At 36.6% G+C, this 72,089-nt stretch overlaps 2 protein-coding genes and 1 pseudogene across 2 annotated transcripts; 2 read left to right on the top strand and 1 right to left on the bottom strand.

Annotated features, from left to right (window-relative positions):
• Window positions 1-15,587: 15,587 nt before the first annotated feature.
• LOC143543777 (uncharacterized) lies at window positions 15,588-16,826 on the top strand (annotated as a pseudogene).
• Window positions 16,827-27,748: 10,922 nt separating this feature from the next.
• Window positions 27,749-31,713, top strand: LOC143543797 (protein NRT1/ PTR FAMILY 8.3-like). The gene is made up of 4 exons (XM_077036038.1): window positions 27,749-28,035; window positions 28,217-28,434; window positions 29,380-29,933; window positions 30,771-31,713. The coding sequence occupies exons 1-4, from the start codon at window positions 27,882-27,884 to the stop codon at window positions 31,558-31,560; spliced, it is 1,716 nt and encodes a 571-aa protein (XP_076892153.1). The 5' UTR covers window positions 27,749-27,881; the 3' UTR covers window positions 31,561-31,713.
• A 447-nt stretch (window positions 31,714-32,160) lies between these two features.
• LOC143543796 (V-type proton ATPase subunit a3-like) lies at window positions 32,161-40,848 on the bottom strand. The gene is made up of 18 exons (XM_077036037.1): window positions 40,497-40,848; window positions 39,723-39,767; window positions 38,309-38,431; window positions 38,124-38,231; window positions 37,931-38,041; window positions 37,670-37,843; window positions 37,424-37,561; window positions 36,776-36,883; window positions 36,582-36,689; window positions 36,349-36,497; window positions 35,301-35,454; window positions 35,043-35,203; window positions 34,563-34,769; window positions 34,249-34,432; window positions 34,085-34,168; window positions 33,782-33,978; window positions 33,171-33,230; window positions 32,161-32,466 (listed from the first exon to the last, which is right to left on the bottom strand). The coding sequence occupies exons 1-18, from the start codon at window positions 40,638-40,640 to the stop codon at window positions 32,259-32,261; spliced, it is 2,463 nt and encodes an 820-aa protein (XP_076892152.1). The 5' UTR covers window positions 40,641-40,848; the 3' UTR covers window positions 32,161-32,258.
• Between the last annotated feature and the right edge of the window lie 31,241 nt (window positions 40,849-72,089).

Here is a 72,089-nt window from a genome sequence, read left to right as displayed (position 1 = left end):
GTCATGTCAAAACACTAGTCCACGAAATCACCGTAGTTCTATTGTCTTAACACCGAAAATTAGGATGGCGGGCGGAACGCTCGCATTCGACTACTTAAAGTGGTCACCTCATATGAGACGACCTTTAAGGAGATTTGAAACAACGGGATCCATATTAAGCTTTTGATCCATAAAAACACAATAAAAACTAACGTTTTTGCGTTTTAAGGTAATGATACCTTGGAATACTATGAAAATGTGTGTATATGTATATTTATGATTTGATAAAATAAATAAGTATATAAATAAACAAGGGCATTGAACAATCAAGTAGGGTAAACATGTATAGGCAACACGTATAAGGACCCTAAAGTAAAGACTATACTCGGTCGTTACGTCTAACCACCTATCCTATAGTCTTGTGGCTTTGATACCAATCTGTCACACCCCGACCAAAGGCGGAACATGCCGGGGTGCAACGTGATTGGACAAATACACAAGACACTATTTAAAGTGACAATATTTAATCAACTCATTTATTTCATAAATCAATAATCAACACATCTCGTTCACACAAACAATTTGAATACAAGTAACAATTCTATTGTTCGTTTTACTAATACCCTAATGGCCTTGGTAACGTTTTCATCAAGTCCCCAAGTCAACAAAAGTCAAACCTGTAACATTTCATAAAATAAAGTTTGTCAACACAAAGGTTGGTGAGCAATTCATAAGTTTGAGCATATAAGTATATAGTAATAAAAAGCCACAAAACTTATATGCAAAACAATAAATAAAAGCAACAACTTGGATAAATTGACAATCGCTAATAGAATTACGTTAGCGCCACCTAGCTACAAAGGGTTGCCAAGTAGTCTAGGATTTAATAGAATATCGTTAATTGCATTACGTTAACGACACCTTGCTACAAGTGGATGCCAAGTAGTCTAGGATTTATAGATTCCACCAACCGAAAGCGATAAACACATAGACATATAGCATAGAACACCAAATCGAGCAATTATTCAAGTAAAGTATACAACAATGTTTGTGGGTTTAAAGATTCAAGTAATTGACGCATTTAGTTTGATAAGTATGAAATGTCACCCCAAAACGAAAGATGAAAAAAGGGGTATGAAAGTACTCACCTCGATTAATGAACCGAGAAATAAATAGATAAATAAATGAAGCTCGAACGGTAAACGAACAGATCCGACTTGAAACGATAAACACCTTAGCTAAAATAAATAATGTAATATATATTAATGAACTTGAAACCATAATGAAACTATATTGGGAACATTGAACGAGGATGTTCGGTTGTTAAATCGGGTTACCGGTTAGTTTGTTAATGATTAGAGACTCGTACTTAATTAATAATTAGAATAAAAATCATTTTATTGGGACTTTTAAATAACTAAACCAATATTAAATAGAAACATGGCGAGCTTAATTTAAGAGTTCGGTTTATAAAAATGAATAGATAATAAAGTTTATAATAATATTATTTATGATGATGATAATAATGATAATGATAATTTTAAAAAGGAATGTTTCATATATATATATATATGTAAGATAATGACGGTAAAAATAATAACCATAATTATTATTAATAATACTAATAATAATGTTAAAGAATAAAGATCTTATTGTTAATTAAATATTGTTGATAATAATAATAATAATAATAATAAATAATAATATTGATAGTAAATAATTATACCATACTCGATGTCGGTTTGATTTCTAAACGAATTCATAAAATAAATATAATAATATTATTGTTAATAATAAATGATAAAAATATGATTTTACTAAATAATAATAATATGATCTTTAATAATATTAATAACAACTTTAATATATATAATATTAATAATAATATCAATTAATAAATATAATAGTATGTTATATGTAATAATACTAAAAATAATCTTGATGTAATAATATTAGCACTAAATGAAACCGAAATTTGTTAAGTGTAAAAATAACACCAAAACCGGTCTAGGACAAGGCGCGAAATCCGTGACCTCTAGTTCAACAACTAACGTACCAACCAACCGAAACAAGATAACAATTTGTTAATTAAACTCATAATTAAACCCAATTAATTTACCTATTGGATGTGCATACGCTCGTGACTCTACACCGCGAAGAACCCGAGCCGAAAAACCGCCGGAGACGAAGAAAACATAATCTGCCGGAAAATGAAAACAGAGAGAGAGAGTTAGAGAGATAGAGAGAGTGTCCGCGCGAGAGAGATAGGGAGATAGAGAGAGAAAGGGATAGAGTGAGAGTGAGAGTGAGAGTAAGAGAGAGAGAGAGATACGAGAAAGAGGGAGAGAGAGCCGCCGGAGAGCGCCGGGTGCCGGTTTTCCGGTCGCCGGAATCTGTCCGCGCGGAAAAACGCAACAAAGGGGGAAAGGGGGCTGCCGGAACGCGAGGGGGAAAGGAGGTGGCTGGAGGTGCGTCAGAGGTGTTACGGGCTGCGTTGGAGGTGATGGTTTAGTGGTGGTGGTGCGTCGGAAACTGGTTGCCGGAATCGGTTGGGGTCGCCGGAGACTCGCCGGAAAACGGCGGCCGGGAGGGTGGCGGCTGGTAGGTCTTTGGTGTAAGGGTTTGTTTGTTTAAGATGTCTTAGGTTTTGGTTTTTTTTTTATATATATGTATAAATGAATTTACATAAAGGACCCTATACTTTTATTAATAGTTTAAAACTTGAAAGAAATATATGAACTCTTAAAAAAAGATCATTCCAACCCCTATGGTTTATTAACGATCCATTAGAAGACATCTAACGAACTTCACACTTATCGATCAATGCGATATAATTATTTATTAACCAAAAGAAATGTTAGAATCACTAAGTCGGGTTTACAAATACGGATATGGATTCGAATGCAAATGTAATTTATTAAAATAAAATGCGAAAAATCGAATTGTTACATAATACATGAGTTTTTATAGTATATTTTTATGTTTAATTCATAACTTATATGTTTAAGTTTTTGTAAAATGCATATTATTAAGTAAATAATTTGTAATTAAGTGGATTTATGGTTTTTGTAATATAGTTTAATTATTTTTATACATTAATAAGCAAATTTAAATTTTAAACAAATTAAGAATGTATAAAAAAAATTACAAATTCAAAGCAGGGTATTAATACCCGGTCGTACCCGGTTCTAATACCCGAACCCGATCATACCCTACCCGGGTACATAGGGTTGAGTTTTTCTCCTCAATATCCTACCCAAACCCTACCCGATTTCTCTCAATACCCGATTTTCCAATACCCGATCATACCCGAAACCGGTCCATACCCGAACCCGGGTATTAGAAAAAAACCCCATTTGTGCATCTCTATGCGCAATAGTGTGTATTGTATATGTGCAATAATTTTATGTTATATGCCAAAATAAATAAATAAAAGTCGATATAGTGCACATGTGCAACAATGTGTATTATATATAGACAAAATTACAGAAATTTTCCTTTACGTTTGTAACAAATTTCAGTGGTTATCATTTATCTTTAAAAGTAACATAAATTGTACTTTACGTTTCGAAATGTTACATCGTTTGTCTTTATGGCCAAACTCAGTTTTTCTCGTTAAGTTAGGTCATGTGCGTTGCACATGAGGAGGGCAAATTCGTCAATTTACCTATTTAATTAAAAACATTTAAATAACAAAAAAAACAAATTAAATATATATTTGAATTAACCCACACAACCCCCCCCCCCCCCCGGCCCCCTCTTCTTCTTCCTCATCCCTTCATGCCACCAAGCTCCCTCTCCGGCGAGCCGTCGCCGCCGTCTTCTCCGACAACGAAAAACAATCTACCACCCACACCCACAAACATCCCCTTCCACCACCATTACCATTGTCCTCAACACAACACAACAACCTGCCATGGTATTCCAACTTAAACATTGTCGAGGTCATACATAGCATCTTACAGGACTCAAACGAATGAAGCTAGCAGGTTACATGTATTCCGACTCAACCACAATTACCTGCAACAGTGTTCCGGCGACAGTATTCCGATTCTAACGAAACTGGCTAGTAGATGACAGGGGTCAGACATAGCAGATCTCCCGGCGGCGACTGATGTCTAGGGTTCTGATTTGTGGCTATTTTTGTAAGATATTATTCAAATCTAGAGAGTTGCGAATAGCTAGGGTTTAAATCTGGGGCTTTTTTAGTGAGAGATGATCCAAATCTACAGGCGACGACGGGTTTTTGGGGTTCCGATGTAGCGAAGGTGGTTGGGTGTGGTCGGGGAACAGGAATGGTGGCAGGAAGGGAGGAGGAAGAAGAGGGGGGGGGGTTAAATTAAATATATATTTAATTTGTTTTTTTGGCATTTAATGTTTTTAATTAAATAGGTAAATTGACGAATTTGCCCTCATGTGCAACGCACATGACCTAACTTAACGAGAAAAACTAACTGGGTTTGGCCAAAAGGGCAAACGGTGTAACATTTCGGAACGTAAAGTACAATTTGTGTTACTTTTAAAGATAAAGGACAACCACTGAAATTTGTTACAAACATAAAGGAAAATTTCTGTAATTCGTTCTTATATATATGCAACAGTGTGTATTAAATGCACATAATATTGTTATATTGCATATATTAAATAGTGTGTGCCTATGTAAAATAGTTTTGTATTATATACAATACAACACTAGTATATATATGTGATATACATTATTGCATATATGCATTTTTTTTTTGTTTTTTTTTTTTTGAAAACAATATCAACATATAAGAAGAATAAAAGAAAAAATATACATATATATATGTTATTATTTAAAAAAATAGTTAAACATAGTTCTTTATTAATTCTCGAGTTGTTTTTTAAGCAGAGTTTTCATTTGAACCATTCCTCATGTATATATATTGGTCGGTTAACACGTTCACGATTTTGTTTAAGAAGCCATAGAGAGAGATTGAAATCATTTTACTTGCATTCGTAGACAACAACTTGTTAAACTATAGATGTTAAATTCGGATATTCAAGTTAGAATTTGAGACAGTGAAATTCAGTATCCTTCTCAAATTCAAAATCTGAACATACAAAATTTTGGACTCGTATATATAAACGGATATTCGAATTCTGAAGAAATAATTATTGTTAATAGTTTTCCTAAAATATTAATATATTTTATAAAAAATACTTTCTGATATCTTATAAAACTGGAATATTTGAAATATCCGAAATTTCTATCTAATACTTATTATTTTAATAGAAAATATTCATGACAACTCAAATATCCGAATTTTTTTTAAAATGTCTGTGCGAACCAAATCCAAAAATTTCGGATACCGAATTTTTGAATAATCTGGGTTTAGAATTTCGCATAATTCGGCTACTTTGTTAAGCATCAATAAATAATTATCTTTTGAACTAACTTTAATTCGTATCTTCAATATATTAAAAAATCAACGTATGTCTAAACAAAACAATATGATGATGTTGCATGAAAGAATAGTCAGCATTATGTTGTTAGAATAATATATTTTATATATAAAGATTTAAGAATTTTATATTTGATGTGTACCCCAAATGCAAAGTAAGAGCCGACGAAACTCATTAAACAATGTCGAAACAAAATGGCCTATCAATGATTGATATGAATCATCAAAGAAAACAAAATAGATGCATGAAAACAACGGACAAATTTTATTGCGTAGGGTAACATAATTTGTTTGATGTTCTATGACAACATAATATAGACGGGTTATTTTCTAATTTGGAATTTAAGAATTTATAATTATATATAAAGAATTAAATATAATTTGCAGATTTATTGTATTCTTATTGCTATTTTTATAGAAAAGATAACTATTTTTTTAAAAATTTTTTGTAACATTACCGGAGATCGGCAAACAACTTTGACAAGATAAATGTCCAATGGTAATTAGTTGGTAAAGTGTATGTCTAGTGAATCCGTTAAAAATACATGTAGGTGTTCCATCAAACTAAGAATCATCTACGGTTGATACTGATAAAATTCACCAATGGATACTCGTCATGTGATGACTCTTAACTATTGGTGTTCCGTTAAATTTTCCATAGATGAAGCTCATGTTGTAGTAATAGTTTTAATTAAATCACAAAGAAAATATATACATTAAGTTAATTATTAAAAAAATAACAAAGTCGAAAAGTTTGACACTAAATTATCAAAAATGATACATAAACGTGAATACAATTACAAATCAAAATATTAGTTATATTTTATTTAATACATATTTAATACATGAAAATATTTGTCGGTGTTCCATAATAAAGAATCACCCATGGCTAATGCGAATAAAAAATTCACAGATGAATCAACGCCATGTGGTAACTCTTCACTAATGGTCTTCCAATAGATCTTCCATAGATGAAGATCATGTTGTAGCAATTAATAATTTTAATTAAATCTTAAAAAATGTATACATTAAGTTTATTTATTTAAAATAAACTACGTTTAAAACTTTATCATTGAATTATTAAAACTAATACATAAACATGAATACAAGTAGTATTCAGACCCGTCGCAACAAACGATGAAAAAAGAGTCCAATTCGAACTCGTAATAGTCAGCATCCTATGACTCTCAGCAAATCAAGCAAGTTACTAATACAGTTTATAAAACGAATTTGCATATATGTCTTAGCAGTAGTAGTTTCAAAATATACAAAAGCTTTTGCTTTTAACATTTGCATTAAAAATGATGTAATTGTAGCTATTACTTGGATACTTTAGCATAAGGTTGTTACTTCATGTCCCCATTTTTCTTTACCCTTTGTTTCATTTATGTCCTTGACTTGTGTCTGCATAAACGTGGTTCAAGCTAGAACTTTTAATTGATATGTTTTACCTGGTGAATCAGCAAAATCAGAATCACACTATACTAGGGAAGCTTTTTAAATTGTTTTTTTGTTTATTTGCTTTTTGAAAAGCAAAAGCAACTTTTGAAAAGCTTCATTTTGAAGCTTTTGGAGTTGTTTTACAAAACAACTTTTGCTTTTCAACAAATAAATAGCAAATAAGCAAGTTTTAGAAGCTCACCCAAACACCCCCTAAGTCCTAAGTAAAAGACGATAGTAACACATACTTTCAACCTAATTAAATACTAATCTTATGTGTACCTATTATATACACACATAGGCAGGAAGGTACACACCTCAAACAAAGATTGAATTTATGAAAACCATAAAAACCCGTAATGAATCTAACCCGTTTCAAATTGAACCCAATTATCCAAACCAACCCAACCATCTTCCTTCATTAAAAAGACTATTTTTGATCCATTTGTTACCCAAGCCCACAGTGAATCTGACCCGTTTCAAATCAAACCCAATTTTTACCCGTTATCCAACCCGACCATCTATATTCATAAAGTTATTTTTTTTATTTATTGCCGTGTGAATTTATCTTATCTCAAACAGGTCGGTAAACTCAATTTATAATGCTTTTAAAGTCAAGTTGTATACATAGATAGACACACTTGCGTCTATGTGACACTCATAAATCAAAATCATAATAACCATACCTAAATATTTCAATACATAAAAGTAGCAATTGTGTCATGTGTATACAATTTTCTTACCTCAAAACTTCTAACATGAAAGGCTGCAAACTGCTAGTGGAGGAGATGAACTAACACTGGCAGCGTATTTTCCATAGTTAGCCTAAACAAATTATTGTTCACCTTATCCCTAAAGACACCCACGATGATTAGAAAAAAATGCATGAAGCCAAAAACCAAGTAACGTCACTAATTGCAAAATACATGAACTGATGATAAAAGTCAATTGAGCAAACCTCTAATTGGCTTAAGCTGAGATAAATATTAAATCCATCATTGACATTTCTGCAAAAACATACCACTTTTAAGAGTCCATTCACCAAAAGTACAAAATCTCCTAACAACATCAAATAAATAACACTAAAAATGGGTTAAACAAAATTCAAATTACCTATAATAGAAGAAAAGCAAAGAGAAAGACAATACAAAAATTAACCAATTTTAAGTATAGCTTAAACCCTAAACGAAAACAAAAACTATGAAATTAACAAAATATATATACAAGCCGATAACAACGCCTGATGACACATGCAAGGGTGAAGAAGAAGGTTTCCGATGATCTATATCATCAACCACCACAGCCGTAGAGACGCAAAGAAAGATAATCATCAAAGGTGAGAGGTGGTAGTGTAATTGGAAACGGAAGTGGGAGGAGTGTGGTGGGTTTGGAAGTCGATGGAAGCGTCGATTAAAGCATAATGTACAACCATATGAAGTATTTGCATAAATCCTTCTGAAATTATAATTATATAAATTACAAATTAAAATATTAGTTGTTATATATCTATACTATATATAAAGCATGAGTGAAGAACCTCTTAAATTTTAAGAGGTACAATCACTCTTGCTTAAAATACAATTACTAATGCATAAAATTTTGAAAATTTGAGGGCAATATGGTATTTTTAACATCATGTACGGTTAAAAATATTTACTTTGGAAAATAGTTATGTAACATCACGGGAATTTTGGGCCAAAAATGTCAGGTTTCCAAAGTTAAGGGATCAATTCTGCTAATTTCCAAACTCCAAGGGCTAAAATGAAAAATCTGTTTTCTTGTCTGATCGCGATACGCGACCGGTCAATGAATGAGCCTATCGCGTACCGCGATGGGTCTTAGTCAAATATTCTAGAAGAAGTCAACGGCGATATGCGATCGCCGTTGAGCCTACGTCATCGCGTACCACGATGACGTGGCCTGACACGCCTGACACCTTTTCACCACGTGTCCACACGTGGCACACCGGTCGGCACGTGTCCCGAAACGTGGCCACACGTGGCATGTTGTCCGCCACGTATTAACACGTGGCACAACGTCTGCCACGTGGCGACACGTGGCAAACCTATTATCTGCGTCATCAGAGCTACGTCGCGGTACGCGACGGGTTCCCTGATGGTGGGCGCGTACCGCGATGGGTCACAAAATTTGGCTATAAATAGCAAGGTCCGGGTTTGATATTTTCACACCTCACAACCTGCTTTCAATTATCTCTCTACTCTCTCACTACACCTCGAAGTTCGATACACCTCGAAAACCGTGCTCGATTCCTCGATAAACGTGCCATACCTTGATATTCGTACCAATCCCCGACGACGTTCCGAACAAGAAGGTGGTGCTGCTTTTACATCCCGACGATCATCTCGAAGTGCGTGCCGAGAAGGTTGGGTGTCTCGATTTGCGTGCCGAAGTGAAGTAGTGATCAAGGCGAGTGTTGAAAGGACTAAGCGTCGTAGAAGTGCTGCTCGAGTATCTAGGGAATCATAAGCCGAGGAAAGGTAAGGCTTACTACCCGACTAAAATAATAATAAAATATTATAAAGGCTTAATGCCCTAAGTCGGAATTATACTCGATGCTTATGGAAAGAAATTATATAACAAAGAAAAGAAAATAAAGAAATATGAAAGTATATATATATATGTGTGAATTATATATAATTCTTTGTAATGAATATTATATAAGTAATAAGGATATTCTTATATGATAAAAGAAAAAGAATACGTTTCTTAGAAAAGAAGAAACGTTGGGTTTTTTTTTATAATAAACTAAAGGTTTATAAATATTGCTTTTAAAACTGAAGGTTTTAAAGTAAAAGATTATTGAACTAAAGGTTCATCGAGATAAATAAGACTAAAGGTCTTAAGCCGGATTGTATATCCGACTGACGAATAGTTATACTCGTACTATAGGTGCGAGATAACAAGAAAGAGACGCAAGGATGGTGTTGGAAATCGATCCCGATCAAAGATGAATACGCCCCACTTTTACAAACTTGTTTTCAAATAAATAAATGTGTTATGTGTAAAACTTTACATGGGATTAAGTGTCTCTAAAAACATTATGAATAAGAGTAAAAGCCTAGCCCTCAGGCTGTAGTATACGTTTGTCTGGATCCTTTCATATGTGGTAAAATGCAGTGGGCACATCGCACCACGCCTGGTCACGACCTCCAGCCACGATGGGCCGAACCAAAGTATGTTCGAGTGAGAATGACCTTGTGTATATTTATGGTACCTAAGTACGTCGAGACGTTGCGGTGTCTTGCTGGGGTGACCTAGGTAGAGGCTCGAGTTTATAATGATATTGTTTTAACTTTGTTATTACTAAGCCAAAATGGACCGAGGCATGCGTAACCCTCGAGGGGTAACAAAGTAAAAGAAAATGATTTTGCGTCACCATATTCACCAGCATTCGTTGCTGACGTATTTTTATAACATTTTGCAGGTAATCAAGATTAGAGCTTAAAGGACGAAGGCTCAAGAATCCGATGGCTCGGATAATTTTTGTTAAACTTAATTATGAATTAAAAGGTGGTTTTGTAAAACATATAAACAAGTAAAACTAAACGAGACTTTCGTCTCGTCTTTTGTAATGTAAATATTTTAACTTTAAATCCACATGTTTATTAAAGTCTTCCGCATTAACCCGCAACTCTGATTATTTACAAATATGGTATCAACTATCGAGTCACACTCCTAGGCCCAAGATGGGGGTGTGACAAGTTACAAAAATTATCCTTCAACTTTTATACAACTTTGTTAATTTGTAAGGTAGTTACACATAAACTCTCTATCTTTACCCATTTAATTGACAAATTCATTTAAATTTTTTATTTTTTCAATATCTTTTAATAAATTGTGTTTTAAACAAAAACAAACTTACCATTGCAATATGCTTATTTTTGTTGACATTTTAGTGTAAATTTTGTTTTATTTTGAGGTGTTATTATAATGTACAAGTCAATTAAGCATAAGAGTAAAACTCAAATATGCAATTATGAACCTACAATATAATTACAAATTTAACCCTTCAACTATAATTAACTTTTGTAAATTTAATTAATAATTATTCTTCCATCCCCTTAAGTTTACCCATATAATCATCTATATTCTTTTTCTTTGTTTTTAATATATATCTTTGAATATAATTTGTTTTAATAAATTTCAAACATACAATCACAACGTGTTTATTTTTTTTTACGTTCCAATGTTTATTGGTGAGCATGTTATAAACTTATAACCAAAATGATTTCGTGTCATTAAAAAAATATCAATTTTGGTTCAATTCAAAATGCTATCAAAATGAGTTTTGATCATTTTCTTTAAAATTAATTTATTGTTTCGGGTCAACGATTGAGGACTTTGATAGGTCAAAACGCCTTCGAGTTATAACTGGATGTAAGCAAATGAGTTTAAGTCATTATAAAAAAAGAAGTTTGAAATCTTGTTTAGGCCAAAACATGCAATAAGTAAAAATGAGTTCGAAACATTAATAAAAAAAAAGTTGTCAATTTTGGTTCTGGCTAAAACATGTTATAAGCATAATGAGTTCGAGCCATCTTTAAATAAATGGTTTTGGTTTGTGTCATATGTTTAAAAGGTTGTAACTACTAAAAATCTGTTTAAACATATTGTTGTTACCGCGGCATCGCGCGAGTATACTACTAGCTTAATACTAATTTGAGACATATATATTACTCGATATTTTCCAATTAAAACATACATATAATAATCAAGCAATTAAAAGATAGAATAGAAAAATCATAAACATAATACTATAGATGATTAAATTATAATTGATTATCGATGAAATAACGTTTTACATTGCATTTAAAATAGTTATAAGAGCAATGTAAAATTCTAAGTCACAAATAAGTAATTAATCCTTCGTATAAAATCCAAAAGAAAAATGAACATCATAGACAAATTTATATCAAAAGAGTAATAAAGAAAAGCGTAATGGTAAAATTCTAATAAATGGCCATATATATAAAAATGAACGTAACCAGAAAGGTGTAAACGAATATAACTGGATGATGGTAAACAAACGAACCTAAATGAACACATAATGTTTATGTACACAACTGAGCGAATACACCCTCCATTCGTCTTCACTTGTTAAGCTTACTGAACAAAATTGTTTGTTCATGTTCTTTAATTTATTAAACAGATGAATATAAACGAACTTCCCATCAAACTATTCATGAACAGTTAGTCGGACATTCATGTCGTTTACGACCCTATGTGTGTGTGTATTATATATAAAATCAATATATTTAAGTGTTTATTTAATGTATAATCTAATTTTAAATGTTAAACAAAATAAGAAAGTATTATTAAGTGTTCCGCGCTGCTCATACTGATAAAGATAGGATATTTGACAGCAATCTAGCTTAGTAGAAATATGTAATTATTTGTTTAAAGTAAAATTTTCAGATACACACACGTATATATCAAATCATCTTTGTAATATATAGAACGATTAAAGGCAAAGTTCGAGTCTTAAACTGAACCCCAAAGTGAATGCAGATTTTATGAATGTAATGCGTCACACCCGAATGAAGTCGCAGTATTTGAAAAGGTGTTAGGTGCTTAACGCGGACACATTACAGGTTTTGGGCGTAAACCTTCATCATCTATAGCGCTGAGTTACGTGGTCATCATGAGCAAACAATATACATGCACCTCCAATGTTTACACGGGTTAAACTAGCTTATTTATGCCGTTTACAACCCTATATATATGTGTATTATATATATATAATTTAATTTAATGTATAATCTAATTTTAATGTAAAAAAATAAGAAAAAACAATTAAGTGTTTCGTGCTGGTAAACCTTCTTTATTTATAGCGTCAAGTTTCGTTGGTCATCTTGAGCAAGGAGTAGACACCTCCAACATTTACACTTATAAAACTAGCTTATTTATGTTGGTAAATTTGGTTTGTGTTGGTAGTTTGCTAATTGGGTTAATGTTGATACGTTGGTATATAGTAATAAATATTTAGACAAGTTTAAATGTATTAAATGATCTAGCTAATAGTTTAAATAAATGGGTTAAAATGACCCGAACGTAATTGATAGACTTAAATTATCCAACTTCTTGTTTGAACGAGTCAAAATGCGTCGAATAAAGTTTAATAAACTAAAAGTGTATATGGCTTCGAATAAGGCATCAAATAAAGACGACGAAGATGATATGGGCGAGGAGTGATTAATGATATGGACTAGCTAGTTTGATGTTTTAACTGGTTGTTTGTGTTCGACTTAACCAAGTTAATTGAAGTAGTAAACGTTTATGTACTTTTATATGTTTATAAATATATGTGTGGGTGTGTGTCTGCATGTATGTATTTGAAAAAATCTGCATGTATTTTTCGTAAACGCATGTATCAAGGAAAAACTGAAAACACCATGATTTGTGAGAAAAATACGCAAAACAGTTTAGAGAGCATTAGCAACAACATTCGTTGCACTAAAAGTTTTGTGAGAGTTCCGTGTCGCCAGTTAATCGGTTCCTAGACGTATATGTAGCGGCGACACTGTTAGTAGCAACACATGAACGGTGGTTTGTGGGAATTAGTGAAGATTCATTAACGACACATTGGCGGCGATTTGTTACTGTAATTCATATTAATGACGACATTTGGAAGTTTTAGAGACGACATTTGTCATTGCTATTGTTGTTAATCTTTGTAATGTATTATTATTTTTATGGGATATAATCTGTATCAATTTATTAAGGATAAACGATATCGGATGTCAAATCACCAATTATCATTCCATTCCTCTAAATGTAATTAGACACATATCTAGATTGCTATAATTAGCAATTTTTGGTGGTCCAACCATTTATACAGCATGCATTTAAGTAAAACTCAAGTCAATATTCAAACTTGCTGACGTTCAATTCAAATTCATAGACAAGGGTCTTCGTGTTCTAGCTGCCACCTCACCTCTTCCAATTTGACACTTGTACAAAATTTTCTGTTATTTCATATTTAATTTAAACAATTAAAGGTGTTTTCGGGAGTGTTTTCTTATATCAGTTGCATTTGGCCTGGGCTGGCTTCAACAAAGGAAAAAAAAAGTTTATAAACGAAATAAAAATTATTTTGGGTCTTAAATATAATAAGTATTTTGTTGAATTTAAACAATTTAATGTTTATATGGGTTTACCAAGATATAATTTAGGTTGTGTAAAATTTTTTTGTATAAAAATAAGATTAAATGCCTTAAATGAGACTAAAACTAATAACCTTTTAGTTGAAAGCAAATACCCTTTTGCCACTAGATCAAGTTAGTGACTATGTAACTAAGTTTAAAAATTAAATATACATATTATATTTAATATAAATATATATAATTGTTTTTTAAAAAAAAGCGGGCCTAGTTGTATGTTGGACAAGTAGCCGTCGACCACCCGTAAGGGCCGGCCATGCATTTGGCCTCATGAAAACACCTTATTTCTACTCTATCATTTCTTCTCTCTATTTCCACTTACTCACAAACTTAATCTTAGACCCAATGTGATGCATTCTTCCTCAAAAATCTCACTCCACCCTCTCTCCTCTGCATCACATTACCCAAGAATCCCCTATTTGTGATACTGTTAAAATTTATTTAAATAAAGTTTCAATATTAAATAGTCTTAAAGCATGTTTACACATGTACCTTCAAGAATTTGAACCATTATTTTTTAACTTAAGTGGGAAACACCTTATCACCATAGTATTTCTTAAGGGCATACATCTCATATAAATGAGCTAGAGTGTTAACCAAAAAATCTATTAACATAGTGGGCATACATCTCATATAAATGAGCTAGAGTGTTAACCAAAAAATCTATTAACATAGTGGAGTTATAATTCTAGATATTTTTAAATTGAGTTATTGAATTTTAATGTTTCTAACTTTTACTCATTGATTGAAGCACTTTCAATTTAAGAAATGTTATCCATTATTCTCAACTTTTACTTTTTTTATTACCAGAACACTAACTCTTTCAATTTTAAAGTTGATGTGACATTATTTTTAATGATAAAATAACTAAAAAATAGCGGGTCATGTTTCCGGTCAAAAAATGTAAATTGAAAGTATTTAATCTATCAACCCTTTTAAATTATATATTTTTCTATCCTTAATAGTCATCTTATATATCATAAAATAGTGTTGTATATAACAAGATTTGAATTTTTGATATCTTATACACATGAATTGTGTTCCAAACAATTTAAAACATATGTGTAGTTGTACGTACAGGTAGCTAAAATAAATACCTTTAGAAAAGTATTTTTGTCTTGTTATTATATTAAAAAATGAAATAAAGAATTATTACTCTATAAAAAACTATTGAGTAGTTTAAAGTTTTTTACATAAATTCTTTAGTTATTTGTATCTTTCTTACGTTAAAAATTATTAGTATCTGATTCTAACATGATGACAACATAGTGTATGCTTAAATTATACCCCCTCTGTCATTTTTTAAGTGTCATGATTTGAAGAACATAAAGTTTAAAATATATTGAATGATTACATTTTTTACTTAACAAGTGACAATAATGGCTATTGAAAATTGGGTCCATCAATATTGTTTATTAATGCTAGTTATGTGTGTTTAAGGGTAAACTTGAAAATTGTCTAATAGATTTTGAAAGTGAACATTTGTAATGAAAAAAAAAAGATAAACACTTTTAACATAACCGAAGAGTATAACACTGAAAGATTTATATAAAAGAAAAACAAAATTATTACTTATCATATTTTCTAACATTGCATGTAAGTTGCATTATCTTTCTTCCCAATATAGAAAGTAGTAATCATCAAAAACATGTCAAAACCCTAGGCACACGTGTCATTGCCAAAATTTGCCATGTCACAGTCTTACCACAAAGACACGTTCACACACACAAACACGTATCCAGCACTCCACTTTTGCCCCTATATATTCACCTGCTTTCCTTCTCATTTCTCCCAACATTAACAGCATGTTGAATTCAACAACCAACGCCGGAAACAATGGTGGCTCCGGCGGCCGAAGAAAACAAGACCAGAAGTCGTCTCAACCGAGTTCAAGAAAAGGATGCATGAGAGGCAAAGGTGGTCCGGAGAACGCGGCTTGCACCTACAAAGGCGTCCGCCAGCGGACATGGGGCAAATGGGTGTCTGAGATCCGCGAGCCCAACCGTGGCAGCCGCGTCTGGCTTGGAACTTTTAGTTCCGCCCGTGAAGCGGCTATAGCCTATGACGCGGCTGCCAGGAGGCTTTATGGGCCTAGCGCCCATATTAATCTCCCTGAGGAGGCCGCCAACGCCCCTCCGCCGCCTCCAGCTGTTACGGAGGCGGCGAATGAGGCGAGGTATCGCCGTGCAGTTGAGCAATTTAAGAAGCAACAGGAGTTTCAACGCCAGGTGCAAATTTACATGCACCAGAGCAACAACGAAACGTCAAAGTGGAGATCACAATGATATCCGATGTCCCGGATCTTAATCGGCACACCTACTCGAACTACCATGAGTTCACCGGGGAAAATTATGTTGACCATAAATGTGGTAACTTGAAGGCTAACCTACCCGAATTCGACGATTCGGGTTTGTGGACCGAGGCGGCATCAACCATGGACTATGAGTCCCAAGCGATGGACCCTGGGATCGGTGCGTCTACATTCAATGATACAATTGGCATTGAGATGAATCATCCATTAATGGTTTAATCGGTGGTCGTGGGAAAGATTGGTTTCAAGTTGGTCATGGCTTATGTCACAAAACATATATATTACTTTATATAAAATATAAATATAGTATATAGTAGTAGTATGTATATGAGAGAAAGAGAATAGAAAGTTATATAAATATATAAATATATATATAGAGAGAGGTGATCAAATATATAGTGCAAGATGATCATGTGATATGTCATATATAGGGAATGGTATAGTTGTGATGCCTATTTTAATATATATAATATGATGTTTATATTTACATGTGTGCAATAAATTAGTCTTACTTGTTACGCCTACTATACAGTTGGCCGTTCGCTATATATAGACCTGATACATGTTTTATAATTTTCGCTTTAATGGTAAAGTTATAATATCCTAAATATACGTTCATACTTTGGTTGGTTACAGTATAGAGAATACATGTTTTATAATTTTCGCTTTAAAGAAAAAGTTATAATATCCTAAATATACGTTCATACTTTGGTTGGTTAGAGTATAGAGAATTCTTAAGAGATTTCATTCGTTACATCTTTCATATAATAATTAGAAGAGGGTTCATACGAGAAGTCTTCTATTATAAGTCATAAGTCACTCGTATATGTCATAAGTCATAGTGAGAATTGTTATAGTGAGAATTGCAAAAAATCAAGTGAACCTCTTAATTTTAATCTTAAACTAGGTAATAAATCGCCGCAATGCGGCGGTGCAAGACACATGTTCGGTCAGTATTGGTTAGATACGTTACGGTGACGGCAAACCGAAAAAGAAATTTAGTCTGTATTGGTTAGATACGTTACGGTGACCTCTGCATGGCGTTTCCACAAGTGGGCAATCGATATTGTGGGTCCCTTACCACAAGCGCCGGGGCGAGTAAAGTTTTTGGTAGTGGCAGTAGACTATTTCACAAAATGGGTTGAAGCCAAGCCACTAGCAAAAATCACAGCCGAGGAAATGAAGCAATTTATTTGGAGCCACATCGTATGCCGTTTTGGCCTGCCCATGGAAATTGTGAGCGACAATGGCAAACAATTCACTGACAGGAAGATATCCAGTTGGCTCAAGGAATTGCGCATCAACCAAGTCTTCACTTCAGTATACCACCCTCAAGGGAATGGCCAAGTGGAGCGCGCAAACCAAAGCTTGCTGAATGGGCTGAAGAAAAGGTTGGAGGGAGAGTCCCATGCATGGGTCGAGGAGTTACCTAATGTCTTGTGGGCGCACAGGACATTAAGCAAAACCAGCAATGGCGAGTCCCCGTTCAGCCTAATCTATGGAACGGAGGCTATGATTCCAGCAGAGATTGGATGTCCATCCTATAGAGTGCTCATGATGGGTAAGACAGATAACGAGCAAGAAAGGAGGTTGGATCTCAACTTACTTGAAGGGCGCAGAGAGGCGGCTATCATCAGTGAAGCCAAATACAAGAAAAAACTAGAAAAATATTACAATCAGCGCGTGAAAGAATGCCACTTCAAGAAGAATGATTTTGTCCTTCGGAACAATGAAGCTAGTCGCGCAATACCCCCGGGAAAGATGTCTCCCAACTGGGAGGGACCTTATCAAGTCTCGGAAGAATTGGGAAAAGGCGCATACGCTTTAAAAGATTTAAATGGAAAGAAGATCCCACGCACATGGAACGCAGCACAACTCAGAAAATGTTTCATGTGAAAATTGTTAACTTTGTAATCAAGGCTTTTTAAGCCATTATGAATAATGATACGCGCTATTTTTTCTTAATATGCGTTCTATTACCTTTTGCATACATGTTTCACACTTCCCTTTATTAATTTTGAGCAATATGACAACATTGTATTGACATCAAACTAAAAATAAAACGAAGTAAAACATACATGCGCGAGCTTCAAGCTCAAACGCGTTAACGAGTTTCAACTCCAAAACGTCAGGGCCTTAGCCCAATAATATGAGCCTTAGCTCAAATTACTCATAGCATCCATCCTACGTATTGCGCAGCTGGACCATAAAAATACCTAAGCACAGCTAAGGCAAAGCACATGCCAAGGCATAGTTGTTAAGGTCTCAGGTCGAGGTTGCGCATGGGATTATAATGGATATCAAGTAACACATACTGACACGTAAAGGCTAAAAAACTCTTTCATAGTTCCCTATAATGAATGCGCGATAACGTCGCGCAAAAGAGGAATAATGAAATGCCAAGGCACGTGTCAGCATATTCAGAATATTGCAAAATAACTTGAAATATGACAACTGTTAAGGATTAAATAAAATAATTTCTTTACAGCCTTGTCCAAGTTTCAATGTGTAAGCATGCCTTATATTCAACGAGCACAAACATGCAATATAAAGAGATGAATTGGGAATGCGCAAGATGCGAATAAGGGAAAAACAAAATTTCATTCCAAAATATAGAAGTTTACAAATTTACAAATGATGAGGTAAAAACTATAAACACAAAAAAAAAAAAAAAAAAAAAAACAAGAAGGGCTTTTCAAGTCTCTATATCAATATCAGCCTCTTCATCGTCCTCATCATTATTTCCTCCCTCAGCATCTGGCGCAGCCCGCTCCTCCTCATCTCCAAACTTACCATAATCAAGCTGTTCGTCTTAAAGGCAGTCGTCTTCTATCACGATAGTTTCAGGAGTAGGTCCTTTGGCCACGCCAGAGCCACTGGCAGAGGTAGCATTGCCCGCGCCATCATCACTGCCACCAGACCCTTCACATTCATCAAGTAGTTTCTTTAATGCGCGAAGATCGGGCTAGTCAGCAAGCGCGGCTATCTGCAAATCACAAGGAACAGTATGAGTACAAAAGATTATAAAAATAAGTCAAGCAAACTCATTAAGGTTACAATACCTGTTCAAGGATGGGAATTGGAGTATTCAAATACTTCTCCCCCACCTCAGCCATGTCAGCGCAGACAACGTCGAGCTGATAAGGGTAGTCGGATGGGTTCTTCTTTAGCATGCCATATTCATAACCATCCTTAAACCCTTCAGCCCGACCCACCAAGCGCGACGCTGCGTTACAGTCCATCACAAGGGTCTGAAACTCGTCTGAGTATTTCATCGCATAAGCGCAACGAGTCACACCCTGTGAAATTAGCCATTGACGGTCCTGCACAAGGGAAGAAACAGCCGTCTCAAGAGCAAGAATCTGAGAGTTTAACAACTCAACAGTTTCCTTGGCTTGTTTTAGCTCTTCTTTGTCAGACGCTGCTGCCGCCAAGGCTTCATTCTTTTCCGCTCGCGCAGCGTCGAGCTCTTTCTTCAGGCGCGCAACCTCACTCTCCAATAAGGATTTGTCAGTATTAGCCTGCGCAATAGTTTGGTCACGCGCCTCTGCTTCCAACTCCAAGTCACGCGCTCGACGCGCGTACTTGGCCACGTCTGCCTCTGCCGCCTGCAGCTTCTCCCGCGCAGCTAGCAGCTCATGCCCGCGCTTCACAAAAGCGGCGTTGGCACTTGCCTGGTTCTCACTAAGTTCTGCTTGGAGTTTCTCAGCCCTCTCTCGGGCATCAGAAAGTTTCCAAGCAGAAACCTTAGCCTCTTGCTTGGCCTCCACAAGAGCATCACGCACTTTGATATAATCATTGCGAAGCTCTTGGGAGGCAGCAAAGAACGCAGACCCCGCAAAAAGGTGGTCATTAAGCAAGTCCACGCGAGCGCGGTCCTCTTGAAACCTCCTTTCAGCCGGAGGAACAGAGTGAGCCCAGAAGTCTTCACACACGCCCATGGATTGAAATGAGCTATCTTCAGTGATATTCCAGCTCGGGCGGTATATGTGATCGGCTTCCTGCAAACACAAAGCAACGCAAAGAAACGTTTTAGTTATCTAAACACTAATTTGGAAGTCTGCACAGCGGAGCAAAACAAACTTATACCTGAGGAGAATCGGCGGAAAGATTAGTGCCAGCTGAGGAGCTCCTGCCTGCCCCACGAGAATAAGGCTGCGCCACGAAATCTCGTGGCGCTATAGGGCTTGCGCGGCCACCATCAGAACCTTCAGAATTAACCTCCTTATCATCCTCTACAACAGGTCTCTTCTCCTGCGACTTAGAAAAATCAAAAATAGTCTCGCGAGGAGGGCTGCGCGCAGAAGGAGGTGAGGGAGGTGTTGACGCTGTTAGATCAGCGCGTAAAATAGTCTCCTGCTCCTTAGTGATCCCAATGAGGGGAGATTCAATACTTGCGGAGCAGGAGCTGAACTAACGGCGCCAGCGCTAGCGGTGCCACCAGCAGCTTGTGTGCCAGCTATAATGCCTACGAAAAAACCCAACAAGGAGAAATGATTCATGACTTGGAACTAAAAAAAAAAATCAGGCAATCAAGGCGCAATAAATACCTTGGCGCACCGCGGTCCGCGAATTAAGCATCGCCATGAAGTCCATTTTCCCCCTTTTCGAGGGTAAAACAGGGGACTTCAAAACAACCTTAGGCGGAGCCTCGACACCTTGCTGCGCCTGAGGTTGAGCCGCTAACGTTGCCGGCCCTACAAACATTTGAGTGAACAAAGCTTCATTAATAACTATCAGAATCACGCTCATAAAACCACAAAATATAAACAAAGTATACCTGTTGGAGAAGACGGAACAGCAGGCGCAGCGCCACTTCCCTGGTCCGCCGCGCGAAGAGACGAGGTGGCAGCACCATACCTCGTGTGGACTGGAGGATTGCCCACACCTCGAGGCAAAGAAGACGAGGAAAACTGGGAAGTAAAACCCTTGGTTTTCCCAAGTCCTTTCACCTGAGTAGGAGGAAGATTCTGGGCAGCAGGGGCATCATCTTTTTTCTGTTTTTTACTGGCCCCTGCGCCAGTTTTGCCTTTAGCCTTGCGCTTGAGTTGCGGCGCTTCAGTTTCTTCCTCCTCCACTTCCTCTTCCACAAGCTCCAACTCATAATTCTCGAGCGCATCTACAATTCGCGCAACAGAAATGGTAAAACAAAACGCAAGTATTCTAAGGGCCCAAGCACAAATACAAAGGCTTACCAGGCGCATCGCTGTCAAAACAAAATTCTAAATCGACAGGGATGAACATATCATCGAAGCGATCAGGGAAAGCAACTTCCCCAGCGCTCAGCGCGACAGAGCCACCCCCATATGCTCGTCATAGGCGGCGTGGATGTATTCCTTGCTTTCTGCATAAAACAAGAAATGATATCAACAAAACGAATTATACTCGCGCAAAATTAACGCAATGAACAAACAACCCACCTGAGCCATCAACTTGGATGACAGGCTCAGTCCCGCTGTCAATCCACCTCTTGCTCATGCCAACCCCTACCAACGCTTCCTCGCAAATTTTTCTGGCGGGGGATGGTTCAGCAGATAACTTGTTAACCCATGCGCCCGTTGGGTTCTTAAGAACATTATCATCCGCGGGCGCAGAAGTGATCGCGCGCATAGTCATGCGAATTGGGATAACACCAGCCTTGATGAAAAAGAATTTTTCAGCCCAGTCATGAAGGCTTTTGAAAGAAACAGTGCAGCACTTAACCTTCTGACTGCGCGGTGTGAATGAGAACCAAGAATCTTGGATCTTTGGCTTATAAAAATATTGAAAGCGCCGAGGGGTGGGCTCCTCGCGCTGAGCTTTGCACATGAAATCAAAATGATTCATGCGCACTAATCCACAGGGATGGACTTGGGATATGTGAATCCCATAAAACTGAAGGAGCGCACCTATAAACCTTGTCATCGGAAGACGAAGGTTACAGTGAGTAAAAAAATGAGAGTATAAAGAGATGTAGCCGGCAGGAGGATCCACCGCCGTCTGCCCGGCTGCCGGAAGCAAACAACCATACTCAGGGAGAAAACCCTGAGAAGCAAGGAGACTATCAAAGTCAGCTTGTCTCAACTTGCAGGGAATCTCATCCCATCTCTTCACTGCCTTATTCTTCCCTCCCTCCTCCGACGAGGCCTCGGCAACCCGTTTACCCTTGCCGGTCTTCTTCAAAGTAGACATAACAACAGATTTGACACGGCATTTACTAGGGAAAATTGTGGTGTCTGGGTTATCAGACATACAATTGTGAACCAAACAATATGCTTACTTTAAGCACGGAGTTCAGGGACAAAGATAAAGGCTCTCAATCGGAATGTAAATGGAAGAAGCAAAAGGCTCTGAAAATAACAATGGAGATGAAGAAAAAACCGTTCAAAAGGTTTGGTTTTATAGGCCCAGGGGAGAGAAAGAGAAACAAGTAATGAGCAGACCTACGCTCACGCGCCCCCACGCGCAGGCGTAGGCCAACATAAGCGCGACATGTGTTCCTGACACTGTATGAGGAGACGTGAAAGGCAACTGTAGCACCTCGAGCACGCAAAAGGTCTGACACATGACGTCTCCATCTCTGATGCACGTCAGCATCAACCAACCACGTGCAACCACGTGCAACGCACACATGACGTCTCCATCTCTGACGATTCGTTTTAACCAAAGGGATAGAATTTCGCGCAACGCACATATGAGAAATGAAAAAGAAAAGACAAACCCTATTAAAAGAGCAAACTATTAAGTCTAATATCTATCTTACCTCGCTCGCGCGAGACAAGACACACATTAGACTGGGGGGGCTTGAAGGGGTATGCACCCGCCTTAACATCGAGCGGGGCGGGTCAACCCACAAGATATAGACAAGAGGCTTGAAATCAGGATGTCATGAAGACACAAAGCCAAAACCTATGCGCGTGGCGCATATCACACTTGCTCACGCATGTCACATATGCTCACGCATCACATATGCTCACGCATATCACATCTGCGCGTGGCGCATATCACATATGCTCACGCATCACATATGCTTGCGCATATCACATGCTCACGCATATCACATCTGCGCATGAAACATCTGCGCGTGAGAATAAAGAGAAGACCTCGCGCATCCCCAGGATAGGCGCATATCACACATGCACACAATCAACCACGTCCTTATCCAAATCAGGATAAGGACAACCATGATTGTGCTCATCAAACAACTTTCCAGAAGGTATCTTTTAAGGAATAAAGAATATGCTGATGTTGACAGCTGCCAATGAAGGGTGGACAACTCAGCAAAACCCATGTGCTACCACGTGATGGCACATGGGCCAGGTGAAATACCTTGGTCAGAGAATAATCAATAAAAAAGCACCAGGTGTCCTAAGTACACGTGGCGCGAAGCAATATGAGGAGGCCAAAAAGGCCCTAATTGGGTCTGAGCCCAATCATTGGAAACCCTAATACTATAAATACCACACCACCCCCACAGTGGGAGGTAAGCAAGAAATATACTCTGAATCCTTCACTCACTTTCACATTATTATTATCTTCTCCTACAATATCTTATTCTCACACCGGAGGGTTACCCCAAAGAGGACTCCTCTGTCCCTTTCTGAGGGGTAAGTTCACGGTGCTGCTCGTTTTGTAGGTGGAAGAACTCATATTCCGGAAAACCATCGGTGATATAGCACATTCATACCCGAGGAAAGTTGATCGTATACTAGTAAGTCGATCCACGCTTCTTCAGTATTGAGAAACCCAAGTTACCAACTCTACATCACATTAAAAAGGACTGATCTATCTAGTTATAAAAGTCCCAATGCTATTTCTATTCCAAATAAAACAGCTTCAATAAAAAAATAAAAATAAAAAAAGCTTTGAAATTCGAGTAACATTGCAAAAATCAAACTCCATTTTTGTCGGTGGTCATAAATGTCACTCTTCAGGTCATCTTGTGTTAACTAATAAATCCAAGTAGAGATTGAAGTTGGTCGAGTGGGCTTGGTTCGAGTTTCATCACCGATTTAATTTAAGGTAAAGTTACTAAAACCCATGTTTGTTTAAGTTTTAAGTTTTAACTAATGTTAATTATTTTGAAAATCTATCAAAAAACAAATGTGAATTGTAAGCAAGAATAGAGCTTGACATAGTTGATAATTTGGCCAAGAGTCGGGTCAAACAACTGGGGCTGGAAGTAGAGACACGTGTGTCGTTTTGCTGTTGACTTGTTGCCATCTTTGGTTCTCAAGTCTATTTTGGCCACAGTTTTTTGTGTTGAGATTTTCAAAAACAATTTAAACCGGTCTATAAGGCCAAGTGTAGTGGGCTACAATATAGGGCGAGAAGGGGCGACAAAGGACTAGAACACCGCCCCGGGGGCGATATTTGGGCGAAAAGGGGCGGGGGCGAGGTTAGTTTGTCGTCGGTTGGAGAAGAAATTAATATTATTATATTCATATGACCGTTGTAAATGGTCAAATATTTAAAAAAAATAATAATCTAAACAATATATATAAACATACACCTTCTTCTCCATTTCATATCCATCATACACAATTCATACCCAAATTCTTCAAAAAATTTAGCAAAATGAATCCTACAAACAACCCGAACCAACTGACACTCGTGGAAGTCGCCGCTACCATGAGAGAAATCATCAAAAAACAAAAAAAATGTGTCGAGGAACTCAACGATGTCATGAACGAAACCAACAAACAACACGAAAAGATTGCCCAAATGTTGGAATTGCGGGAAATGAGTGAAGAATACAAATTCCTCAAAGATGCCGGGTTACACGAAGATGCCGCATTATTGCAACGTCAACGAATGGAAAAAATGCGCGAATATTATGGATATTAGTATTTTATTTAGCTATGTTTTTTAATATTTTTAGTTACGTATTTTTTTTAATTTTAATGCATTATTAGTTATGTTTTTTAAGTTTTTTGTATTTCTTTTTAATTTTAATGCATTTTTATCTAATTATTTAAATAAACTGGTTTTTATTTGTTTAGTTTAGTTATAAAAAGAAAATAATAAAAAAAGAAACTGTGGGCCCAACTTGTAGCCTCTACACCATTACACCTCAAAAACAAATTTCCACTCCATGCTGACTGAGCGTCACGTGTCACAATTCGCCCCCAATTGTAGCCCCTCCACTGCACATAGCCTAAGTCGTACTTAATTTTTCGGTATGGTGTCGGTACGGGAACGGGTATTCGGTACATTACCTGTTTTTATACCACTTTGCTTTTCTATTTCCAAATCTTTGACGATCTTGAAACCGGTACCGGTACGAATAACAAACAATCTGAATTAATCCGGGTATCGATGCTTGCACAGGTACGTGACGGGTACCAAATTAGTACAGGTACCAAGTTGGTCATCAGTTTAATGATAAGATAGTATTGAAGAACCCTAATTCGATCGCCGACTTTAAGAGATATATTTGTTGGTTTGAATCTTGAATGTTATATTCTATAATTTTGAAGAAATGTTTGGCACTTGTTCAATAATAAAATAGCTGTAGAATTTATTTTATATATTAAATATGAAGAATCTCAATTAAACTCTTATATACTTCAAATAGGTGCAAAATACCAAATGTACCCCGATTGTACATGTACTAAAATTCAACAAAAGAGTACCGATACATGTACCGAATAAGCTAAATCGGTACGGGTACAGATACATGTATGAGAACGGTACAGATACAAGTACGTGTATTTGGGCAAAATGCACATCCTTACCTTAAACACATTAACACATTAAAAATGTTTTTATCTAATAGTGGTGAAACTTAACTACTATTCTATATTTCTATAGAATTTATATATTTAGAAGGTGAAACTTTTGATGGTCTATCATTTTTCGTAAAATGAACTTTCAAATACCTTAACTATAATTTCATGTAGTGGCGTAGCCAGGAAATTTTTTCTTACGGGTTTGAAAAATTTCGAGGGACGGAAGACCAATTGTTTATCACTTATATTTCGATTTTCTACGGGTTCGATGTTGAAATTTCTACGGATGCAATGTTAAAATACACTAGTATATAACACTAAAGCTGCCTCCGCCCCTGATTTCATGTTAAAATACTGAAGTATGATCATTGATAAATTATTTATATAATTTATTGCTATCACCTAATGAATTTTTAGAAGACATTGTTCACGAAGTATTTTCATATTAATATTCAATATTATCTCCTTGAAGAAATTTATAGATTGCCAACTACACATTTGTACATATCTTTAATTCTTATTGATGATTATAAGAAATGTTATTTACCCAAAAAAATTGTTTTTGCTAATTGTTTATTTAATAACAAGACGTCCATTATAAATTACTCTTTTGAGATCTATAACTAAAGTCTGAAATCGTACCGAAACCATAATGAATCAAAAATATATCTATCATCTTAACTGGGCAGCCACACCTTTCTAGAATTACATTGGTTTGTTAAAATAACTTCCTAGTAGTTGTTATTTATTGATTTAAATCTAATAGATGATTACGAAGATCATGAGCGTACACATGTACTGGCTGATAGACCTGAATTACTCAACATCTCTATTTCCACAATTCATTCTTTGTATCAGTATGTCATTATTTTCATCTCTAATCACCGCTACACGTACATTTTTCTACCGTCGGTTATTGCTATATGTATTCTCTTTTTCTCTCTGCTGCATTTGATTCCTGTCATACCACACACAACGATGTTATACGCTAAGTTGCTAATTAACACAACTCATTCAAAAAATAAAATTTAAAACCCCATTTCACAATTTATATAAAGTCGAAATCATACCGATGTCATAATGAACCAAAATGATACCATCTTAACAATGATACCGTCTTAACTATACAACCACACCTTTATAGAATTCCATCGGTTTGTTAAAATCACTACTTAGTAGTTGTTTTATTGAATTAAATCTGCTAGATAATTACAAGGATTATGTGTACACATCACACATGTACCGTTTGATATGCCTAAACTACTCCGCATCTCTATTTCTATAATTTATTCTCTCTGTATCAATCTAACATTATTTTCAACTATAATCACCGCTAGCTACAGGTACATTTTCTATCGTCAATTATTGTTACCGACACTCTTTTCACTACTCTTTTTTTTTCTCTACAGCTGCACGAGCCCTTGATTCCAGTCATACAACACAATAATGCTATACGCTAAGTCGCAAGCTAACACAAGTCGTTCAAAAAAGAAAAAAAAAACATTTTCACACTTTATATTTTTTCTTCTTGATTGTTTTTAGATAGATATCTTTGTACAGTTATACATCCCCTCTCGTTTTTTTATAAGCACCGAAAAACAAATTATATTTCCGAGTATCCAGCTTCAAATATAAATTCAAATCACCCAACTTAAATGTCATGATTCGATTTCATAAGTATCCACAATAATTAATTAATTTAAATCACAACCTATAATCTCAATTCACTGTATCCGGACATATATATTCGAATCGTGACGAAATCACGAATTAGTTCCCGCATTAAAATCGTTCAATCCGTTTCCAAATAATAATAATAATATCCTTAATTTCCATGAGCTACCAGTTGCTTCACACTGATCCAAACACAGCCACAGCCACAGAGACGTCATCAATGGATTTGGTAACCAACGGAAGCGTTGATTTCAGAGGCAGAGTTGCTAATAAACGGAAAACCGGTGGATTGAAAGCCACTCCGTTTATTATCGGTACGTTGTTGTTTGTAACAGAATTGGTTAGTTAGTTAGTTAGTTAGTTAGTTATGGAGTTTGTTTGTTATTTGGTAAAAAATTATCGGTACGTTGTTTGTAACAGAATTAGTTAGCTAGTTAGTTAGTTATGGAGTTTGTTTGTTATTTGGTAAAAGTTTGTTTAAGTTGATTTTTATAGCTAATGAGGCGGCGGAGAGGCTGTCCGCGTTCACGGTGTCTGCGAGTTTGGTGTTGTATTTGACCAAGGAGATGAAGGAGTCGTTGCCGGATGCTGCAACTCATGTGAGTGATTGGGTGGGTGCTACTTATTTGCTTATGATTCTCGGAGCGTTTATTGCTGACGCTTACTTGGGCCGCTATCTCACCGTTCTTCTTTCCTCGGCCGTCTACCTAGCCGTAAGTGCCTTCTTGTTTTTAATTACGCAATTACTCGTTACAGTTTGGAACTGGTCACCAAAACCGAAGTGACCGGGATAATAAAAAACAAGGTTTAAACGAATATAATGAGAAGAGTAAGATGATCATGGAGTAAATGTTCATTAAAGTTGGATATATATGAATTTTTTAGTTTTCGTTGGGTATATATGAAATGAATATTTTTAAGGAATGACAAAGATTTGTTCATATAAAACATAATATATTTACATAACTTTTATATCTACAACAAATAATAATAAAATCAATTTCAGTTTAGACGGACGGTTCCTAGTTTCGAACCGTTAAAAGTTAAAACCGAACCTTGAACCACCAAACCGACTGGTTTTTATCGGTGCCAACATTTTGGTTGGTTTGAGTTGTTTATTAACAACCGCAGCTTTATAAAACCAAGTCACCAAACAAGACCAAAGGTTTAACGATGGTTGATCAATATATAACCAATTTTAAGTTGAGAACTATAAGAATGACAAACACATGATATAGAAGGCGGTTGGTTATGTAACCGCACAACTGTCTCTCCTTCTACATCTGGTTACGTATGAGCAGGGTTGCCTTCGAAAATCAGTAAAACTTTTTGGGCCGAAGGCGAAAAAAACTTTGGGCCTTAAGTAAAAGGGTTTTTTTGTTAGGTTTGAATTATTAAATTTTAAATGAGCTTACTTGGTTATGATTCGAGTTGTGCAAATTCCTCTTTTATAAAAGTAGGCTTAAATGAGTTGATAAATTGAATTTAAACATTAAAAATACATATTTTTTTTCATAAAAAAATATATAAATTTTCTTTAAAAAATCGGGCCTACCGGGGTGATCGGGGGCGGGGGCCGTCAACCACCCTACTCTCCTTTAAAGCCGGCCTTGCGTATAAGGGTCTGATAATAAGTTTTTGTTATTTGTTATGATCAGGGAATGATACTGTTGACCGTTTCAGCATCGGTCAACTCCTTACGCCCGCCACCATGCACCGAATCATCAACCTGCCCATCAGCCACCCCGGGCCAATCAGCCTTTCTATATTGTGCCTTAGCTCTAGTTGCCCTGGGCACGGGTGGGGTCAAACCCAACGTCCCGTCATTTGGTGCAGACCAACACGACGAGACCGAACTCTCGTACAAATACACGTTTTTCAACTTCTTTTTCCTATCAATTAAAGTCGGGGCGATGTTAGGGCTAACCGTGATGGTGTATATAGAACAGGAGAAAGGGTATGCGTGGGGGTTCGGGTTACCGACCGGGATCATGTTTGCTTCGGTTGTTATTTTGGCAGCTGGGTTTCCAAGGTATCGGTATAAGAAACCGATGGGGAGCGTTTTTACCCGGTTTGTTCAGGTGGTTGTGGTTTCTGTTAGGAATCATTTTAAAGGTGTGAAAGTGAGTCCTGATGTTAAGCTTTTTGAAGTTGCTACCGAGGATTCGGATATTGTGGGTGCAAGGAAGCTGTCTCATACTATTCAGTATAGGTTAGTATGCTTTATTGATAATTTATGTTATTATCGTAACTGGCGCGTTCAATACAGAACTATCTTTAAGTAGATGATATTGTGAGCATCAAATGATGCCAACTGAACCGAAAAAGCTGATTATAAGTTACTTTAAGAAATTAATAAATTGTGTACCCAAATATTTTATGTCAATAATCAAGCTAGCATTGGTTAACTAAAATTTTAGGCGAATTCAGTATTCGGTTCCGTATTTTTTCAGCCCAAAATGGCAAAACCGAAACCAAACTGAACGGTTTTCGATTTGAGCCCAACATCGGCTTATTCACAACTCTAAAAGATATATAGCAGTGTGCATGGGTCGGTTTTGGGCTCAAACCGAACAAAAAACACGAAATTCGGTTTCATTATTTTTTGTTTTAACAATTCGGCTTGAAATTTTTTGGCCGAAAAAATTTTTAGCCCAGAATTATGAATTTGGATCTAAATCTTTTTGTTAATTAATTGATTATTATATATTTGGGTTAGAATTTTTTTTGTTACACTATTTTTCAAATTCTTATAAATTAGTTACATTCAAAATAGAAAATGAAGATCACTACATTCAGTTTTGTTCATGTTTTTCGGTTTTAATTAGATGCAAAAGCAGAAACCGAACAGAAACTTTGTTTTTTAAGTAGAAAACTAAACCATCGGTTTTCGATTGGGTTCATTTGTTTTAATTTTATGCACACCTCTAGATACAAGTGTATTATGCGGTTATTGCAGTTCTGTATTGAAAATTCCTGGCTGTAACTATATTGTTTTTGTAATCATAGTTAACGTATGAATTTAAACAATCAACAATTTGTTTTTTAGATTCTTGGACAAAGCAGCAATGATGGAAGATCCCGAGTTAACTGACATAAACAACCGATGGAAGCTATGCACTGTGACACAAGTCGAAGAACTAAAAACCTTTTTACGAGTGTTTCCAGTTTGGGCCTCCACCATAGCCGTTTCCCTCTCCTTAGCACAACAGTCCACCTTCTTCTTGGCCCAATCCAAAACCTTGGATCGACACCTCGGCCCAAACTTCGTCATCCCCCCGGGCTCCATGCAAGTTTTTGCAGTCGTAAACGCTTTCATAACCGTCCCCATATACGAAAGGATTATCGTACCCGTTATAAAACGGAAAACAAACCATCACCGTGGTTTCACATCCTTACAACGCATGGGTCTCGGTTTGTTTATTTCCATTTTTGCCCTTGCCTCGGCTGCAGCAGTTGAACACATGCGTAGGACCCACCCAAACCCACAGAGATTGAGCGTTTTTTGGCTGGTCCCACAGTTTTTTATATTGGGTGGGGCCGAGTCTTTCACCTATGTGGGACAACTGGAGTTCTTCTATGATGAAGCGACCGATGGTATGAAAAGTGTTTGTGGGGCGTTGTTTTTGAGTGAGATAGGGATCGGGAGTTGGGTAAATAGTGCACTTGTTAAGATTGTTGAGCGGGCCACGGGGACGGGTGAGAATGGGTGGTTAAGAGATGATCTTAATGAGAGTAAACTTGATTATTATTACTCGATCTTGGCTGCGATAAGTTTGGTTAATTTGTTCGTGTATGTGTGGGTCGCCCGTAGGTACACGAGTCGACATCAAGGATGAGCCGTATATATAAACACGAAACAAGTTTTAATGTCTAGAAACGTATGTTTATGTATGGTATATTTGTAGTAGTTGGTTCTGTTAATTTTAAGTCCTAGAAAGGTTTATGAATTGTTTATATTTTTAATTATTGGAAGGAAAAATGTTTATTAGCACTTTGAATTCTATGTACATTTCTAGCATAACTAAATGAATATCGAATTTCATATTATTGATTTAATGATTTCATTAAGAGATTATCTTGTAATCGGTTAACACCAAAGCATGTTTGGTTTATTAAAGGGAAGCCTCTAAATCAGTCATGAGCATCTGTATCCTCTACAGATTTCTTATACTCCTTGTTTGGATACCCAATTACTGGACACAGCTAGCTTGTGCAAAATATACTAATATTATAAAATTATATCTTTCAAAGATCATACCTTCGAAACCAATTCTTAAGGATCTAGGTTAAAAGTTAATAATAAATTAACACACCTTGTTACCATTTTAATACGGTTAGCAGTACAATTTATAACCATAACTACATGCGAGAGCTTCGGATTCTAACACTCCCAACAATTAGAAAAAAAAATAATAATGAATAAAATGACTATAAGTTGTTCTTTTTAATGTTACAGTATACAGCAATCAATTAATCAATTACAACTGTAGATATTGAGGTATATCAAGCAAAAAAATCTGTTAAAAATGGCAGATCAGTTATCGTCTTCTTCCCCGATAGAAACAAACGAAAACGGGATGAATTTGTAACCGTCTCCCTCGTAAAATTTGTTCTGGAATTCCACCCAGTGTAGCCTCAGTGCGTGCAGGAAAGCACTCAAGGTTTCCATCACAAGTAGCACACCCACAGTAGCAAACACGAATACGATTATGCCAATTATGAGTACAATCACGTTGTTGAATCTGCACTCACAAACAGCTACTTGGTTAGTATCATGGTTGTACTAGTGGGTCGAAACAAACGTTTTTAATGTGGGTCGGGTTTGGGTTAACACCTATTTGATCGTTTTAAATAAGGGCGTGAATGGGTTGGTAAGTTGGTTTTGAGTCAGTTTTGGGCTCAAACCTAAAATTCGGTTTTTGAGTTTTTGAAAACCATTCGGTTTTAGGTCTGGGTTCCGTTCGGTTTTTTTGGTTTTACCATTTGACCGTGAAATTTTTGGGCAGAAAAAAAAATCGCCAAACTAATGAATGTGAGCCTAAAAAAATATGGGCACCGCTGTTTATTAAACTTTTATAAATTACTTAAAATCTATAATTCGGGCAGTTTTCTCAGTTTTGGTTAGACGCAAAACAGAAAACGAAGCGAAAGTTCAGTTTTTAGAAAAACATAAAACCAAACTGTCGTTTTTTTGTTTTGGTTCGATTTCTTCGATTATGGATGGGTTTTTTTATTTCATAGACACCCCTAATTTTAAATAAAGAAGCTTAATCATCAATTAAAAAAATTCCAGTAATAATCCACATTTATGAATAACACGAATTGACTTTGGCCGAATTTTAAATTTGCCTTGTTTGAGATAAAAACATAACCCAAAATGACCCATGAAATTAATTTGTGTCAAAATTACCCCTAACCCTTTAGAATTACAACGGAAATAACTTACCCCCATGCGAGAAGCAGGACTTTCTCATAAAATACACTCGAAAGCTCCGAATGTGCTAGACTGGTAAGAAAATATAAAAGCAATTCAAGATGAGATATACTGTCTAACTGTCATACCACAAATTTAAAAAACAGAAATATGGCAAGTGGAAAAAAACATTTTATAAAGCATGCACGCCTTTTTGTAGATTTTATAGTAAAAGCATACACATTTATGTGTACACACACATACAAACATATAGCGGCGGTTTCAAATAAGAACCACTAAATATTTGAGAACCACTTTCGGACCATGAGATTTGCTTTGATAAAACTTATTTATGTAGTGGAATTTTCATTATTAATGTCAAAACACATTACAGAATACACTACACGTATGCAAATAGTGAATACACTATAGTTTCTAATAGTGTATTCACTAATATTTACTTGTATTAACCGATGAATGCACTAAATACTCAAATATAATGCATTCACCAATGAATACAGCATGTTTATACATTACTTACGAATACGCCACCGCTTTAAAAGATTTCATCAAGCAGATCTGACGGTCTAAATGTGGTTCTAATTTTAAAAAGGCTTCTTAAATAATTCAATTTGCTGACTCACCTTAGAGCCCACAGACGTAGGTAAGAAGCCGTATTAGAAACCGAACCAAGAACAAACTCTATAGTATGTATTAACTGATGTACCAAAACTTCACTGAACTCAAATTCCTCATGCTCGCCATGCGGTTTGTCACTGAAATCCGATTCAATATTCTCATCAAGGCTGTGAAGCGGTGCATAAGCTAAACCTTGGTGTCTCTAACCAAAAAAAGAAGAAAAGAAACCACAAAGACTATTAATTACTTACTCGAGAAATAAAAAACAAAAAAATAAAAGAAATCCAAAAAAATAGATGCGAGCATACTTCCTCATGTTGCTTCTTCAAAAGAAGTGGCTTCGGTATCAGCATCCATGGTACAGCAACAAGTGCCGCCAATAGTAGTAGTATCTGGTAGCACCCATGATTAACAAAATTTAGTACAATTTCATTTATACAAAATAAAATAAAAACCACATAAGTATTGAGACCTGAAAATATTTCTGGCCCCAAAAAAGCTGATTATCTCCTAAATCATCAGTGGGACTGAGAAACATGTATATCATTACATGGTACAGATCAGCTTGAGAACCAGTGCACCATTTCACAATAATGAGCAGAGAAAGGTAACCAAACAAACTGTTCAAGAATATCATCTGGGGAATAAATTGGTACCTGAGATAAAAATATAATTAATATTAAGTCATATGACATGTTTCCCATTATGTATATTTATTTAATTTGACCTATTTAATACAAAAATATAGCTGATAAACAATTTATGTGCAATAAGAATTTATCATACCGAATGTTCAAGTCATTCTTGAAAAACTTTGCATTGAAGTAACTCAAAATGATTCCAAGGTTCATTTGTGCAACTCCCAATAAAATGGACATTTTCATCTTCAACGAGTTAAGAAATGGTAACTCGCTACGTGTTCCGTGCCACATAGGATCCACACCAAACGGGTAAGTGTCCCGCACCTTGATCATTCCAATAGTTGTAGCATCACTATAGTGAAATCAAATGTTAAAATAAGGTACATAAAAGAAAATATAATAATATGATTTATCCACATTTCATATGGGTTACTTGCATAAGAAGGTAATCAACTTTGATGGAATATATATTTTAGGTAATTTAAGCAATAGCACATCATTTCCCATATCACCACTTTGACCAAGTAATCTGTGCAGATTACTTTAATTTGATTTTCTTTTTGAAATATTGGGTTTTTTTTATAAAAGTTGGTTTCCTAATTATGCAATCAATAACACTCCATACCTGCAAGAAGAATCACGGCAATCATAGGCGGATCGCCCAAAGATTTCAAACGGGACAGAAAAGAATTCGTTATATATGAATCCTGTATAAATTGAAAAAATTGCCATCATGAAGATTACATAACGACCACCAAATGCCATTTCCATTATGTCGCCTAGCTTCTGCAAGTTACAAAAAAAAAGTAGCTTATCAATATTCAATAAAAATATAGTTTTTACATTAAAATTTAACAACCAATTAAAATGCTGTAGAAAGTACCTGACTAGAATATTTCTTTTCCCTCAGAATAAGAAATAGTGTGGCGAGAAGCAAGCATATACCATGGCCCCAGTCTCCAAACATGACTGCAAATAGGAAAGGAAAAGTAACAATTGTGTATAGGCCAGGATTTGCTTCTTGATACTTTGCTACCCTGTAAAGTGAAAAAAAAAGGCTTTATTAACCCTACTCTTTAAATCGCCTTTAGATATTGGTTATGGTTACTAACAAAATGAAAGGAAGTAATAAAATACTTATTTACTTCTTTCCACATAATAGATGGTATTGAAAAACAATACAACAAAGGAGTTGAAGCTATCCTAAATTGTAAATCTAATGCACAAAACTGCCTATAAAGTTAAACCAATGAATCCAAAAGTTATGTTATTGAAATAAAACAATGTAATCACATATAAACTTATTTATAGAACAAATTATAATTTTTAGATGGAAAGTGTTTTGACCTGTAAAAACTTTTGGACAGAAAGTGTTTTGACCTGTATAAAAATTGCCATTTCGACACTGTGCATGAAGCAAAAAACCGATCCGTAAGTCCGTAACTGAAATTACCTAACCAAACATGAAACCAACGGTTTGGTTCTGTTTTCTCAAAGCCAAATTCAGTTTGGTTTTGGTTTTGCATGTACCAAAAAAAACTGATCAAACAGTAAAAATAACTTTTGTTATTAAATTTATGGATTATAATTGGTGTAGCCCAAAAATTTTAGGCCCATATGTGGTAATAGTCAATTAATAATTAATTAACAAAAATTTAGCCACAATGTTCCACGCCCAAATTCATTATTTTGGGTCACTTTCAACCCATTGTGAAAACTGAAGCCTAAAAACAAAAACAAAACAAAAAAACAAACGATTTTTAAAAACTTAAAAATTGAACTTCTGGTCTTTGGTTCAGTTTAATGCCCAAAACTGATCCATGCACACCCTATTTAACCTGCTACCCACCCTGCCCATTTTATCACATCTACAATAAACATAATGCCCACAGTAATAACTCCATCAGATAACATAAATAAAAAATACTCACCCATATGCATCTACAATCTCTTGAAAAGCAGAAGTAAATTTGTTGGTATGAAAATATGTAGGTGGTGATTCCTTAGCATGCAGAACCTCAAATATGGACCCAACCTGTGAGTTACTATCACTTGTTGCCCTCTGCAAAGCCTTCTGGATCTGCAACCCAATATCGTATAACAGTCTGTCAAAGGTCTATCTATCCTAAGTAGAGACATCCTTTATAGAAATAGTGTAACATACCTGAATTGTAGCAAAAACAGGATGCCATCCTTCTGCCACCAGGCATTTTTTCGTCACATCAAAACTAAGAGCATTTAAAGTGTGGTAAATTGATTTTTCTTTCTTTACCTTCATCAGTTAAAGTACAAGTTCAGAAGAAATCCCCCCAAAAAAAGGTTAAGAAAGTGCGTGAACAAATAAAATAGTGAACTTACCAAATTATTCCACTGTTCAAATTGATTAGCAATAGCCTGTACCACAGTGCTCCAGTGCAATGTTCCAACTTCAATTGTAGTTTTTAGTTCAGAAATTTTTCCAGATACCTAAAAGTTGAAATTTCTAAAGTGACTACAGGTTTATTTTCTTTGAAATGTATAATGCATTTCAGTATGTGATGTCTCACATTCAAGAGAATCAAGATTTACTACTCCTGAATCAGACTTATAATAAAGTATTTTCAGATTAACAATATATAAGAATGACGCCTATAGCATGTTAAATAAAGAGAATTATCAAAGCGAATACATGTGACAGACATCCTTGTATAGAATTTTATAGATTCTTAATGATTATAACCTTATTTACCATCCTAATCAAACCCTTCATACTGAAACTCTTAATTGGATGGTTCTGAATTCTGATTAAATTCACATTTAAGTACATCATGAAAGGATAAGTGAATGTTTCTTTTCTCTCTCCATATGATAAGTAAACATAACATAGAGTTAAATTATAAAAAAAAAATCATCGGCCTAACTTGCATTAGCAGGTGAATGCAATATTGGTTTTTATTAATGTTTTCTTTCAACTATGTAGAGTTAACAAATTCGAAAGAAATGAGCTTTTTCATATTAGCAGCATACCTCTGTAATTATTTGGTATCGTTTTCCTATGTCATCTGTAAAGGGATAACGATTTGCTCCAAAAGCATCACATATCTTTAAAACCTTGTTCTTTGCCCTTTCTCCAGAATAAAAGATGATGAAAACATTTTTCTCCACCTGTAAATCAGTGCATATCAACTTCTCATAAGCTGAAAGAGACATACCACACTACTAAATGTAGCCCAGAAAATTTACAATGATGTTAAAATTTTAAAAAAAAAATACCTTCTCTCCTTGCACGGGATCAATGACAGGTTCTTCAACAACATTTTGCTTCAAGAAAACATTACCCCTGGTTGTACGAAACAGGATTCTTTCAAAGGCCATTGATTTATCTCTTGGGACAAGACCGCTTACATATCCCAGCTTAACATGCTTTGTAATATCAGTTGTCATTTCCTACAAACATGTTAATACACACTGCATTAGAATATATAGATTAACTAACACATACCAACATAGACCACTATATTCAAAATTGAGTACTTGTTCTAATAACAGAGGACTATCCATTGATCCTTCAACAAGGCGATGTTCTTCAAATTCTCTCTGTTGAGCTGTAGCACTGTTTTGAGCATGATGGAAAAAGTCACCGGCCTGAAATAAGAAATCAATATTCATCAATCTTAAAGTATGAACCAAAGAACAAGTACTTGAGGCTATCAATTAGCCTAATCACCTTCTGCAAGACAAGCTTATATTCCAAAAGTTCATTATAGGCACGCTGTAACTTTTCAGTGTTTGCATTCATCTCTATCAGCTCAGATTCAAGTTCTCCGAGTTTTACCTAGCAATCATAATAATATATGTTACAATACAGTTGTAGCATGTTGGTATCGAATGCTTATTGCGTATTTTACTTACCTCCAGTTCATCGAGACTAATTTCTGAGCCATATGCAGACCTTGTTGAGGATAAAAGACCAGCCTTCATCATTTGATCCTTGAAAAAACGTAGCTTGCGTGCCATTTCCCCGCATCTTTTAATCTATATCAGGAAAGTTTATATATTCAAAAGAATGAGAGAGAGAGAAGATTTGTTGTATGGCATAATTCGTTAGCAGGGCTACTGTGGTGAATCGATATCAAAGATTTACAAAAACAATTATGGATAACTCCCACATGTTTATTATAACCAAAAAAAATATCTCTCTAATAAAGCTTGATTACAATTGTCAACCATAACTCGGTTTATACAGGCTAATAACTCTAACCCATTTGACTACAATAGGAATTGCTAGAATGTAGGATCCAACTGAGTCGCTGGTGTTAGCGTATATAAACCAAGTTATGGTTGACAATTGTAATCAAGTTTTTAAAAATCTACTTTCTTGGTTATAATAAATGTTTCAATCATTGGTTTCGATCAAAACTGGGTTTTCAATTCTTATTTTGTTTCTGGGCCAACAAATGATAGCATATAAAATCAAAGAATTGACCACAGTCACGTATCAAAACAAGAATTCAGTCTAGCAGAGGTTAATCAGAGGGGAGTCCAACTATTGCAATTCAATCATAGGGCTAAACTATGCTTTGATTAGTACCTACCGGCTAGCTTGATAAATCATATTAAACCAGCTTATGTATTTAAGGGTTAAGAAATAACTGCATCTTTAGATACAATAATTTGTTCAGTTTAATTTATTGCACTTTTCAAGTCTTCATGCTACTACAGTTAACCTATGCTCGGATGTTCCTACTTCTCTATTGAAAGGTGTAATACATAGCAATAGAATTTAACTACTATCTCTAAGATGTTAAGTAAAATTTACCAGCATTAAACACCTAACAGGGTACCCATGTAAGCTAAGACATAATCAACATTTAGAATAAGAAGCAAGGATAAAAAAAGTCAGCAAGGAAGTAAACATGAGTTCAGCAATAACAGCACATTTAATTAACCAATCAGGTCATGATGCTACAGTTTGACCTCTTTTCATGTTCCATTGCATTGTCATGCTTTATAACTTATAAATAATGTATTCCCATGATTGGGATGGCAAAAATTTTAGTCCTCTTGTTTGGTACACAACATTGGAATACAAGAACACTTCAGAATGTATCATTTAGACATATAATTGTATAATCCATTTCCAAGATTCTTTTTTGAAAGAAAATCAGACAGACAGCACAACAGTAGTCTCATTCCTTATAAGTCAAGAGCATGTATGGTGTCCACATAGAAAAACATAACAGTAGGACTAAACACAATAATCATCATACAGGTATTACAAAAATTACTTGTCATTAACAATCCAGATGACAAGCAATGAACATACCTGAGTAGCGAAGGTCCTCTGAAATGGGCTCTTGTCTGAGTTGAGCTATCCAGATAACAAGAACAACCAAAAGAAAACGAAACAGTCAGAAATAATATATACCTGATCACAAATTTATAATGAAAACTACTTGTGTTATAAACCATAGTGTACTAAGGACCCTACATGTGCATATAGAAACAAGTTACAAATAGCGCCTTCTTATCAGCTTCATCGGCTAAATCTAATTCAATAATTTCAACTAATGCATTTTAGCTCAATACATCCACTCAATGCCGGTAACCTCCAAACAGAGGGATGATCATTAGTAAATACGGTCTCCAAATACATCCACTCAAAACCAATTTCAGCTAATACATCTAATATCCACATGCAAATTCACAAGACATACTTAGTGTAACATCATACGAAAACTCTATGTGAAAGAAAATATTAACATATTCTGCAAAGCTCAAAACTAAAAAGAACCTGTTTAAGAAACTAACAGTGAATCATATCAGATCTATCTCTTTAACTCAAAAAGCAATAAGATGATCAATCGTTAGATCCAGACACGAGTCTTAACCAAACAAAATTTAAATGCTCATAACTTCAATTGGAGATGCAATAGATAATGCATCAGCTATAAGTTATAACTACCTGTTCAACATGATTCAATCAGCACATAACATAATTACCTTCAATCAAATTCATATCCTATTTAATCAGATCTTAACTCCTATTAATGATAATTAAGTAAAATGAAGAAAAAAGGCATAATAATATAATGCATACATCTTTAAACTGGAAAAGGCCTAGGTCACCGAGATAGGAAACGGTTCGATGAGCCGATTCGATAGGGATAATGATCCGAGCTAACTGCATTGGCTCTGATCGCATCATATCCATCGTCGGAAGGTTTTCCAGCATTTCCATCATAATTATTAACCGTCGGAAGCTGAGCGAATAATAATAATATTATTATTATGAATGTATGTATGTGGTTTTAGCCTCCGGCGGTGATAATTATTTGATCCACCGACACGGAGGATTTGGTGAGGTTTCTTATTTGGTCATCAACAATGGCTGCTTTTACGCTAACATAATAACATGAACCTTCTTCCTTCCTGCTCTGCTAAACGACGGCGTTTTGAGACCGTGTTGAATTCTTTCTCCTTGTTTTCCTTTGACGTTGACTAAATACCTTCTTTGTTATTATTGGGAATGGTTAATATGATCAAGCTATACACAAAGGGGATAAAAAATGAGAAGTGTAAGAAGGATTATCAACCATTTGATTAAATCTTAAACAAAATCAATGGTTTAAAAAAGGGCGGTGGCAATTTTGTAATATTAGAGAAAAACAAGGGCAAACGCTTAAACCTCAAAATCAGAATACAAACGGTTCCATCCATCGTTCTTCATCACTTCTTCTACCATTTTCTTCATCTTTTCCTCTGAACATAAACTGTTCCATCTCCATTCTCCGATTGAAATCTCAACTGAACCTCCTTCACGAATCAATGGCTTCATCTTTGACGGCGCCAATCGAACCTCCGATTGAATCACCGTCATCGGATGCGACACTTCAGAATTCGTTGCTTGAAGAACAACCTATTGACACCAAAAAGAGAAAGGAAACAAGCAAAAATGTTCCAAAGAAGCGAATACAACTTCAAACAACGACGATACATTTTAGGTTTTATTTTTCATTGTGTCTAACGTATCTTATTGTGTTATTGTGTAATATAAAATCATTTGTGTGAGTGTATAAACATTATTATGTCATTGTTCAGTTAGAATATTGTGTTATTGTGTGATATAAGATCATTTGTGTGAGTGTATAAACATTATTGTGTCATTATGCAGTTAGACTATTGTGTTATTGTGTGATATAAGATCATTTGTGTGAGTGTATAAATATTCTCGTGTCATTATGCAGTTAGACTATTGTGTGATATGAGATCATTTGTGTGAGTGTATAAACATTATCGTGTCATTATGCAGTTAGACTATTGTGTTGTTGTGTCATATAAGATATTTACGTGAGTGTATAAGCATTATTGTGCCATTGTGCGGCTAGACTATTGTGTGAATATGACACAATGGAAACAGAGTCTGGTAAATATAATACAGTGGAAACAGAGTCTGTTAAATATAATACAATGGAAACAGAGTCTGGTAAATATAACACAATGGAGATAGAGTCTGAAACAACATTATTGTGTCATTATGCAGTTAGACTATTGTGTTATTATGCATAAGATGAGTCATGTGAATATGACACAATGGAAACAGAGTATGGTAAATATATGGTAAATATAACACAATGGAAACACAGTCTGGTAAATATAACACAATGGAGACATAGTGTGGTAAATATAACACAATGGAGACAGAGTCTGAAACAACATTATTGTGTCATTGTGCAGTCAGACTATTGTGTTATTGTGCATAAGATGAGTCATGTGAATATGACACAATGGAAACAAAGTCTGGTAAATATAACACAATGGAAACAGAGGTAAATATAACACAATGGAAACACAGTCTGGTAAATATAACACAATGGAAACACAGTCTGGTAAATATAACACAATGGAAACAGAGTCTGGTAAATATAACACAATAGAGACAGAGTGAAACAACATTATTGTGTCATTGTGCAGTTAAACTATTGTGTTATTGTGCAAAAGATGAGTCATGTGAATATGACACAATGGAAACAGAGTCTAGTAAATATATGTAACACCCCGGCTAAAGCGGAAACGCCTGAGTGTGACGTACAGATTGCTCAAAACACATGTGACACTATTAAGTGACAATATTATCATTAATTGATTTAAACATCAAGTACACAAGTTTGTAACAAGAAATACATGGAAAATTACAAGAACAATTTCACATCTTATCCATTTATTGATATACCCTAAGTTCTAATGTCTTCTTCATGTGTCAACTTCGAATATACGTACCTGTAGCATATATATAAAATAATGTCAACTATATGGATAGTTGGTGAGTTCACACAAATTTTGATATACGTACATAAAAATCATACAATTCAATGAACAAGTGTAAATGAGCAAGTAATGTCCTTTCCAACTGGGATTGTGCACCGGCGTACTCAAATAAGCGCAAGTAAGATCATTTCCAGTTGGGATTGTGCACCAACGTACTCGGATAATAAGGCCATTTTCCACTCATAACAACAAATGTATTGAGCGCAAATGGGGCGTATGATCATACTATATTGAAGTAATCCATGTGCAAGTAATTTTGAGCAAGTAACAAGTAAACACACAAGTCCATGTAGAGAATTGTAGTTTGTAAATAATGAATAAACGAAATTGTAATTTGGATAGGATATATATGCTACCCCCAAAAGTAGTAAAAGAGTAAAAAGGGGGTGTGAGAAACTCACCTTGAAGTTGAAGACAAACTTGAAATACAACCGAAAGTGCATAATTGAAACCCAAGCAATTGAACTTCACGAACTAAAATTAAAAGTACAAAATAAATATTAACTAACGACTTATAACAAGTAGACAAATCGGGTTGTCGGGATTTAGGAGTGTTGAATGTCCATTTTATTATGGAGTTGAATATTATTGTATTATTTTATGCATTAACGAATTTTAACGAATTAATATTAAATTTCGAGATTAATATCGAGTTTGGATATTATAACGTTTATGGGATTTTATGTCAACGACATATTTTGTTTTGATAATAAATATGTTAACAAAGTTTATAGTTACGAACAAAAACAAGTTTTACGAGTTTTAAACAAGGCTTGACGAGTTTGAAAATCTATAGCGATCATGGATTATGGATCTTTCATGAAATTTTATGTAGAAAATAATTTCGTGTCGTGTTATAAAGTTTAACGCAATAATGATTATTTATAACACTAATCGGGTTTTCTAACGAGACTTATCGGAAACGAAAGTCGGGTTTTAGGTGAAATATGATAAATACAATTTAAAACTAATTTTATTTAATATAAAGAACTTTATATGATTTATTGTAATTCATAAAAAAAATATATATATTTTTATAAGTTTTGTTTTAACTATTATATAAAAGAAATGATTAAAAAGAAATTGAAAATCAAAAACGGGCTGACCCGGGTCCTTCTGCCCACAATCCCATGAACTAACCACTAGACCAGTTTTGTTTGTTTGTTAAAAGACCATAAACGAAAATATTTAAATCAATATAAATGTTCATCATCTTCACCAAACAAACCCTAGGATTAAATCCTTCAACTCCATTCCTTGTCTGCCCGATTTGTGTCAGGGGTTTTATCATACGCTTATAAACAATAAGATTTCATATAACCATTACCTCCAGATGTTACGGATTGACGGATAACGGGGCTCGCCGGAACACGAACGTAGGTGAACGGATTAGAGATTATGGAGAGTTTGTTTGTGATAATTTCTGTTTGTAAAAAGTTTAAACGAAGATTTGCGTTCTATTTATAGTTTCAATTGGGTTATTTGATGTTTAATTCGAGTTATTAAGTTTTTAATTAATTCCGACGGTTTTGGTGATTAAACGAGTTAATTAGGTCAGTAAATAGTGATATAATTCACGTAATATTGCTTATCGTTAATGGAGATGTCGATTGGAATGTTTTACCGGATCGAACGACATTTAAATGTGGTGTTTGGTTTACTCCGGCGCCGATTTCCGGCCGCCGGAGGTCTCGCCGGAAAACCGAGGTAGGGGAGACGGGGAAAGGGGGCTGCTGTTGCTATTTTTTCATTATTATTATTATATGGTATTTACACTTTAGTCCTTCATCTTTCATGTTATATTAAAATAAAAGTTAAAGTATAATGTATAAAATGAACCTTGGACTTTGGAATGTTATATATACTTAATAAAACTTATATACTTTGGTTTATTTTCATATTATATTCGTATAGTACGGGACTCGTTTAAGTATGCATGATGAACTTGGAGTTTCGTTATTGAACAATACAAAATAGAAAAAAAAACGAATAGTGACTATAACATGTCGTAATTATTATTAAATAAATAAACAATAATTATATATAAAAAAAATTATACGAATACATCGAAACATCAAAATGAGTCGGTTGACGAACACACATAAAACGAAACTTGAAATATACATTTATATTTATACATATATTCATAAATAAAACCGAAAATTTGAAACGGGTCGGATTTTCGTATTTGAAAAGTAACGAATGTTACAATATAACACAATGGATACAGAGTCTGGTACATATAACACAATGGAAACACAGTCTGGTAAATATAACACAATGGAGACATCATATTACACAATGACACAATGAAAAAAAAAACACAATTAAAAAAATCCGCTAATTTTTTTTATTTTTATATAACAATATGATACTCATATTAAAGATAAAAAAACGCTTATTATTATTGTGAAATTTTTTTTTAAAAATAATGTCGTATGAAAAAGTTATGGACATTTTAAAATGATGGGGAATTGACATGTGCCTTCCATGTGGAGAGAGAAAGTAAACAAATGTGGGTTATTACCTTAATGCTCTTTTCATCAATTTTTATTTATTAAAATTTATCTCAGCCATTCAAATTCAAATCTAAGATCAATGGACTAGATTCCCTCTTATCCTTCTCATTTTTATTGTCCTTTGTATTTTAACTTTACCCATGTTTAATAACCTTAGGCTGAAATCCAATTGAATTTTAATTTTCACAATTTAAGCAACGAATGTTTTAAAAAGCGGTAAATATCAGCCAGTTATACCGGATTTCGGGTAACGAACCGGTACAATATAGCTCGGTTTGGTCTCGGTTTATCGTCATACTGATTTTAGTCCATTATTTTTAAATTAACGACTCATCAAAATCTTTTAACCTATGATTTATACTTTTTAACCTAGTGCAAACTAATTGACCGTTCCCTTACATGTGTGTCATCGTACTCATAACCAGACTTCTTGTTAATCTCTGATTAAGTCACTTCTTCATGTCAATCTGACATCAAAGCTTCTTAATCGATTTTAGTGGTGAGTTATTCGTTTCAAGTTCTTGAACTGTATATGGCTTTGTTATCTTAATATTGTACTTCATTATATGGTGATATCTCTTAAAAGTGTTTCTAGTTTTGCAGATTATGGATTATTATTTATTATTGAATCATATATTTTTGCGTTGAAATTCTATTTTTGTGAAATTAAAGGATTAACTATTTAACTCAGCTTTAGCTCAACCGGCTATGATTTGAAAAACCGTTTTTTTTAATATTAAGTATTCGCCAAAGAAATATTAATTGCATAAATACAACTATTAAATTTATACTTGTTTTTTATAGGATTTTGCTCAGAGGATAATTGTGAACATGATGGAGAAATGTATGTTCTTGTGATCAAAATAAAATGCAGATTTACAAATTCATGATATTTGTGCGAATGAGATTGTATACTGGTTAAGTTATTAGAGCATCACCAATAAGCTATTTTTAAACGGATTTTGAAGAGAGATAAAGGGTAATGTGAATAAGCAAGGGTGGCATGAGATTCATGGGAAGAATGTCTTCAAAATTGTGCATGCATTCGGGTGCTAATGGCTAGGTGGGGGTGTCCTGCCAGTGCCTTCTTGTAACCTTCTTGGTTATGTGCCCAGGAGCTATGATGGCTTGACAGATACCTCATGGCTCCACATTCTGAGGCCAACGGTTCTAGCCCAACATGATATCACATCGTGAGATGATGCACAAGTGACAAAGTATTAAAACTATGAGACTACCACTTCCAACCAACTCGCTAACAATAATCCTCAACATTCGCTCGCTAACGTGCACTCAGGAGATTATGTACATTCCATGCCTAAACAACGATCTACCATGTTTTGAATCAAAAATTTGCCATGTATAGGTTTCAGATTTGTGATGATTGTGTTTACAGTTATAGAAACAAACTAAGATTGGTATATATATTCGTTTGAAATACCATCAACACAAATTCAGCATCTTTTTTTCCTTCTTTTTTTTTTTAAAATTACTAATTATGAGAGAATGTGATTTTGGGAAATACATAGTTTCTGAGAGATCGTCCATCGCAAACCAGGGATATGACGTCAAAAACCATAAGTAGATAGTTGATTGAAATTCTTATAGAAAGAATTGAGACAAAATAATCTTGATACATTTAGAGATTATGAGCTCATATTAAATAAGTGAGCTATTAATGTGCTATAAAAGGGTTGGGAAGTTAAATAAATGATATTCTAGTGTGAATTGAGTTCGATAAAGAGGGGATGGACACTAAGTTGTTATGTATAAGCTAGAGAGTTTGAAAAACATACATGAGTAGAACCGATAAGTTGAGGATGCATGTAATTGATATGTGACTCATTAGTCAAGAGTTAATGCGCCAAAGCTAGTGAAGACGAATGTTAAAGAGATGAACAGATAATGTAACGCCCTAACCCGAAATGAGTTGACGTGTCACCTAATCACCTTTACATAATCAACTTACTTAGAAGACAAATTATCCCCTCACAACACAAAAAAAGTATATACATACGTTTATTTTAATATAAATCTTAATGAGATGGATTCAATCCAATAGTAAGATAACTTATCCTTTTGGTTTAGAGGATAACTGAATCAAATTATACTGAACTTGACACATAGGAATGATGTGTGGTGCCAACTTCAAAATTCATTGTTGTAATAAACTTAAACGTGCGAACCATCTTCTCCAAATTTTCATCGTACCCTTCTCCTAAAAGCATCAAATCAAGAGGTTTCTTTCGTCTTTCAAAGTGAAAACAAAGAAAAATTTAATAACGTATAACTAAGCAACATAACAAAATACGAGATACATTTACAACCATAAACTTTAAAAAGATAATAAATATATCAATGTTACAAGAAATAAAGTGTAAATTTCAAACTCTTTAGCAAGAAAAGCTCTTTTGCATGATTAAATCTCCTGACTTTCTTGTTTAGTCTCTATCATGAAGCTTAGTCCAATATGTCTTCGACTCAAACTCTGTCTTCCAAGGTTGATCTTCATATTCTTTAATTATAACATATTCTAAAACTTTGAATCATGACATTAGTGTCAAATCCTTATTTGTTATAGCTTGATAATCATCATTAAAAATTCAAATGCATAATCATCAACTCTTAACTTCAAATACTTTCTAGCACGTTGTTTAATTAATTGACCCTCCGTCAAATCACCATCTTCTTAAGTCCAACTATGGACACAAATCTTCAAACATGACCCTATGTTTTAAAAAATATTAATGTTTGAAAATCATTTCAAATTCTTAATGAGCATTTGGCATGAATACATTATAAGAAAATAAAATAAGCTAAACGTTTAAATACATTATCTACGTATATTTAATAAACTTATCAATAACTTAAATAGGGTTAGGTGTGGTCAAGAAGTCAAAGTTTGATTTCATTGAATGTTTGTCGGTCACAATCTTGTAAGTAGTACGTACGTGTGTGTGTGTACAAGTAATGAAGATTGGAACATTATTCTTAATCAAATAATAATAAATTTGATATAGATTTGTTTGCATGAAATAATTTTCTAAAATAATACGAAGAAAAGATAATATTATATACTTTCCGAATTAAGATCATTTGCTGAATCAACAATAAAGAGATAAGAACTTTGATTTTGTACGTCGTTATCAAACTTAATTTCTTAAGGAAATAGTATGCTCACTTTGAATATATATATATGACTTTAAACTTGGACTAGGTGATTTAAGTTGAACAAAATTATATATAAAGAAAAAAAAACCCGATAGTTCTTAACGTAGTAATAATCGCACTAGACGTCGATTATTCAACAAGTAATCCTTGGCCGAGCACTCAACGAGTCCTTTTCTTATTTTGATTAATATAAACTTTTATTGATTTTGCTCAGGTCTTGATAGTCCCCTTTTCTTGTTTTATAATATTGTCACCGTTAAAAAAAACTTAAAATAAACAAATTAATAATGAAAATAAAAGGCAAACGATTAATATTGTTAACTAAACCATAAAAATTTTATCACATGTATAATTAAGTAAATGTATTTAACTAAATAAAACACAATAATAATAATAATAATAATACAAAAAAGAAGAAGATACATCTCTGCAAGTATATAGTTTTGTAGAATAACAGTAGCTAAAGCTGCACCCTCCAATCCAAACACACACCTTCATCAAAAAGAATAGTTTCACCTACCTGTCCTTGTTATTTCTGCACACACACAGAAGAGAGAGATAGATATATATATTATATGTATATATAGGTTGGAGAAGAAGGCACGTGCAGGATGTGCAAAGAGAGAGAAAGAGAGGGGAGGTTGGAGAAGGGGAGCACGTGCAAGAAATTAGCCATGAACATGAACATTAACATGAGGCCTGCACGTACCCTGCTTCTCCAACATCACCTTCTGTCCCATGGCCAACCATATTATACTTGCACTCATAATAATGCAGCTAGCTCATATATTATATATAGAGAGAAGAAGATATGTGTATGTAATTATGAGTATATGAATACAAAGATGGAGGGTGTGGGTTATATATATAAATACAAGGAGTGTGATCTCCTGAAAGAGTGTAGAGAAAAACTGAAATAAAAAGATTGAGTCTTGGAGTGGACATTCTTTAAAGACACCATCCTATCCCTTCCCTACCTCCTTCAGAGAAGCAATCATGTCATATGTCTTTTGATTTTTGTTATATTAATATTAATCATTACTTCTTCAATTTCACTTTCATGGCTAATTACCTCACTTTGTGGCTTAATTTGTGTGTGGTTTTAAACTTTAGATTAAAGATAAAATCATTTAATTGTACATAACCACAATGCCTTTATAGATGTATAATAAATTAATAATACTTGACTTTTTAAGTGTAAAAGCATTCATAACCATCCATCATTTTGTGAATAAAAATTTTATAGTGTAAACTGATTTGGGATGTTTAAATGAAATAGAGAGAAAATATAGTGATTCTTTTTTATGTTTAAAAATTTTATATTTCACCTCATAAAGTTGTTAATATTTTTTTTAAAGTGATTGTGAATGAAACAAAGAAAAAAAAAGGTAATAATAAGTATACAAAAACTATTATCTATACTATATATAATACACCAAACAAGGGCAAATTAAGACATCCATTTTTAAGTAATTTACAACACTTAAAGCATGAATACATGTATAATTAAGGGTAAACTTGTCTTTTAAACACAATTCACTCAACTTACAAGTTTGCCCCCTCATCTTTAACCATATCATGCTTTTAGTTTCAACTTTAAACCAACTTCTCACCCACGATTTTTAAACGACAATAAATTTTTCATACGTTAATATTTTTTGTAAATATATTGCACCATAAAAACGAGTATTTTATTCTCTTTAATTTGTATATAATATTATTATAATTTTTTCAATTGAAAAAATTAATATGTTACGTAGGGGTGTTCAATGCCGGTTTTGGTTGTTTTTAAACGAAAACTAAACCATTAAAAATTAAAACCAAACTGTTATTAATGTTCTGGTTCTGGTTTGGTTTAAGAGTTCAAGCTTTGATAATAAAATTTGCTTAAAATGATTATTAATATAACCGTATCATCAATTCCAACTAAGACAAAATATGATACTTGAAAGGATAAAGGAAGTAAAAAAAACACTACTGAAAGTAAACAACCCAGCCGGGAAACCAAACCGATGACCATTTTAAACGGTTTCAAGATTTTAAACCGAACCATGAACACTCATAATTGTTACGTGATTAATAGATTCCACGTTCAAAGACCCGCTGTATCGCGCGGGCACTCGTCTAGTTTAATTCAGAGAGAGAGAGAGAGAGAGATTTTAATGTAATTGATCGGTAACGCTTTGACTTCTAATAATTGCCCCCTCTCTCTGAATTTAACCGTTGAAAACAATGGTAATACATGATTTCTAAAGAGCTTCACCATTCTCACGTATCCTTCGAACTTTAAGGCTTGTTAATGTTGCGAAAATAATCATTGGGCCAACCTGTCCTTCTCTTTGAGGTATTCTTGCAACTTATTTGCTTGTTCATACAATCTTCCATGTGGTTACAGTTTTTTTTACCCCTTAATCCTAATCTTGCCTTCATATCATCGCCTTATCTATATGATTTATTGCACTTTCTTAAGGTTTTTAAAAGTATCCACTTTCTAAATGGGGATAACTTTCATGACTTCATAACCATATCTATATCTTTCAATAACACCCAAACTCATCAGTATTGTGGTCTTTATCTTTGTGTTACGCTCATCAACGGTTGGTATTGGCAAACTTTGTTACTATTTGTTTTGATAAAGTAGGGAATTTGTTGTTTTTAGTTGCCAGAATCTCACTTGGTGTCTTAGTTAAAGCAGTATATACTCTTACTTGGGATTATTAAGGCCTTTTCTTATTCCAAGTTTCAATCCAAAGCCCTACATCGACCCTGTATTTCTTTCTCAATCCACGAAGCAACCCTTTATTTAACGCACCTAGAGAACGGGTTGTTACATATAACTTGGAATGCTTAAAATTACAAAAATTTTAGTTAGTCAATTATTTAATCTTGAAAGAACTTCAAGAAACTTTGACATTGGCCCCATAAAATATTAATCACCTCATGAAACTTTGACACCAGCCAAAAAAATTATTTAAGGTTTTGAAATTATGCAAATATAATTACATAAACTTGTTATAAACTAATTAACAAATATAATTGTAACTAGCTAAGACAATTGTATACCATTAAACAAATAAGCCCATTTCAAATTAAACCCAATAACCATTAAGTATTTGAACTCAATAATTACTTAACAGATAAGGAGAAAGTTAACATACAAATGAAATTAACGTGTTAATTGTAAGAATCAAGTAGAGTAATTATATATACAAGTAGCACGTTAAATACTTTACTTGTATATATAATTATTCTATTTGATTATCATAATTAGCAAATTAATTTCATTTGTATTTGATCCAAACCCTAACTGATAAACCCAATAACCCACCTATTTTAACAATTATAAAAAAGTTAATAAAAAATTCAAAGAATGACATTTGTTAATCGCCTTCAACATCTACTTTTCAAACTAAAAAACAAGGGCGATTGGATCTATAGGCTACTATCAGCAGTAATGACTCCGCTATCCCGAGTTTCGAATCCAATTCTTAATCGTTTGTAAGTTCTCAATTTATGTATTATTTTTAAAAACTTTTTCTTGCTTATTTGATTAATTGCTATATTATTGATTATTTGATTAATGAGCAACTCTAGAGTATCGTATTCCTGAATTCTGAATCCATAAAGAGCAACCATTGATTATTGCATACTATTATGCATTTAAAATCAATATGCTATTATGCATTTCTAGTAACGAGTCACGTAGTTTTATTATGTATTTAAAAAATTAATTTTATTTTATTCTTTTAGATTTTATTAGGCATTTTATGGTCTGCCACTATTTCTACATTGATTTTATTAAAAAAAGGCCATATAATAATAATAAAAAAAAGTAAACTATATTTAATATGATGACAAATGGGAGGTGACATATTTTTAGTTTTGGAGAATTGGGATAAAAATAAAAGGCAAGAGATGACATAACAATGAGTAAAGAGATGCATGTTAGGTTTACGTGTTGGACGGGAATCATCGGGTATGTTTGGCATTAAGCTTTTAGGAGCTTTTCAGAACTACAAGCTTTAAGCTTTTAATTAAAAACTCATACTTAATTAAAAGCCTTGTTTGATTCAAGGAGCTTGAAGCTTTTATGTCAGGAGAAAAAACTTAAAGTTTAAAACTTCTACTAGTAGCGTTTAGAAAGAGCTACAAGCTTTTAGTATATTAATTTACTGAAATAACCTTCCAAAATAAATACATTTACTATTTTTGTTTATAGTTATGTCCATTTTAGTAATTTTATACATTTTATTAAAAACTCCAGCTACTCTGTCAAACATCTAAATATATCTAAAAAGCTACAGCTACCAGCTTCCAGCCATCAGCTTCTAGCCACCAGCTAGCAGCTTCCATCTACAGCTAGGAGCTAGTTTTGCCAAACATACCCATCATGTTACTCAACTTTAAGTGATATATATATCATGAAGGTAAGTTTTCTCTCCGGATAGGTAAAATTTCAAGCTTCATATCATTTCCAATCTTTACTTTCTTTTTTATATAATACTCCCCTTATCCCTTTGAAAGTGTCAACATTTCTTATTTAGTTTGTCTCGTTACAAATTTTACTCTCAAAATTTATTAACTAATTTTCAAGTTTACCCTTACATAAATACAATAATTGAAACTTTCTTAAATTTATCTTTTATATATGTCAAGGGCACTATAGTATTTTGTTAAGTAAAAAATATAATCATTCAAATATTCTTAAATTTTGTGTTTTTCAAACCATGACACTTGTAGAGGGACGGATAGAGTAAAGAAATATAACAATGTAGCTGTTAAAACTACTAAATGTTTTTTGTATATATTAATTATAATTAATATAATAAATATTATTATTAAAAAACATTTTGTTAAAATAACTCTTTTTTTTAAAGATGAGTTAGAAAATGTAATTATTCATATACACCGGTTTAACTCTCTTGACTTTTCTTATTGAAGGTCGTGAGTAATATGTTTCAGATGAGGTTTAATCTGTTGTAGGTATCTTCTTGGATGGGTGGATCGGATCATCACGTTCTATTTTTTATGTGAAAGGTTGATCTATTTGCAAGGGTGATCTGAGTGTTCAGACCTTTGCTCTTCAAACAAAAAATTGTAATTATTCAAATACACTTTGCATAGGTCTAACTCGTTTAAGAAAAGTTTAATACGTGCCGTGCTATCATCTCCATCACCGGTTGAAAATACAAGGAAAAATGCATGCATACATGAAGAGTTATTGGTAAAGAAGAAAGTCTTGAATACACATATGTTGAGAACCTATAGAGATGAGTTTCTCTATTCGATTCCTCTACCTTTCATTCTTTTTATTTTCCACAAGTTCTAACACTAAAATTTACCCGAAGTAACCTCGGGCGCGTGGACATTTCCGGCAGTACAAACTGCTTCGTTTGTTGTACCCTGGGAGACAGACGCGTTGTCTTATGTAGAGGCGAGAAATTTGTTTTAAGGGAAGCATGTTGAGCACGTGCCACAACCTCAACCGTCAAATTTTGTTTTGTTCATTCTTGCAGTCAAAGAGACTACTAGAAGCCGTTTGCGGTAAAAGTGGAAATTTAATTTTAAGTTATTGTCAGGGAAATTACAAGAAGATGATGTTAATAACAAGTTGAAGACTTTATCATTTGAAGTTCTTGTGCCGAAACATTTAACATATTTATTGTGTTTTTCATTATTCATTTTTATTTTGTATTACAGTATTTGTACTACTTATTTTCTCAAATTAATAATGAGAGTATCATTACTATTTGTATTAATTTTAATATAAAAAGTGACCCATATTCCTACACAAATATATAACAAATTTTCTTACAATAAATTAAATTAAAATCCAAAATAACATATTCCAATAGTATAAACGATAAATGTGAAGAAAAACCCATAATATGGGAGATAAAGCTAGTAATTCATAACTTAGTTAAAATTTACTGCAATGTTTTACAAGAAAATAGATATAAATTCGGAATATTTCTAAAAATACTTTTTGATGTTATATTTATTAAAAGAAAATTGATATAAATCATCCTAGCTATTCACTATTGGCAATTTACAGTCCAAACTAACGAGTTGACCGCTAATAGTCTCACTTTTAACATATTTGCTCACAACGATCCGGACATAACCTAACGTCGTTAGTCATCGGTGTCCAGAAAAACGTTTTGGCTAGATTTTATGATATTGTACAAAATGTAGTGTCAGAAAATCTCCAGATTTTTATTGATAGACATTTATATAATGTTTGTTTATTTTTTTAAGTTACACGAGAGCTCTATTGCCTACGATGAGCATACCACACGCAAACGTGAGCTTCTGCAGAGTGTTTATTTTCTCGCACACGTTTCATTAAAAAAATATGCACGGGCTCTTCTTGGTGCATATATGGACCAACCTCTTTTTAACTATTCTAAACTCTTTTGAACCTCATAAACCATCATTCTCCTCCATAAACTCTCAACCCTAGCCACCACCACCCCTCGCTCCTCCATCAATCGTCGTCCCTCCACCAATGCCGCCCCCTCCCCCCCCCCCTCACACAACCCTTACTCCACCAATCGAAATCCAACACTCGAGGCATAAACCTATTGTACATTGCTTCGCTACCTCTCGCCCCCGCTATTCTCCGCCACCGCCACCGCATGCCGTCTCTTCCGAACTTCAATGTTAATTGCAAGTGAAATTAACAACCTTTGAATTGTTTATTTGCTAAAATTTTCTCATCATTGAAGTTAGTCATCTGGTTTCCGTGTGTTTGTGGTTTAAAGAATATATTTCAGTGTTGCATAACTATTATTTAAATTTCAATGTTGAAAACTCTATAAGTTTAAAATATCAGTTTATTTAAACTTCAATTTATTCTAGCAGTCTGCAAATGTTAAAAAACAAATAACATTCTTATTACCAATTGCAGACATTTGGTGCACCTCTTTTACTATAGAGGTATGAAAATGTGGTCCACTTACTTATATGCCCAATAAAAAATAATCAATAAAGTTTAAATAAAATAATGAAATGAATAGACGGGATAACAACAACGTCGATTTCGAATACCAACAATCACGGTAACATCTGCATAAAGGAGTTTTTCGAAATTGTATTTATTGAAGTCTTATTTACGATCCACAGTTCCCCAAGAAAGACTTAGCGAGTTGGTGATGATAGATATCGAGAACGGAATATTAGAGAGCATAAACTACGAAAAGTTGATTCACCAAACTGTTATAAAGAAATGATATGAGAGCTTCACAAATCATCGGTTAACTATTAGTCTATTCAGTCTGTCATAAAGCATTTCAATACCATTATTTTGCTAGTTGTTGTGTTTATCATCATAACTTTAATCGTTGTTTCTAAAATTATTTACATTATTTAATACGTTAAACTTAAATGACCGGGACACATGAATTCTTATGACGGACCATGTCGATCAACCTTTTTAATGACTCAGGCGTTGGGTAAACACCCCCTAAACTCCATATTTAGTTATATATATATTAGTATTTTGGAATTTGTGTTTGAATGGTTTGCTTGTGAAGAGAAGAGAAGGTTGCTTTTTCTCCCCCATGTATGATGGTGGGTTTTTCCTATTTTGATATGCCTGACCATTCCACTGCCACTGTCTAGTAAATCAACTACAACAATCATAACTTTTTCAGTTTCATCCACTTCTCTCTTTCTCTTTCTCCCCCATAGATTCAGGTTTTTTATTATTACCTTTTACCGAATCTGAATTTACTATTTAACCCCACAAATCCCATTTATAATGACGTGTGGTTTTGGTTTTCGGTTGATTGGTTCAATGTGACACAGAAATCAGGATCCCAGGTGGTGTGGAGTTTATTATCAATGTTTACCTACAAATATGAAAATTGTTATTTCTAGTTTTAAATAATACCTTTAGTTTTTAAATATCAATCTATAATATATATAAACGAAAACGTAAAAATCATACGTGTCGCGATGTGGTCGCTCCCCCTTTTTTGGAGTCATCAGATTTGCTTGATTTTTAAATGGAGGCTTCTCATGCATTTGACCCGAATTAATGGGTATGGGTCTTACCAAACCCAGATATTTCTTAAACGTTTTATAACATCTCATTAAATTAAAAATTATTCTCACCAAATTATTGATGTAAAAATCCTATAAAATAGGATATACTAAAAATTAACATCTTATTTATTTTAAAAAAGATATATATATATATATATTATTTAAACTAAAAAACCAATTTTATAGTAAAAAAAAATAAACGGGTCTTGGGTCTCATCAAACCCATATAGCTTTTAAATCGGGTTATAAAATCTCATTTATATATGAAAATTTATCATCAAACCATAAGTATATTATTAACTTGTATACAATAAAAAAATAGAAAATCAAAAAATAAATAGATATTATAAACAAATAATATAAAACCCTCCGTAATACAGGGGATAAAAACTAGTAATATTTTTAGTTACTGTAATGATACAGCTATGTATACATCATCACATGCATACTTGATGTAGAGTAATATGTAACGAGTATTTTACAAATAATAGTTTGCATTAAAATTGAACATATATATATATATATATATATATATGTTCAATTTTAATGCAAACTATTATTTGTAAAATACTCGTTACATATTACTCTACATCAAGTATGCATGTGATGATGTATACATAGCTGTATCATTACAGTAACTAAAAGTACTTACCCACATCTAAATTAGACCATCACAATTCTTGAATCACATATAAAGAGGTTGCTTCATGTTTTACGTGTTACACATGTTGACAAATAAAATACACAAGCTATACATACACATTTAAATCCTCAAGTAGTTATTTCACTAGTTAGGCACACCTAAGGGTAAGCGTGATTTGCCCCCACACCCGTACACCAACCCCCACACAATACCCTTGTTCTAAGGGCATGTATTTCTTTATTTTTGATAAGAGATTTTTTATGTTCCTATTCAATTTGGTATAATCACTAAGGTAGAGTTTAGGCCAATGAGCTGGTGTTGGAGTGATAAGGATGAGACTTGGTGTTTTATGTGACACAGTTTTGATTTATATCACCATCATTTAGTTTCAGCGGTACCCGGTGATTATGGGAGACTAGAGTTGATGAAATTCACTAGTTGGATCCTTGAACTGAACGAGTTTTAACTCATTGAATTTCCCTGGATCGGCAAACGGGTGTATCCCAATGTGGTGAATTTAGCAAGTAGCTGAAGAAACACTAACCAGACCCCGGACAGATTACTGGTAACCTGGGGGTTGGAGAGATGTTTCCCACGAGGGGTTAGACCCTTGGAAGATGGTTCTTCTGATAACCTGCAAAACAGACACCGTGAGCTCGTCACTGAGAAGGGGGGGGTTCCTCCTTGTGACCACCCTCCGGCGTGAGAATCAGACTAGATTGCTCTTTAAATATAAAAGTATATTAAGAGATTGCTAGAGCAGATATCAGGTATATTATGATGATATTGTAGTAAGATATGATAAGATGAGATGGTCATACCATTTGTGGTATTTATAGCCGAAGGTAGGTTTCCAAAGAGGTATGGCCGGCTGCAACAGTGTTCCTGTTCCACCAACAGTAGCCTACGCACGTGCCCTGCTGGTAGTTGGTGGGTAGGTAGCGGCTGATAGTGACCAGGCCTGCTGTATACTATTCCTGTTCCACCAACTGACGGCTACGCACGTGGTATGGCAGTAGTTGGTGAGTAGGCAGCGGCTAATAGTGACATACAGTGCAGGAGCATGCTGCTCGCCATACTGTTGTCAATAAGCTGTCGTATCTTTAGTCAGATCTTTTTCCCATACCTCGTCAGGTACAGTACAGAAGATCTTCCTGTATCGTACGGACTGGTTTATTTGGGCGGGAGTATTCCCCCTCCCGCCCTTGTGCGGGATAGTTCCCGGCTTCGCTCATTCCTTCAGGTGACACTGAGTGATTGAGAGCTAAGTGCCTTGTGCGTGTAGCCATGCTGCGCGGGTGGCCTTCCCTGATGGCTTGTATCCGAGGCTGCGGGGACATGCAGAGTCCTTCACCATCGGGAGGCATATCCTGCGGGACCAGCTTGCGTACTGCGCGTAAGGACGTCACGTCTCTGAGCATGGTTGGTCCTGCGGATCCAGTTGGTTTCTGCGCAGACGTCCCTCTTCAAGGTGAGTCTTGCGGGTCCAACTAGGCTCTGCTGGGACCTACCTCTTCAAGTCCCCCCAGTCCAATGTTCTTCTCATGAGTGTTTAATAAAGTGAGGTGAACATTTGGACTTTAAGCAGAGGGTTTTGAAAAGGATTTTTTAAGGTTTTCCATGGGGATTCTTCCCGCGGAAGTCCTTGTCACTTGCAGAAATTCCCGAGTTTCCTGCTTGGTCTTTGGGTATGATGCGGGTAGGCTGTAACCTCCTCGCAAGTCAGGAGCGTTGAGTCCTACTTGTGTGGATTCTCCATGAGGTTTTGGTAGTTTTGAACATAGTGATCAATTATGTTAAAACCACCAATTCCATCCTGGAGCTTCAAACAACGTAGTTCTCGACGTTCCCGCTATGCGGGGATGTTATTTCCGTTTCCACAAGCATTGCCCAGAAGATCCTTCTTGGTTTCAATTCCCAGCGGAGCGCTAGGTATGTGAAGGGTTTTGCCTTTACACTGTACCTGCGCTCGTCTTACGGTTACTTTACTTCCAAGGTATTCCTGGCGTCAATTCCCTGCGGGTGCTAGGTATGTGAAGGGTTTTGCCTTTACACTGTACCCGCACCCGTCTTATAGTTACTTGGTTGCCGAGGTACTTGGCTTCAATTCCCTGCGGGTGCTAGGTATGTGAAGGGTTTTGCCTTAACACTGTACCCGCATCCGTCTTACGGTTACTTGTTCGCCAAGGTTTTCTTGGCTTCAATTCCCTGCGGGTGCTAGGTATGTGAAGGGTTTTGCCTTAACACTGTACCCGCATCCGTCTTACGGTTACTTGTTCGCCAAGGTTTTCTTGGCTTCAATTCCCTGCGGGTGCTAGGTATGTGAAGGGTTTTGCCTTAACACTGTACCCGCATCCGTCTTACGGTTACTTGTTCGCCAAGGTTTTCTTGGCTTCAATTCCCTGCGGGTGCTAGGTATGTGAAGGGTTTTGCCTTAACACTGTACCCGCATCCGTCTTACGGTTACTTGTTCGCCAAGGTAAGGGGGTATTTTCCCGCTTACTTTTTAATATTTTTAAATTTTGAATTTTGAAATTCGAAAGGTTGGTGGAAAGACAGGAACAGTCCAAACCTCTGAAACGTCGTGCGACAGTTTCTTCTGACTGTGTCAGGACGTGTAGGAAGTTATGGTGACGTGACATTATATAGTCATTCCAGACGCTTTTTACGGCGCGTGGGCGCGATTTTTCGGGCGCGTGGCCGCGAAATTACTGGCACACGTCCTGTCAACAGCTGTTGCCAGCCTGCTTTTTGCCACGTGTCATAGTTTCATTGCACCTTCGATTTCTCTCTCCTCCGCATTAAATTCACCGCATTAATTGCGATTAGTATATAAAGGGGGAGAGGCCTCTTTGTAATCCACATTTTCACCTTCTTCTTCTTAGTGATTTCCGGCAAATACTCCCCTTTTCAGGCAAGCATTTTCCCCAAAATCACTTTCTTCTTTCTGCAAAATGTCTTCCCATGATGCTGAAGCTGTAGCCGATGATAGGAGTACTGCTGGCGAGTGCCAGTGTGCTCTACCTGTCGATCAGTACCAGTATATCGTCAGGAAATTCATGCTTGAGTCTCTTGAGCCTGAGTTTCCTGAATCCCACCAGACTGTGTACGATGCCCCCAGTGGCAAGATCGGGGTATATGCTGCATTCTTTGTCTATGGGAACCTTAGGTTTCCCTTGACAAAGTTTATGTACCGTGTCCTGGAGAGGCACGGTGTGCACCTGACCGAGGTGCATCCGATGGCGATTGCCAAGATCCGGCACTTCGAGTGGGTGTGCCGGATTCTGGGTATTGAGCCCTACGTGGACCGCCTGATGACCTTCTATACCTGGAGGTGCGTCCAGGGGTGGTACACCCTGACAACCCGTATTAAGGGTTTGAAGATCTGCGTGACTGAGCGCAGTCTCCGATCGTGGAAGTGGGAGTTCTTCTACATCTCTGCCCGCGCCATCCCCATTGCCATGAAGTTCAAGAAGGGTCAAGCGCTTCCGAGCCTTCACGCTTCCAGCAACCAGGAGGCGGAATGGTTCGCGAAGATATCCCGGGTCCAATCTCCGGTTTACCGGTTTGCGGAGTCCGGGATGGTGCTGCTGGGGATGAGCCGGGTATGGAAGGTGGCGTCTCGGTTTCCCATCCTTCTCGAATACGGTTTGAACTCTATTCCTTATGGTATGTCTTGTCTTTCTTGCTGATATTAGTTTATTTTCTAACTGTTTCTTTTCTTTCAGAGGGGAATAATTTGGAGTCGCTCCTGTTCCCGCGGGAAGCTGACGGTCCCGTGCGGGTGGGCACTCGTGCTCTGGATGACAATGAGTTGCCCATCCTGGAGCAAACGGCGGATCGATTTGTGGAGGTCTATCCGCCGGGCCAAGAGATCCTGAGCCACCGGCGGCCAGGTAAGGCGATATTCTATCCTGAACCCCTCAATGCTGTACCCGCTGCTGGAAATCCTTACATCCTGTCTTCTTCTGAGGAATCCGCAGATGGTCCTCCCCTTGTGCGGAAGAAGAAGGCTGCCGGAGGGAAGGGAAAGGAGAAGGTGGCCTCCACGGCTGATCCGGTGCTGACTTTGGGTTCGACCATTTGTCAAGACCCGAACTGACAACCCGAACACTCGTTAAAAACCCGTTTTAGTATCTTTAGCCTAATGGAACTTGCATTTTAGCATTTCCCCACCTTATTACTTAACATTGGTTAAGTAAATATTAAGGTTAGATACTTTAACCCGGTTTTGAGCAAACTTACATTTTTTAAAAGGGTTATTATTATAAATTCTTAAATAGTTACATTTTAAACCTTGAACTTTAATTGATTAGTTTTTGCAACAATTATTTTATTTAAAGATCTTCAAGACAACCTTTCTAAATATAAGACTTTCTTTTATTTAGGCTTCATACGTTAAACTCGTCGTTCCGGCAAATCTCCAAATAATCAATCTTTCAAGTTTATTACTTGAACGTGAGTAACTTCATGCCCCGTTTTCTATCTTTTATTTTGGGGGTGACATTTCAACTTATCTAAACTAAATGTTTTATACTTGGGGTCTTAAACCACAAACGTTGTTGTATACCTTACTTGAATAATTGATCGATTTGGTGTTCTATGCTTATTTGACTAAGTGGAGGCGGCCCTGAGGCTTGATCCTGAAGATCCCTTCCCATTGCTAGGATAGTCTTGTACAGATGAATTTATTTTTCTTTTCGTAGGCGGGTAGTTACCCGGCCATTCTTGTAATAATTCATTTGTGAAATATAAATCTTTTTGCGTATAAGATTGTTATTTCCTTCTTTGGGTTCCTTGCTTTATAAACTTATGACTTGCATACTTAGTTTAAATTAGCAATTTTCCAAGTGTTTAGAATAAGTTAACCTGTTGAACGTGGTTGATAATGGGTGTGAAGTTTTGCTTCCTCTTTCGTGATTGTGCGGGTAGAACCGTCACTTGCACTTAGTAGGATGGCAAAACTTTACCCTTATCTGACCTGCGTGTAGGTTTTCCTCATCCTTTGAGGATAAGTTAACCTTTGAACGTGGTTGATAATAGGTGTGAAGTTTTGCTTCCTCTTTCGTGATTGTGCGGTTAGAACCGTCACTTGCACTTAGTAGGATGGCAAAACTTTACCCTTATCTGACCTGCGTGTAGGTTTTCCTCATCCTTTGAGGATAAGTTAACCTTTGAACGTGGTTGATAAGTGTGAAGTTTTGCTTCCTCTTTCGTGATTGTGCGGGTAGAACCGTCACTTGCACTTAGTAGGATGGCAAAACTTTACCCTTATCTGACCTGCGTGTAGGTTTTCCTCATCCTTTGAGGATAAGTTAACCTTTGAACGTGGTTGATAATAGGTGTGAAGTTTTGCTTCCTCTTTCGTGATTGTGCGGTTAGAACCGTCACTTGCACTTAGTAGGATGGCAAAACTTTACCCTTATCTGACCTGCGTGTAGGTTTTCCTCATCCTTTGAGGATAAGTTAACCTTTGAACGTGGTTGATAAGTGTGAAGTTTTGCTTCCTCTTTCGTGATTGTGCGGGTAGAACCGTCACTTGCACTTAGTAGGATGGCAAAACTTTACCCTTATCTGACCTGCGTGTAGGTTTTCCTCATCTTTTTTAAGAATTGTTTTGAACCGTTCGACGCGCGGTTGTCAATAGGTTAGTGTTCAGTTTCCTTTAATGATTCATGCGGATAGACCGGCACTTTCATTTAATGGGATAATTGAACTCTTCCCCTTCAACTGACCTGCGTGAAGGTTTGCCACGTTATTGGGTTTGTGCGGGTAGGACCGCCTTCCCACGCAACGACTTCACGTAATGTGTGCCGTCACCAGTGTTGCATAGTTTAACCGTTCGACGCGCGGTTGTTAGGTTTTTGTTCAGTTTCCTTTAATGATTCATGCGGATAGACCGGCACTTTCATTTAATGGGTGCTGAACTTTTTTCCCCTTGAACTGACCTGCGTGAAGGTTTGTCACGTTATTGGGTTCGTGCGGGTAGGACCGCCTTCCCATGCAATGACTTCACGTAATTATGCGGTGAAAACCGGCATATTAGTGTTCAGAAAAGTATAAATGTAAAATCATCAGCTTCGATGTTCTTAAAAGAGAATCATTTCCATTAGAAGTGGCTCTTGGCCTTTTCTTTACAAATTGGAATTGATTTACATGCAAATTGTGTAAATGAGCTCCCTTCCATGATGTTGGGATGGGAGTGCCATCGAGCCGATACGCACCTGGTTCGGGATCTCGTTCTTTACGCAGCATGTAGTCTCGATATTGAAGCTGGAATTTTGATTCGTGTTTTCCCCAGCTGGGGTTCTACACGCACCCGCCTGCTCAGCTTTTATTGCGCCACGAGGTGCGCGAGCGTCCCATCTCTGACAAATGCTTCAACCATGTCTTTTACGTCTGTGCATTCTTCAGTGTTGTGGCCTTTTGTCTTGTGAAAGTCACAGTATTTGCTCCGATCAGCATCGTGACGATGTCGGATTATTGGAGGCTTTGGCCACGGGAGCTCTTCGGTAGCGAATATCTCAGTGACGCTTTTGCTGAGTGGCGTCCATCTGGAGTTCCGGTGCGGCTGTGCATTATCCCTTCCGCCCAATCGATGTTGCAAGCCGGATGAGGTGTCAAAGTTTACCCGTGACTGCCAAATGCCTTGCTTCCGCTTTTTATTTAGTCGGGCGGTGAGGACGTTGTCTTCTCTCGTCTTCTGGGTGTAGAGGTTTGTGCTCTGTGGGAGATCTCTACCCAGTTGCTTCTCGGTTTCCGCATAGCGTTTTGCTGCTGTCATGATGGCATCCCATGTGGATGGCATGCCATCTTTACCCGTTAGCGTGCGGATGAGCTCTGGGTCATGCGCGCCCTGGATGAAGGCAGCGCGAACAAGATCTTCGCTGATATTGCCCAAACTTAGCTTCTTTGAGTTGAAGCGAGTGATGAAGTTTGGCAGAGATTCATTGTGACATCTGCCCCGATCCGACCCGACCCAGGTACCCGTTCCTCTGATCCGATCTCTTTCTTTTATGATTTAATATTTATTTTTACTTATGTTTTACTTTTAATAATAATATATATTTTCCTTCCCGCCGTCCCGTCCCTCTTCTCTCTTTCCGCCTCCTTTTCCCTCTTGTCGCCGTCCCGCCCTTAAGCCTTGAACCTGTCCTTTGTTCCTTCCCGCCTAAGGTTGTCTGCGCAGCTCCACGCGCCAGACTCTTTACAAGGAAGCCTGCGTGAAGACCACCTGTTACTGCGATACGCGAGACGAACTGTCCCCGCAGCGCGCTAAGGATTTTAGTTCTTCCCGCGGCGCGCTATGGATACTGTTCTTCCCGCGACGCGCTAAGGAATATAGTTCTTCTCGCGACGCGCTTAGAATTGAAGTTCTTCCCGCGGCGCGCTTAGAAATGTAATTCTTCCCGCGACGCGTAAGGTTGGTTCTGTCTGCCTTCGCGCTCGCGCACTTTTGCCTTCGCGCTCGATGCCTTCTCGCGTTTAACCCTTGAGTCTTTTCTCCTGTTTAATCTAGCCGTTTGCTTTTGTGATGTCTTATCATCTGTGCTGTTGACCTAACCTGTCTTATGTCTGAAAAGTTACTTTCGGCGCAGCATGCGCACCAACCCCATTGGTTGACAGAAAAAGTGACTGACATTATCTTTTGAGATCTGCTTTTTCCATGCTTGACCAGTACCTTTATCTGACCCTCCCATGCCTGTTTACTGTTACATGTCAGCTTTTCCTTTGCCCCCCTGCAGCTGCCATATCTTTTGATATCTTTTGCTTTTGGAATCTTTTACTTTTTGGAGATCTTTTCCCCTTTTCTAGGGATTGTGTTCCCTAGGGTTTCCCTATAAATAATAATGTTAATTTCCTAACACTACACACACAAAGCACTTAAACTCTCCTGTTCTCTCTTCTCCTTGCCGTTGTTCTTCCTCTGCCGTCTCCTCTCTCTTTGCCTTCGTCTTCTATCCTGTTCTGCCCTGCTTTTCCGGTAATATATATATTATATATAATAATTTACTTATTAATTATGCTAACTTATAATCAAGACATTAAAACAAATCATTAAAACAATAATCTTTAATTATAGGTTAACCTTGCTTGTTTGGTTCTTGCTTTACCTATCTTCACATCGTTTATCAAGTGAGTAATCTCGTACCTAATCCCTTTTATTTTTAATGTTTTGGGATGTTCATGTGTTCATACAAACTTAGAGTCTTAAACTGTTTATGAACTTTAGTCGCGCAGTATCCCATGTGTTGAGGACGTAGACTTGGCTGTTTATTTGTATGTGAGGATCATTAACCGTCTTGTCGGTCTATTCCGCAGTTCTCATGGTACCATTAGATGAACACGGGAGAACTATCGTTTTTGATTTTCTCTTTTGTTTACACATGCACAGTTTATCTTGTTTGTGAGCTCAATTGTGAGCACTGGCAGTCTATGAATCTTAGAGTTGGTCCCGATCAGATTACACCCCTGTTGAAAACCAGACATACACATGTTGCGCGCAGATTTATTGTTATCTATGTATTAACTATTAAACTTGATTTCTCACCAACACGCAAGTGTTTGACGTTTATTTTAACACATGTTCAGGTTTGCTGTAGCTACATTTGGAGCTTGTGGACACGTAGGACGTTTTTACTTTTGGACCTAGATTAAAATGTATCAAGACAAGTTATTGTTGTTCGAATATTTTGCCTTATAATATATTGAATTATGTTGCTTTATGTTATCTTCTGTTTACCTTGCGCGTGCGCGATTGAATGTATTTATTAAATATTGACACCCAATAGTGTCACGAGTAATGAAACAATATGTGGCGCCCCGATGTATAATCCGCCTTTGGTCGGGGTGTTACAGATTGGTATCAGAGCTCGTTGACTTTAGGATAGGTGGTTAGACGTAACGGCCTAGAATACCTAAGAGTCCCCTCTCGCGCATGAGAGAAATCTCATGTTTGCGCGCTTATTGTTAATTACTCGTTATTTATGAATATGCTCGCGCTTGCGCAGTATATGATTTTATGTTTAATTTCGCGATATTTCGATTTTTGCTGAATTTCGATTTTTATTGATTTTACTTACATATTCGTTGGTTGGGATTGAAAATCTGAAAAGTCATGGTGATACATGAATAGTTGATTTTCAATTTCCATTTACGATTATGTTCTGAGGTTGGAGACTTGAAAAGTCATGGTGATACATGAATTGTCAACCTCCAATACTCATTTTCTTGTACATTTTAAATTGAGAATTTGGAAGGTCATGGTGATACATGAATTGTCGATTCTCGATTCGGATTTGTTACTTTTATTAAGTCTGCATTTAAAGTCATTTCTTTTACTTTAACTTTTGATAGTATCTAACTCTGCGAAACCAAGCTTTATAAAGTTATACTTTGCGATAAAACCAAGATATTAACTAAAATTAAAACTTTTATAGAATGCCTCCACTATCAGCTCGCCATCTTAGGAAGAAAGAAGCCGCGCGCAGGCGATCGCTGCAACGTTCCCAGGAAATGGCCACCGCAATAGCCCAAGCTTTGAGCCAAAACAATACCAACACCTCCGGTTACAACATTAAATCCTTCAATGCGGGTAACCCTCCAAAGTTCACAGGTCTTGAAGGAGCCACCGTGATGCTCCAGTGGCTTGAGAAAATTGAAAACACTTTCCTCCATACCCAATGCCCCTCAAACAGACGAACCCTATATGCCTCCAGTGTCCTGGAATCTAGAGCGCTTACATGGTGGAATGGAGTAGCTCATGCGCGTGGCGCAGAAGCTGCTTCTAGCATGACATGGGAGGAATTCAAGGAAATTCTGACGCGAGAATTCTGCCCTCCCAACGAAGTAAAGCGCCTGGAGGAAGAATTTTGGAATCTTAAACAATACAGTGGCGAAGCGCGCGAGTACGCGACGCGCTTCCATGAACTAAGTTTGCTTGTCCCTCACCTTGTTACCCCTTCCCGCCGAGCCATCGAGAAATTCCTTGGGGGTCTCCCCATGGAAATTCAAGATTCTGTATGGGCCAGAAACCCAGTAACCCTCCCTGACGCTATTGAGTTGGCCGCTGTGCTCAGCGACAACCATGTCAGAGCAGGAACCCTGTTCCTGCGGGGAACTGAGAAGACCAAACCCAAAACTGCCCCTGAACCAACAGAAACCAAACCAGAACCCTCAAACCGTAACAACCTCAATCGCAGGCGCAAAGCCTACGCGCTTACCAACCCACCCATAGTCCAGCAACCTGCCTACCAACCTCTAGTATACGCCCCTCAACCACTGTCCGCCTACCCAACACCTCCTGTAGCCCACAACTATGCCTTAACCAATCCAGCACTCCCTGCCCCGCCAACTAAGAAACCTTACACAGGAAACCACCCCTTTTGCCCAACCTGTAGACTCCACCACCCACCTCAAGTCCCATGTCGACAGTGTAACCGATGTGGCCGCGCTAGCCACCTTGCAGAAAACTGTAGAGTCCTTCCCGCCAATCCAATTGCGCCAACACCACCAGTCTACCCGCAGAACCAACAACCAACCTACCAAAACCCACGACCTAGATCGTGCTTTAACTGCGGTGATCCCAGTCATTTCCGGAACGCGTGCCCGAGGCTACAAGTGCAAATCACACAAGCGAATCCGGTGAACCAGATTTCAAACCAAGTGACGCGTGGACGAGCTTTTAACATAACCGCGCACCAAGCGCAAGCGAATAATGACGTAGTTAATGGTACATTTTTACTTAACGGAAATTATGCTTCTATACTTTTTGATACTGGCGCCGATCGAAGTTTTATCTCTCGCGCCTTTGAGCAGAAGCTTGCGCGACCGCGCGATAACTTAAAAGAAGATTTTTCAGTTGAATTGGCTAATGGTGAAACTATTTTAATAAACTCTGTGATCAAGGATTGTACGCTTAACCTTTATGAAAACGATTTTCTAATCGATCTCATCCCCATGCCTCTTGGAAGTTTTGATATTATCATTGGTATGGACTGGCTTTCGAAGAATCACGCCGAAGTTATTTGCGCCAAGAAGATGATTCGCATACCTCGAGAAAATGGTGATCTTCATATCTACGGCGAGAAACCCTCCCGCGGTCTTAAGCTTATGTCTTGCGCCGAAGCCCAAAGGCTTATGCGGAAGAAGTGTGTTGCATTCTTAGCCCATGTGGTCAAACCTGCTGAAGAGAAGAAGCTTCGCGATATCCCTGTTGTGCGTGATTTCCCTGAAGTTTTTCCTGATGATCTTCCTGGTATCCCTCCCGCTCGTGAAGTCGAGTTTCGTGTTGATCTTGTCCCTGGTGCTTCCCCCGTAGCTAAATCTCCTTATCGTCTTGCACCCGCTGAGATGCAAGAATTGGCCAGCCAACTTCAAGAGTTGACTGCTAAAGGATTCATTCGCCCTAGCTCTTCGCCCTGGGGTGCTCCGGTGTTGTTCGTTAAAAAGAAAGATGGATCGTTTCGCATGTGTATCGATTACCGCGAGTTGAACAAACTCACCATTAAGAACCGGTATCCCTTACCGCGTATTGACGACCTCTTTGATCAGCTCCAAGGTGCCTCTTGTTTCTCCAAGATTGATCTCCGCTCTGGCTATCACCAGTTGCGCATCCGCGATGAAGATGTTCCGAAGACTGCTTTTCGAACCCGCTATGGCCATTTTGAATTCTTGGTCATGTCCTTCGGTTTAACCAACGCACCCGCCATTTTCATGGATCTAATGAATCGGGTGTGTAGACCTTTCTTGGACCGTTTTGTGATCGTGTTTATCGATGATGTTCTGGTGTATTCTAAGACCAAGACCGAGCATGAGCAACATCTTCGGTTGGTGTTGCAGAAGCTTAGAGCTGAGCAACTCTATGCTAAGCTTTCCAAGTGTGAATTTTGGTCTGATGAAGTACAGTTTCTTGGTCATGTTGTAAACAAGATGGGTATTCATGTCGACCCATCCAAGATTGAAGCAATCAAGAACTGGTTGACGCCATCTTCTCCTACCGAAATCCGTTCCTTTCTGGGCTTAGCTGGTTATTACCGGCGCTTCATTTCGAACTTCTCAAAGATCGCATTGCCTTTAACAGCTCTAACGCACAAAGGTAAACCGTATATTTGGGGCTCGAAGCAAGAAGAAGCCTTTCTGACGCTCAAGCGATTGTTGTGTGAAGCTCCTGTTCTTGCGCTACCTGAGGGTAATGATGATTTTGTCGTGTACTGCGATGCCTCCAACCAAGGTCTCGGTTGTGTTCTTATGCAACGAGGCAAGGTTATCGCTTACGCATCAAGGCAACTCAAGATTCATGAAAAGAATTATACAACTCACGACCTCGAACTTGGTGCAGTTGTATTTGCCTTAAAGATCTGGAGACACTACCTTTATGGTACTAAGTGTATCCTCTACACTGACCATAAAAGCCTTCAGCATATCTTTGATCAGAAGGAACTTAACATGAGACAACGCCGATGGAACGAACTCATCAGTGATTACGATTGTGAGATCCGGTATCATCCTGGTAAGGCTAATGTGGTAGCCGATGCGCTCAGCCGAAAACCCTGCCAGCTTAACTATATCTTGCCGCGCACGCTGCTTCACTTCGCGCCGATCCAAAGCAACCTTGAATCGCGCATTCGTGACGCGCAGCGCGCATCCATCAGTAATGGTAACCTTCGCGCCGAGTTAGCGTGTGGCGCGGAAACGCACTTTGTCCCTAATCTGAGTGGAATTCTTTGTTATCTCAATCGCATCTGGATTCCCTTTGATGAGAATCTTCGCGCTGATATCCTGAGTGAAGCGCATAAATCTCGGTATTCTATTCATCCCGGCGCTGATAAGATGTACAAGGATTTGCGCATTACTTATTGGTGGCCCGGTATGAAAAAGGATATTGCTGTGTTCGTAGCTAAATGCCTGACTTGTTCTAAAGTAAAAGCTGAACACCAACGCCCATCTGGTTTGCTCGAACAACCAGAAATTCCTATGTGGAAATGGGAAGGTATAGCGATGGACTTTATTACCAAGTTACCTTTGACAGCAAGCAAACATGATAGCATTTGGGTAATAGTGGATCGTTTGACTAAGTCTGCTCACTTCCTGCCCATTCGTGAAAACTACCGTGTTGAGCAACTCGCGCAGCTTTATGTCAAGGAAATTGTCTGCCGCCATGGCACTCCTTTGAGCATCATATCCGATCGCGATGGCCGTTTTATATCCCGCTTTTGGAAATCTCTCCAATCTGCGTTAGGAACTCGCTTGGACATGAGTACTGCATATCATCCTCAGACTGACGGACAGTCTGAGCGAACTATTCAAACTCTTGAGGATATGCTTCGATCTTGTGTTCTTGATTTTGGAGGTAATTGGGATTCACACCTACCTCTGGTCGAGTTCTCTTATAATAACAGCTATCATTCCAGTATCGGTATGGCCCCATTTGAAGCACTTTACGGTCGTAAGTGCCGCTCCCCGATTTGTTGGAGCGAAGTGGGAGAAACTCAAATCACAGGACCCGAACTTGTTCAAGAGACAACCGATAAAATCGCCAAGATCCGTGATCATCTGCTGACTGCCAGAAGCCGACAGAAGAGTTACGCAGATCGCAGGCGAAAGCCTCTCGAATTTCAAGTTGGTGATCTTGTTCTCCTCAAAGTGTCGCCCTGGAAGGGTGTTGTCCGCTTTGGGAAGAAGGGTAAGCTTGCTCCTCGTTATGTTGGTCCATTCAAGATTCTCGCGCGTGTGGGAAAAGTTGCCTACAGACTTGACCTGCCGCCCGCGCTCAGTAATGTGCATCCAACGTTCCATGTATCCAATCTCAAGAAATGTTTAGCTGACGAGAACCTTCACATACCACTTGATGAAGTTCAAGTTGATGAATCTATGCATTTCATTGAGAAGCCTGTTGAGATTATGGATCGCGAGGTTAAGCAAACCAAGCGCAGTCGTATCCCTATCGTGAAAATTCGCTGGGAGTCCAAGCGCGGAGCCGAGTTTACATGGGAAAGGGAAGATCAAATGAAGATCAAGTACCCGCACCTGTTCTCTGCGCAACCTACTTCGAGATAAATTTCGGGACGAAATTTCTTAAAGTAGGGGAGACTGTGACATCTGCCCCGATCCGACCCGACCCAGGTACCCGTTCCTCTGATCCGATCTCTTTCTTTTATGATTTAATATTTATTTTTACTTATGTTTTACTTTTAATAATAATATATATTTTCCTTCCCGCCGTCCCGTCCCTCTTCTCTCTTTCCGCCTCCTTCTTTTCCCTCTTGTCGCCGTCCCGCCCTTAAGCCTTGAACCTGTCCTTTGTTCCTTCCCGCCTAAGGTTGTCTGCGCAGCTCCACGCGCCAGACTCTTTACAAGGAAGCCTGCGTGAAGACCACCTGTTACTGCGATACGCGAGACGAACTGTCCCCGCAGCGCGCTAAGGATTTTAGTTCTTCCCGCGGCGCGCTATGGATACTGTTCTTCCCGCGACGCGCTAAGGAATATAGTTCTTCTCGCGACGCGCTTAGAATTGAAGTTCTTCCCGCGGCGCGCTTAGAAATGTAATTCTTCCCGCGACGCGTAAGGTTGGTTCTGTCTGCCTTCGCGCTCGCGCACTTTTGCCTTCGCGCTCGATGCCTTCTCGCGTTTAACCCTTGAGTCTTTTCTCCTGTTTAATCTAGCCGTTTGCTTTTGTGATGTCTTATCATCTGTGCTGTTGACCTAACCTGTCTTATGTCTGAAAAGTTACTTTCGGCGCAGCATGCGCACCAACCCCATTGGTTGACAGAAAAAGTGACTGACATTATCTTTTGAGATCTGCTTTTTCCATGCTTGACCAGTACCTTTATCTGACCCTCCCATGCCTGTTTACTGTTACATGTCAGCTTTTCCTTTGCCCCCCTGCAGCTGCCATATCTTTTGATATCTTTTGCTTTTGGAATCTTTTACTTTTTGGAGATCTTTTCCCCTTTTCTAGGGATTGTGTTCCCTAGGGTTTCCC

The sequence above is a fragment of the Bidens hawaiensis genome, unplaced genomic scaffold, assembly GCF_021521415.1.
Source record: "Bidens hawaiensis isolate Kalapana, Puna unplaced genomic scaffold, B.hawaiensis_p1.1 tig00013298_1, whole genome shotgun sequence".
Classification (NCBI taxonomy): domain Eukaryota; kingdom Viridiplantae; phylum Streptophyta; class Magnoliopsida; order Asterales; family Asteraceae; genus Bidens; species Bidens hawaiensis.
The sequence above is the reverse complement of the archived record's forward strand: the minus strand, read 5'-3'. Positions and strand labels throughout refer to the sequence as shown.

Bases quoted from the DNA above. Each gene is read 5' to 3' on its own strand.
- LOC143543797 (XM_077036038.1), top strand. From the start codon at position 27,882: ATGAGCTACCAGTTGCTTCACACTGATCCAAACACAGCCACAGCCACA. The intron at 28,435-29,379 runs GTAAGTGCCTTC...TGTTATGATCAG, and splicing joins CCTCGGCCGTCTACCTAGCC to GGAATGATACTGTTGACCGT. The intron at 29,934-30,770 runs GTTAGTATGCTT...TTTGTTTTTTAG, and splicing joins TCTCATACTATTCAGTATAG to ATTCTTGGACAAAGCAGCAA.
- LOC143543796 (XM_077036037.1), bottom strand. From the start codon at position 40,640: ATGATGGAAATGCTGGAAAACCTTCCGACGATGGATATGATGCGATCA. The intron at 38,432-39,722 runs GTATGTTCATTG...TTCCTGATATAG, and splicing joins AGAGGACCTTCGCTACTCAG to ATTAAAAGATGCGGGGAAAT. The intron at 38,232-38,308 runs GTAAGTAAAATA...TATGATTGCTAG, and splicing joins TTAGTCTCGATGAACTGGAG to GTAAAACTCGGAGAACTTGA.